Source organism: Salvia splendens, chromosome 20, assembly GCF_004379255.2.
Source record: "Salvia splendens isolate huo1 chromosome 20, SspV2, whole genome shotgun sequence".
NCBI lineage: Eukaryota > Viridiplantae > Streptophyta > Magnoliopsida > Lamiales > Lamiaceae > Salvia > Salvia splendens.
This window is the reverse complement of record NC_056051.1, coordinates 4,320,041-4,391,165: the sequence shown is the minus strand read 5'-3', so window position 1 is coordinate 4,391,165 and position 71,125 is coordinate 4,320,041. Positions and strand designations below refer to the sequence as shown.

The 71,125-nt window shown below is 38.8% G+C and overlaps 5 protein-coding genes and 1 pseudogene across 8 annotated transcripts; 4 read left to right on the top strand and 2 right to left on the bottom strand.

Moving 5' to 3' along the window:
• The first annotated feature begins 4,498 nt into the window (after positions 1-4,498).
• LOC121782917 (transmembrane emp24 domain-containing protein p24delta4-like) lies at positions 4,499-7,183 on the top strand. Its single transcript, XM_042180921.1, has 4 exons — positions 4,499-4,821; positions 5,915-6,124; positions 6,264-6,340; positions 6,806-7,183. The coding sequence occupies exons 1-4, from the start codon at positions 4,600-4,602 to the stop codon at positions 6,948-6,950; spliced, it is 654 nt and encodes a 217-aa protein (XP_042036855.1). The 5' UTR covers positions 4,499-4,599; the 3' UTR covers positions 6,951-7,183.
• Positions 7,184-20,690: 13,507 nt separating this feature from the next.
• Positions 20,691-28,970, top strand: LOC121782504. Its single transcript, XM_042180370.1, has 9 exons — positions 20,691-20,823; positions 20,918-22,920; positions 23,328-23,463; positions 23,610-23,692; positions 25,947-26,185; positions 27,006-27,092; positions 27,515-27,614; positions 27,954-28,164; positions 28,268-28,970. The coding sequence occupies exons 2-9, from the start codon at positions 20,932-20,934 to the stop codon at positions 28,726-28,728; spliced, it is 3,306 nt and encodes a 1,101-aa protein (XP_042036304.1). The 5' UTR covers positions 20,691-20,823; positions 20,918-20,931; the 3' UTR covers positions 28,729-28,970.
• Positions 28,971-30,205: 1,235 nt separating this feature from the next.
• On the top strand, positions 30,206-40,681 carry LOC121781273. Of its 4 annotated transcripts, none has more exons than XM_042179014.1 (21): positions 30,206-30,470; positions 31,966-32,029; positions 32,192-32,314; positions 32,505-32,707; positions 32,813-32,879; positions 33,040-33,138; positions 33,285-33,487; positions 33,624-33,791; positions 33,908-34,189; positions 34,334-34,425; positions 34,713-34,797; positions 35,065-35,262; positions 36,111-36,170; positions 36,742-36,821; positions 37,436-37,746; positions 37,817-37,908; positions 37,988-38,117; positions 38,277-39,457; positions 39,538-39,827; positions 40,013-40,186; positions 40,268-40,681. In XM_042179014.1, exons 1-21 carry the CDS (start codon positions 30,252-30,254, stop codon positions 40,392-40,394), a joined length of 4,248 nt encoding a protein of 1,415 aa, XP_042034948.1. In that variant the 5' UTR covers positions 30,206-30,251; the 3' UTR covers positions 40,395-40,681. The 4 variants fall into 4 exon arrangements, with proteins under 4 accessions (XP_042034948.1, XP_042034947.1, XP_042034946.1 ...); XM_042179013.1 differs by having other exon boundaries at positions 33,040-33,162; positions 40,016-40,186; XM_042179012.1 differs by having other exon boundaries at positions 33,040-33,162.
• A 536-nt stretch (positions 40,682-41,217) lies between these two features.
• LOC121781274 lies at positions 41,218-48,527 on the bottom strand (annotated as a pseudogene).
• A 778-nt stretch (positions 48,528-49,305) lies between these two features.
• Positions 49,306-52,374, bottom strand: LOC121780566 (UDP-galactose transporter 1-like). Its single transcript, XM_042178161.1, has 5 exons — positions 51,948-52,374; positions 51,010-51,259; positions 50,584-50,791; positions 49,832-50,063; positions 49,306-49,744 (listed from the first exon to the last, which is right to left on the bottom strand). The coding sequence occupies exons 1-5, from the start codon at positions 52,056-52,058 to the stop codon at positions 49,523-49,525; spliced, it is 1,023 nt and encodes a 340-aa protein (XP_042034095.1). The 5' UTR covers positions 52,059-52,374; the 3' UTR covers positions 49,306-49,522.
• Positions 52,375-59,542: 7,168 nt separating this feature from the next.
• On the top strand, positions 59,543-63,144 carry LOC121782863 (mediator of RNA polymerase II transcription subunit 19a-like). Its single transcript, XM_042180837.1, has 7 exons — positions 59,543-59,681; positions 60,507-60,567; positions 61,387-61,673; positions 61,862-62,026; positions 62,382-62,441; positions 62,525-62,615; positions 62,773-63,144. The coding sequence occupies exons 2-6, from the start codon at positions 60,543-60,545 to the stop codon at positions 62,573-62,575; spliced, it is 588 nt and encodes a 195-aa protein (XP_042036771.1). The 5' UTR covers positions 59,543-59,681; positions 60,507-60,542; the 3' UTR covers positions 62,576-62,615; positions 62,773-63,144.
• Positions 63,145-71,125: the final 7,981 nt, after the last annotated feature.

Sequence of the window (71,125 nt, the reverse complement as noted above, 5' to 3'; positions counted from 1 at the left end):
AAACTTGTCTTTTTTTTGGACGGGTAGAGTATTTTTTAATAGCATTAATATATTATACTATTCTTTTAACCCTTTGCAAGAAAAAAAACAGCTGGTGCTTTTCTGTCTTGAAACTACTCAAAAACGCGTTCTATCTCTTTAAATGAAGATTGAATTATTTTATAAATATAATGTTTTGCAGAGAATATAAGTAATTATTTATGGGAGCAACAAGCTTACGGCTGCATGAATTGACTTGTAGCATTCAAATACTTTTACATGGGATTAACATGCTTTAATCTTTTAGTAGTACTATTTTATGTGTTTAACATTTTGGAATAAGTAATTAAGTGAGATACACGAGAGAAGAGATTTAGGGTTGAGAATATTTTCTCAATGTGGGGTCGCTCAGGTTTCACAATTTTAGTTTCATTGTATGCAAATTATTGTATGGCTCAAATCAATTTACTTAAATTTTGGGCGAAATGGAAGTATGAAAACATTTTAGACACCTTTCATCATTTTTTTTTCAGTCGATTTTCTGCGCACGCACACGGTCCTTATCCTAGACCTCGAATTATTATGAACATCCACGAAGAGCATGCTTGAGGATGTTAAGCCCCACGAAGCACATTTCAGACAAAAACTTGTGCGAGTTGTCCGCTACTATGAGCTCCAAGATAAAGTTATTAAAAAAAATGTTGTTCTTATAATTGAAAATTACTCACTTTGTTCAAAGTTACTGCTGTTACGAATAAGTTATTGTTATTATGAATGAAAGTCACAATGTGTTGTCCTAAATAAATTAAAAAGTGACACTTCTTGAGTTCTTTCGCTTAAATTTGATTGTTGTTCGAGTTTGACACGCGCTTCCAAATTTGTTCATTCTCATTGTGCGCACATGTGCTTCATTCTCGGCCGTCAGATTATCGGTATCGTATGCCAACCGTCAAAGGCGGGACGAAGTGTACGTATGGTTGGGACGGCAGTATGAACTCGTGGGTATGGAAAGGACAGTTCCGTACGTACCTTAACTAGCATTTATTAATGAAAATGATAGTTTAATTTGCACATATTTATGTAGGCCATTGTTTTTTATAAGAGCATCTCCAATGCTGACGGACGTCAAATAGCCGTCAAATAGCCTTCACACTGCCACATCATCAGCACTACAATTCTCCTGCCACATCAGCTTGCCACATCAACTGGACATCAAATAGCCATCAAATAGCCTTCACACTACCTATCCACATCACTAATAACAATTATATAATTTAATTTACACTTGTATCAACATACGGAATTTAAATTACGAGACAAATACGGAAAATTCGAATAATAATATTAAAATTTTTTTATTACATTAATATAAAAAAAAGTACAATAATTAAAAATATTACATTTAAAAAATTACATAAATTTGCATAAAAACTACCGCCTTGCAGTCCTCAGCGCCCACAACTCTTCAACTAAATCATTTTGCAGTCGAATATGAGCCTCCGTCTGACGCATGTCGGCATGTGCTTGGAGGAGGGCTTCTTCATCGTGCGGGAACCCGTGCTGATCCCCGTGCATCCGCAGCAAATTCCGGCAATCTTCGGGGGTAGGCTTTCGGAGATACTGATCACCGAATACTTCGATCACGCCCTGGCAGAAATACTTCATACATTCGATGGCAGTCGTCTCACCGATGTGGAGGTATTCGTCCCACATGTCTGCCGCGGTGCCGTAGGCCAACTGCCTGATTGCCGCAGTGCACTTTTGAATAGGGGTGTGGCCGGGTCTGCCAACCGCATCGTGCCTGAAGCGGAAATACAGATATCGCTGCTCCAATTCGTTAACAATACGCATAAATAAGTCCCGCCTCATCCTAAAACGACGCCTGAAATGGTTGGCGTCAAAACGCGGCTCCTCTGCGAAGTAATCTGTGAACAGGCGCTGATGTGCAGCGTCATGATCACGATGCACCACTTGTCGACGGTGGACAACTGGTCGTGGGCGAGGTGCCGCCGGCTGCATATAACTCTGCATCCATCGATCAACCTCACGGCTCGTATAGGCATCAAGCTCTTCGTTCATCATACGCTCGTACTCATCCGCATCCCCACCACTACCACCGGCATTACTCATTTCTTAAATTGATCTTGTACAGAAAGTAAGGTAGAGAGAGAGTACTCGTTAAAACAAGTGGTGCGAATGAAAATGAGGTTCAACGCGCGTATATATAGTGTTTTGCGAAAAAAAAAAAAAAAATATTTAAATCCGACGCCGGTTTGGCGCCGATCCGGGAGCCACAATGGCGCCCGTGAGGATCGGCGTGGGAACCGGCGTCAGCGCGGGAATCGGCATGGCGACGCCGATTTTGACGCCGATTTCGCCCACGCCGGTTCCAATGGTTCGGCGTCAAACCGGCGTGGGCGAAAAATCGGCGCTCCGGTGGTGACGCCGACCATTGGAGATGCTCTAACGCCAGCTATTTGTGTTGGACCAAAAATCTGCATTTGCCCCATAAATATTAAATCTCTGCATTTCCCTTTCCTTGATTTTGTGGCTTTGAATCTTGGAGTTGGTAGAATGTACCATCCATCCATGTTCCCTAGAAATCTCTAGGAAGTATCCTACTTACTAGATTATTTATAATTTGTTTGTCATATTTATTGTATTATGCCATCCACGGTAGTTTCGATATTCAAATTTGGACGGTCTATAAAAATTAGTCACCTTCTATTTTGATAAATTATTGTATCTAATAAAGTGAGTTTCATTATTTACCAACAATATTCTGAACACTTTTTTCTCATTATATCTTCCACTTTATCAATTTTACATATCTTACATTCACATTGTTTGTGTGTGATATGAGATACGTACAAAATAGTGCATCCTACATGTCATACTTACGGGTAGATATGAAAATAAAGTACTATACTTAGTATTAACTAATATTGAAGTAATATACGATTGAACACAATTTTTTGAATAATGAGAATAGCATGCATATTAAAATAATTTACTTTTAAATTAAGTAGAACTTAATCAAATATTTTAACGTAAAAATATAAAAATAATATTAAAAGTTGCATATAATTTTATTTTATGTGCAGTATACGTTTTAAGGTCTATATGCGAGCATCTATTTTAGGATACACGTAAAATTTTCAAATATGTTTATTTCAATTAATATACACTATATTCCGTTAGCATCAATGGGTGGGCATTTTTTAGGATGCATACACAGTTTTTTGCTTATTTTAATTTATATATACTAATTAAGAGGTTCATGATCTCCTACAAGTTTAATAAATTCATAGATTTATTTGATGAAGCTTTTTCTCAATATAATTTAACCATAAGAAGATAATATTACTATTGTTCGATACATATATATCTTAAAATTTTGTTTCTAATTTTTATAATGAAATACTATGACTGATGAGAAAATGAGAAATTATTGGCTTCTGTTTTTGAAAAAAGAGAACATAATTAAATTTCAAATTCAATATGCACGTAATAAAAATGTTGCACTTATTTTGCATAGCCAAATTAATTATGATTCGTTATACTCCTATATTTTAGAAAAAAGGTGTCATTTTATTTGCAAGAACATTTGAAATATTCCCAACATAATAAGTAATAACAACGTCAAATTCAGTAGTTTTCTAGGCCTAACTAACACCTAAGTAACGGCCCATTTGGAAAATAAAAAAGTACTCCTAAAAATAAGCCTGTTATTTTATTCCATTCACCAAGCCCAGTATCAAAAGAAAACATACTACTACTGTATTATTTAGTGTATTAAGTAAATGAAAAAAAAATAATTAAGTTTTTTAGTTGAAAAAGAAAAGGTAATTAATGATGATTTAATTTTTTTCAAAAATGAAATTATGACATATTTTATGTGATACAAAAAAAGAAAAAATGTGGTTAATTGTATTAATAAAGAGAGATTAGATGTGGTTAAATGTATTAATGTTGATTTACTTTTTTGTCAAAAATTAAATTTTGACATATTTTATGAGGCAGAAAAAAAAAAAGAAAAACTGTGACATTAGTTATTAATTATCAATTATAATGAGAATGATTCTACCTATATGGAGTAATAAATAGCACAACTAAATACCAATAGAAATAATAGTACTTACATTCATATCATACAGATGAATACTTTCTTGAAGCTCACAAAATTTTAAGTTATTGTACTAATGTTTAATATATTGAGATATTAATAAAAAAAAAAAGTTAATCAACTGTCTTAATAAGGAAAAAAAGATAAATATTAAGTATTTCTATATAAACGGAGAAATATGATTATTTAAAAAAAAATTAAAACTATTCACGAAGTCAATTATAGCAACGCGCCTGAGTAGAATACTCAGACATCTACCGCCCTATTAATACAACGTGGCAAAACTTGATTGGCACACATAGTTGAAACGGCGTGGAGCTAATACCCAAAGTTTAAAGTCCCACTCGCATTGCCTCTGCGCGTCGAATCCACTCACCTATTTATATCTAATTCCCAGCCGAAAAAAATTCAACCATCATTGCTACGATTCGAATCACTTCTATCAGAAATCGTCCGACCTTGTCCTTTCAATTCCCAGCAGTTGAGGATCGATTATGAAGTTGGGGGAAGCGCGTTGGTTGTGGACGCTGCTCATGGTGGCGGCGGCGGCTGCTCCGGCGGCGCGTGGCGTGTGGTTGGACTTGCCGCCCACTGGATCGAAGTGCATCTCCGAGGAGCTGCACAACAACGCCGTCGTTTTGGCCGATTACTACGCCTTCATCGGAGAGGACTACGATGTCAACGGTACTACTGTGGCTCCGTCTATCACTGTTAAGGTAAATTTACTTTGCTTGCATTTTAAATAATTGATTTCGATCATCGGACTCGATTTTTGTTGTAATCTGCTGACGTTTAGAATCAAAAGAGGTAAAGGAACAAAAATTGAATCGGAAGAAGATAGGAAAATGTTGTGAAGTTTTCAATTAAGTTAGGTTCTACCATTGAATTCGTTTATTGTTTGTTTCAGTGAGCGATGAATTCAATTGTTTGTTTATTTTGAAGTTTGCGATCAACACTTTGATTTGCAACTAGTGTCTTTAGCTCCTTTACTCTTTTCATTCAGGTTAAAAAATATGGTTTGGTTATTCTTTACTTGAGGTTGCTGCTTTCTGGTTAGCTTCCAGTGTGATTAATGACTTATACGTTGAAATGAGTTATAGTATAGTGTCCAATTGAATGAATTTTTTTAGTCTGAATAATTTGGTGATGGATGTGGATAGTGGATTTGAAATTGTTTAAAGAAATTTTTACCTTGAATCGAGACTAAAAATTTGTTTTCAATTTTTTTGTATTTCAATCCGTCCATCCAAACACACACTGATATTATCTGCTGCATATGCTTGAGGCTACTGAATCCTCGAACTATTGTCACGTCTAGCTAGTGATGAATCATAGGTAAAGGGGGCTCTCAGCCGTTGTAATTCAATGAAATCACTAAACTCTGTCAATAACTGCAATAAGAATTTTAAGAGACTTCTTGGCTATAATTGACTTATTTATCTAATTACATCTTGCTGAATTTGAGGGGCATCTAGGTTTCCTGTATTGCTTATCTTTTTCATTTTTTTAGGGGCTCTCAGCCGTTGTAATTCAATGAAATCACTAAACTCTGTCAATAACTGCAATAAGAATTTTAAGAGACTTCTTGGCTATAATTGACTTATTTATCTAATTACATCTTGCTGAATTTGAGGGGCATCTAGGTTTCCTGTATTGCTTACGTTAGAACTGAATATGGTGCAGAAGAAGCTCAGTTTTGAGAAAATTAGCATTCCATTGGCTTTAATGTGGGTGGTAGAGACATTTTGATGATAAAAAAATGAAAAAGATTGCTTATGTGTGATCATCATTCAACACGGCTTTTTTTAGGTTACATCACCGTATGGGAATGAGATCCATCATAAAGAAAAAGTCGCTCATGGTCAGTTTGCCTTCACGGCAACTGAGGCTGGGAGCTACATAGCATGCTTTTCACTTGATGGTGATCAAGGAGGTAAAAAGGTGACTGTTGGTATTGACTGGAAAACTGGAATTGCTGCCAAAGATTGGGACACTGTTGCGAGGAAGGAAAAGATTGAGGTAACAAGTGGCGATTCAACCCTGTGTTTTTCATGCTATATCTCATAATTCTCATTGATGCCTCTCCTCTCTCTCAATGCATATGTTCTTACCTTATCATAAACTCTAATTCAGGGTTGCAAATTATAAATAATTGCAGGGGCTTGAACTTGAGTTGAAAAAATTAGAAGCAGCAGTGGAAACTGTTCATGAAAATTTGATTCATCTGGTAACCAGGTAAATCCCAATCTGATTTTATGCACTGTTCTCCTGTAATGCCTCAACTTGCTATATCTATCCTGTCTTTTCCATGCATTCCAATTGAAAGATCATCGTAGCCGCATATGTTCAGAAATTCTTAGTGTCGATTACCAGAGATAACGACCCTCTCAAATAATTAAAAATGGAGAGGTCATGATAAGTGTTTGTGGTGCTTTATGATGTAACCCAAACCACTTGTTGTTTTCTACTTTTTGCTCATGGTGCCGTGGGATTTATGTACTTGGTTTGCTAGTTCTTATCCATTTCTTTGTGAAACAAACTTGTGGTCTACTTAAAAAGCAAAATACGCATATCTCAGTCGAATCACACTTTATCTTGAGCTATGTATGACTGCACTATACGACTATACTGAAGTTGCTGTGTGTGATGGAATTGGAATCTTTGTATCTCCGATCTAAATAACATTTGTGGTGGATGCAGGGAGGCACAGATGAGGGGGGTTAGCGAGACTACAAATGCTAGGGTTGCGTGGTATAGTTTGATGGCCCTCGCCATCTGCATCGTGGCTTCGATTCTCCAGGTGCTGTATCTAAGGCGATATTTCAGGAAGAAGAAGCTCATTTAGGCCCTTTACAGCACTAGGTTTTTTCTTCTTACAGAAATCAAATTCCATTTACAAAGTTTTTGAGAATTCAGGCAAATTTTGAAGAAATCATGCAATTATATCATTGATGTATACAGCAGAGTGATGTAGTATCCTAATTCGAGCCCGTTTCGAATGACATATTTGTAATTTTACTGGTGTTTGGATTCGGATCATGAATTATCCGATGAGTTTAATCCGTCGATTAAATTAAATATGGGATGTAACAGACTATAAAGATTGTATACAAAAACCAATACTGAAGCCAAATCTATCCTTCGTTCTAGTTTATTGATGTGTACATAAATCGGCTGAAACTGAAATCATATATTTCATGATTGATTTAGTTTAATATTAAGACTTAGAAATATAATTATTGAAACTTAAGTACTAGCTAGTACTAACTAACTCAAAAATTGACAATTGAAAATTGAAAATTTAGGATTGATACACAATCATACTAGTCAACCCTGAGTTCCTGACTAACTCGAAAATTGAAAATTTAGGATTGAGTAACAAAATTTACAAAAGCCCAAAATAAATTTTTTGTCTGAAATCGCCAGATGTCTGAATATGCTGGCCCCATTGACTATATGAATATATTTGACGATTTCCAACTAAAAAAGAGTATTTTCATCTACACGCAGCGTGTTTATTTCATTAGAGGATCGATGACTATACCAAATGTGAAAAATTAGTAGTAAATTTAATCACTTACACCATTCACGTATTTTCTTGCATTATCTACACACTACAACCGTATATTATTTCGTATTACTTGCTTTTTCTTTTTTTAATTTCTTCCATTAAAACAACTAAAACTACAAATTGAAAATTTCCAGTTTAAATTAGAAATCTACTCCTATATAATTGGAAAAATAAAAATAATAGACATCATCCAGATGGCTCGATAGAAGTAAGATTATTCATTTTTTAAATTAAAATGAATTGAAAAAGAAATACTACTACCTTCCTCCTCCATTCACAAAAAAACAGTCTTAGTTACGAGAGACAGGAGTTTTTACACAAAATAGGTAAAGAAAGATAATGATAGAAATAATTAAGAAAGAGTTTTGTTAGTGAAAATGAGTTTCACCTCATCGAATAGAAAAACTTACTATAAATAAATAATGACTAATTTTTGTGGACGACCAGACTAAAAACAGTGGAAGAATGTAGAGCTAAAATTGCTTGTTAATTTGTCGGTCCCACTGGGCAGATAGAAAATAACACGGCCACAAGGCTTAGAGCATCCGCAATGGCGCCCGTCCCGGCGGACGTCCGACTGCCGTGCCGGACGTTCGCGCGGGACGTCCGCCGTTGTGCAAAGATGGCGCGGATACGAACGTCTGCTGCGGACACCGGAGTTCCGCGGCATTCCCGGGACGTTCGCCACTGCATTGACCCCACGGACGTTCGCGCGAACGTCCCGATTATTTTATTATTATTTTTTGAAAATTCTATAAATACGGCTCGTTGAAATTTCTCCATATTTGTGTCGAAATTTTAATTCCGTATTTGCGTTTGACCGCCATTGCAATTTCTCCGTATTTGTGTCGAAATTTTAATTCCGTAAATTGTTTAATTTGGTGAATTTTTATTATTGTGAGAAGTCCGTCGGAATGTCCGCCACTATGCAGTGGGATGTCCTTATGACGTGGCAATGCAGTGGGAAGTTTCTATGACGTGGCAGGAGGTGCTTTTGGGATGCCCGCGGGGATGTCTGCGGGGACATCCGCACCACTGTGGATGCCCTTAGGTGGGCAAAATATCTGAAATTCGAATATCCTATCTCTGAACCAACCTGGAGTATAATTAAAACTATGATGTTTGTTTGATTGTAATTAGGCAGTGCAAGTAATTATAATCTACAAAACAAGGAAAGTGGTGCAATTTTCCATTACTATGATTTCACAACTTTTCGTAGATATTTTTTTAGTTTTAGGATTCAAATACTAATAATAATATTAATATTGATATTATGTTATAAATTAACTTACTAATTAAAAAATCTTGAATAATTTTAAAATTTATATAAGCATATGTAAATTGAGTGTCTTCGTATTTTTATTGATTGTGTGACAGCAATCTATATCTGAATTAAGAATTTTTATTGAAGGGATGATAATCACGCACATTGCACTATATGTGAAAAATCTGTAAATTTTGGAATTGAGTGTTTCCATATTTCTTTTTGGTTGTTTGGCAATAATCTAGTACTACTATATTAATGATGGGATACGAACTAAACAACTAAACAATAATTGCGAGCCCAATAGCAGTGACGGCCCATCAGCCCAAAACCCAAGAAAGAGTATCAGTTCGGCACAACCAAAGAGTTCGGTCACAACCTATAGCTCGGTAAAAGCCGACCAATCGAGCTCAACTCTCATATCGGCAAAAGCTGATCGGCAAAGTTCAGCAGTTCGGCAACCAAAGAGTTCGGTCACAGCCTATAGCTCGGTAAAAGCCGACCAATCGAGCTCAACTCTCAGATCGGCAAAAGCTGATCGGCAAAGTTCAGCAGTTCGGTCTCAGTATTCGACCGAACAAGGAGATAGTGGACCCATGCAGGATCTCCACGACCTCCATTACACCCACGATCTATTTAGTGGTATTAAGCAGTTATCAACCCCCCAGTACCAGGGCTGCAAACCACGATCTTAGTTCGAATGTATAAATAGAACTTAGATCAGATAGACCAGGGTTAAGTTCTCTAGATCCTGAATCTCATATAGCAAGTCAGTATTGTAATCTGTAAGCTAGATCAAGCAATACAAATTTGCCCTCTATTCTTCCCGTGGACGTAGATTTACCTCAGTAAATCGAACCACGTAATTTTCAGTGTTGTGATCTTCATTTATTACTTGCATTTATTCCCATCAAAAATTCGCTAAATCATCACTGGCGCCGTCTGTGGGAAACGACAGAAAACCAAAACTGTGATAAAAGCGAGTTTTTGATCCTCTTCCACCAAAAAATGCGTACCAGATCACATAATACCCATACTTCCGTCCGTGATGAACGTGAGGAAGCTAGTCCAGCCCGTAGGTCTGGAAAACAGCCTCGGGAGAAATCTGCCTCCAGTTCTCACGGTGAAAGAACAAACCACTCAAAAAGTCATCGCACCGAGCCTCCCCAGCAGTTCGATTTGAATGAGGCGGTCAAGTTGTTCTTGGCTGAGAAGCAGGATGAGTTCTTAACATTCCTGCAAAAGAGCCAGAAGCCGGAGAAGAAAACGGCGGATTCTCCCTCCCCCTCCAGACATGAAAGTTACTACCGCAGTAGTGTCGTATCTTCCAGGAGAAAGAATCCTCACCACCGATATGTTCCTTCTCCTCCTTGTTACCGAAATCACAGGAGAACTCCATCTCCACCATACCGTAGAGATGTCGGATTCGCTATGTATGGAGCGCTGAAGACTCCATTTTCGGATGATATCACCAGAACTCCGTTGCCACAGGATTACCGAACTCCGTCAGTGACTTATGACGGGTTAGTGGATCCTCATGATTTCCTGGGACGCTATCAGTATAATATGGCGAACCAAGGTCTCAATGAGGTTCATATGTGTAAGCTGTTTCCCGAGCTGCTCATCGGGAACGCAAGAAGGTGGTTTGATAGCCTCCCTCAAGGCAGCATTAGATCTTACAGAGATCTAATGGATGCTTTTCATAGGAGGTTCTTCCAGAAAGCTGAAACCCGAATCACTTCGGCTCAGCTGCTTTCTATACGTCAAGGTCGCGATGAAAAGATTAGCGACTTCATGACAAGATTCCACAAGGAATGCCTACAAGTAGATGATCTCAATGATCTACTTGTCATTTCGGCATTCCAAAATGGAATTCTGCCAGGAGCTCTCTACAGAAAGCTCGTTGAATGCAGTCCGCAAACAGCTCAAGAGATGTGGGACATTGCGGACCAGTTTTCTCGTGCTGATGAGGCAGACCGTCGAAAACGGTCTTTAGACAGCTCTTCCAGAGGAGACAAGAGGAAGCCCGATCATAGCGATCAGGGACATCCTCGCCGAACTCCTTTTGAAAGAATTCAAAGGGCACCGGTACAAGACAGATTGGGACCACGTCTCAATCCTGAGAAACCACCCGCTCAGTTCGTACCATTGAACAAGTCGAGAGCGGAAATTTTCGAACTGCATTCTGATATGTTCGAAAAACCAAAGCCGATGACGAAATCGGCCACGCGCCGAAGTCAGGATAAATATTGCTCCTACCATCAAGACCACGGTCACGATACCGAGGAGTGCCGAAATTTGGCAGCAGATATTGATGTTCTTGTGAAACCAGGGACGTTAAAAAAATACCAAAGCAAGCCGCCGAAAAAGAATAAGAAACAGAGAAGTGCGAACTGCGCTCCTCAGGATCCTAAAAGGCAACAGGATCCCGAAGACGATGACGAGCCGCAATATGATGGAGTGATCCAGACTATTGACGCTCTCCCAGCCGGGAAGACTAAATCGTCTCTAAAATCAGAGCGCAGAGGCTTCAATCGAGAGGAGCCAACACATAAAAGGCTGAAGAAGGAGGAAGTAATTACATTTTCAGATGCAGATCCCGTCCCGGCCATTTCTCCTCATCAAGACGCTATTGTCATTCAAGCTGGAGTGGCAAACAAACTGATCCACAGAGTGTTTGTGGATACTGGAGCGTCGGTTAGCATTCTTTTTAAAGAATGTTTTGATAAACTGGAAGTGGATCCAGCTCGGCTCAGTCCGGCCCCACTTCCTCTGAAAAGTTTCGCCCAGGAGGACACCCGCCCTGAAGGTATTATCAGCCTTCCGATTACGGTAGGAAGAGCGCCTACTAGCTCCAGTACGATGATCGAGTTTTTTGTGGTAAAAGCTCGATCCCCGTATAACATTATACTGGGAAGAGACTGGCTCAACACAGTTCGGGCCATTTGCTCTACTTATCACCTCACAATCAAGATCCCCACTAAAGGAGGGATAGCAGTCATCCGAGGTGATCAAAAGAGAGCAAAAGAATGTTTGCAGATTGCGCTTAAAAGTGCCGAACAATCAGATCGGCACCATCAAGCATAGCAATCACAGCAGCCGGAGTCAGAGGCAGGCGAAATGAACGAAGTCACACCGGAGCCGAACTCGATGAAAGTTCAGTTATACGAAGATGATCCATCCAGAACGGTCAAGATCGGTTTCGCGGGAACACCTCTACTCCGGGAAAAGACCATCCAGCTCCTCAAAGAGTACAAAGATGTCTTTGCGTGGTCTCCGTTGGACATGACTGGAGTGTCTCCCGAGGTAATTACACATCGGTTAAATATTGATCCTTCAGTCCGGCCTATAAAACAGAAGCAAAGACTCTTTGCGGCAGAAAGAAATCAAGTCATCCATGACGAAGTCCGCCAATTACTGAAAGCGGATGTATTATTTGAAGTAAAATATCCTTCTTGGGTGGCCAATCCTGTGATGATCAAGAAAAAAGAAGGAGGATGGCGGATGTGCATAGATTTTACGGATCTAAATAAGCACTGTCCTAAAGATTGCTACCCCCTTCCCAACATAGATAAAAAAGTAGAAGCTCTGATAGGCTTCGAAATTTTCTGTTTTCTTGATTTGTATAAAGGATACCACCAAGTTTTAATGGATGAGAATGATGCTTCAAAAACGGCTTTCATTACTGACTTCGGTATTTTTGCTTATAAAAAGATGCCATTTGGTTTAAAGAATGCCGGAGCCACATATCAAAGGATGGTAGATAAGCTATTTCGGCACCTGATCGGAAAAGAGGTTGAAGTATATGTTGACGACATAGTTGTTAAAAGCAGAAGCACTTCGGAGTACGAAAACAATCTCAAATCCACTCTCGACGTGCTCAAAAAAGCCAACCTCAAACTCAATCCCCAAAAATGTACCTTTTTGGTAGATTCGGGAAAATTTCTGGGTTGTTGGGTTTCAAAGGAAGGACTCAAGGCAAATCCCCTAAAGGTTCAAGTTGTTCAGAACATGGCAATGCCGAAGTCCATACATGATGTGCAAAGGCTAACTGGATGTCTAGCCGCACTGAATAGATTCCTTTCCCAAGCAGCCGAAAAGCAAATGCCGTTCTTCAATGTTTTGAAGAAGGCACCAAAGTTTGAGTGGGGAGCCGAACAGAAAAAGGCTTTTGACGAACTCAAAAGTTATTTAACCGAACTTCCTATTCTCTCTGCTCCAACAGATGCCGAAGTGATATTCTTATATTTAGCAGCATCAGATCAAACCATTAGCGCGGTGCTTGTACGAGAAGAAGGCCTAAAACAGCGTCCTATCTACTTTACAAGCCGAGCATTAAGAGGTCCCGAAACAAGGTATCAACCTCTGGAAAAAATTGCTCTGGCATTAGTAAATGCAGCAAGGAGACTGCGGCCATATTTCTATGCTCACAAAGTATGCGTCTTAACCGATCTTCCACTTCGGCAAGTTTTGACTAAGCCAGAAGCATCAGGCAGAATTGCCAAGTGGGCCATAGAGTTGGGAGAACATTCAATAGAATATCTACCTCGGAAAGCCATCAAGGGACAAGCCTTGGCAGATTTTCTTGTAGAGGCAAAGTTCGATCAGGCAATCCCTATTATTGCCGAACAGAAAAATCCTACCAATGATGAACTAACACAGCCCCAGAAACCCGAAGTAGAGCCGCCGGACTGTTGGATTGGATTCGTAGATGGAGCTTCGAATAAGACAGGAAGTGGAGCTGGTATTCTACTTATCGCTCCCGACGGACACGAAGTAACTTATTCACTTCGGTTCTTATTCCCAGCCACTAATAACGAAGCCGAATACGAAGCCCTTCTTGCCGGACTTCAGTTAGCGCAACGTCTACTTGTCAAATCTCTCAAAATTCATTGTGATTCACAAGTCATAGTGAATCACATGCTGGGTACAAGTGAAGCCCGTGGTGAAAGGATGAAAAAATACTTGGACAAAGCGCAAAGTATTAGCCCAAATTTTACTTATTTTCGGATAATCCGCATTCCCAGAGCGGGAAATAGCCGAGCAGATACTTTAAGTAAGTTGGCCTCATATCCGAGCTCAAAGGTGGAGGAATTACCGCACAGAAGCATTGATGAAGCTGAAGTACACTCAGTAACCAGTTCACCAAACTGGATGACGCCAATATTAAAGTATCTAGATCAAGGACAACTGCCCGAGGATAAGAGAGAAGCAAGGAAAATCACATGCCGAGCACGTCGGTATGAACTTCATGAAGGAGTCCTATATAGAAAGTCCTACCTTCAACCGTTATTGCGATGTGTAGGACCAGAAGAGACGGATTACATCCTTAGAGAAGTTCATGAAGGATCTTGCGGTAGCCACATCGGAGCTAGAGCATTAGCTAAAAAAGTTCTGAGATGGGGATATTATTGGCCAACTTTGGTGCAAGAAGCAGTACAACTAGTTAAGAAATGTACGAAATGCCAAATCCATGCAAATATCCCAAGGACGCCGCAGACTGATCTATGTGCTATGCAAAGCCCTTGGCCTTTTATGCAATGGGGCATAGACATAGTAGGACCACTACCACAAGCTCCCCGGCAAATGAAATTCTTGATCGTTGCCGTGGATTACTTCACAAAGTGGGTGGAGGCTGAACCATTAGCTACGATAACAAGCTCAAAGGCATTAGATTTTGTCTGGAAGAACATAGTTTGCCGATTTGGCATACCCCATATCCTCATTTCAGATAATGGGACTCAGTTTACTGACAAAACATTCAAGAATTGGTGCCAAGAGTTGAATATTCAACAGCGGTTCACTTCAGTCTCTCACCCACAAGCAAACGGACAAACGGAAGTAACAAACCGTACTTTGGTGAAAGGATTAAAAACTCGGTTAGAACAAGCCAAAGGACAATGGGTAGAAAATCTTCCTCAAGTCCTATGGTCTTACCGAACTACACCAAAAACCTCCAACGGTGAAACTCCGTACAGTCTAGTGTACGGCACTGAAGCCGTAATTCCGGTTGAGATCGGCATACCCAGCCCCCGAACCCTTAATTTCTCAACAGAAATGAATGACAACGGACTGAGAGCCGAACTAGATCTTGCCGAAGAAAGAAGAGAATTGGCCTTCATAAAAGAAGCCAAGTACAAGGAGCAAGTAACCCGGTATTATAACCAAAGGGTGAAAAAGCTGCAGTTTCAAGTGGGAGATCTCGTATTGAGAAACAATGAAGTAAGCCGAGCAGAAAAGCTGGGCAAACTTGAACCCACATGGGAAGGTCCGTATCGGGTGTCAGAAGTCCTGGGAAAAGGGTCTTATAAATTAACTCACATGTCAGGAGAACAAGTACCCCGAACATGGCATATTTCCAACCTCAAGAAGTTCTATTTGTAAGAGACAAGGTCCGGTCAGTCTTGTGTCTAGTTCGGTCCTAGGGTTATGTGCTTTCATATTTTTATTGTTCTTGTGTCTAGTTCGGTCCTAGGGTTATGTGCGTTTTGTCTCTTATAAATGTTACTGAGGTATATTGTTCCTTGAAGGCTAATCCCCTTCTTTTAGATCATGTATTAAAGACAATTGTGAGTCCAAGCTTCTAAGGAAGATACAAGATTCCACAATTCAGCTTAAGAAACAAGCAATTCGTCTGAAACGAACTGCAATAAGCCGAAAACCACTTCGGTTAACTAGGGAAAGTCCAATCCAAGCGATAAAACTCGCCAAATAAGGACACTAACTAAGTCCGGTCAAAGAAGAGTTTACTTCATAAGACCGAGGACGAGTACAATAAATGAAATAAAAAATCGCTGAACTGTAAATACGCAGTGATAGAAGCGAAATGAAAAAATTTCATTTACTAAGTCTTGTTCGGCATACAATTCCGCTGCCCTACGAGAATGCGTTACACCATTACAAAGGACTATTCTACTGTCTACGATTGCTGAAGTTGAGCCACCTATCCGAAAAATCCTCATGATGCTGAGTTCGGGCGTTCCGAGCAGTTGAAGAATAAGTAGGTGGACGAGATGCTCTGATCGACCTGCCGCCTCTTCCCCGAGTCCGGGAAGTTCTAGCACCTCGGCGGCGAAGAGTCTCTTCACGAAGCATTCGCTGATCTTGCTCACTCATGTTCACAACTCCTCTACGAACTTCAGGGCGTTCTTGTCTTGACGTTTCCGGTTGCTCCTGAGTCCGTTGCTGATTTGGAGTAGAATTTTGAGTAAGTGGATTAGAGGTTTGAGTTGGAGTGTGAGCATCTGTTAGCGGGAAACGGCTAAGGAATCTCTCGATTGAGGGACGCCGGGAAAGAATGATGTCGTACAGAGAAGCCAAGCGCCGCAATGATTTCACAACTTGTTGGCAAGCCGAGCTCTCCAGCACATTGTTCTTCCGGAGTACATGAAGCTCCTCCCACAGTTCATCAACTTGATTCTGAACTTCAGATATAGTCATTCCCCCGCGCCCGCAGATGAAATCTTCATATGCAGTCCTCTCAGCGATGACAGTATTCAGCTCGGCCTCCAGATCTTTCTTCATGCACTCTAAGTCCTTATTGTTGGACTCCAGCTCCACTAAACGAGCCAAGAGTTCATCATACTTCATCTGGTCATCTATAGCATTTTTCTCAGCTTCATTTAAAGCCAAAGAGTATAGCCGCTTCCAGTGAAGTACCTCCAGCTCCTTAGAGTTAAGAATACGAAGCAGCTATGTCAGTTCGGCATTTCAGTTTACCGAGCAGGCAGTAAACCACAATAGGAGTAAAAGAGATTAAGAAAAGCTATAAGGAAGACACGAGTGTAGAAAGAAGATTTTTTTTCATTCACAAGAAAAATTTTACACAAGGAGGGCTTCAAGGCCATTTTACAAATAGAAAGAAAGAAACTAAACTAAGAGAAGGGAGACGAAATCATACTCCGCCAGTTTCGTCTCCGGCTTCCCTGTGGGTTTCAGCTTCTTTCTCCTTGTCGACCTCGGTCTCAGCCTCGGCCTCCCTCCTCCCTCCCTCCTGCTCGGCGCCCCCATCGCCGATCTGCTGCACCTCTTGCTCGGCGTGCCCGTCGCCGGTCTGCTGATCCTTCTGCTCGGTCTCCTTGCCGGCCTCATTTTCCTGCTCACCCTCTTCTTTGAAAATTGAAGCGGGTGAAACAGGCCCCAAGGAGGCAAAGATGGCCTCCATGTTCTCGTCACGGTCAGCACAGCAATTACGGACTCGTTCAGCAGAAAGCAGGACCGATGAAGACGCAAGCTCCTCAAGGAGCGGCAGACTCTGGAGACGCGCTGCAATCTCTCGGCCATACAGCGGCAAGACGACTTCGGGTTCCTGCTCAACATTATCGGTCATCAATTTCAGCAGATCACCGATAAGGGCCGAAAATTGATTGCTCAAAAAGAGTTTCTCCGTGTAAACACGGAGAGCCTCCCCCTGAGCAACCACGGCAGCCGCCTCCCTCTGTTTCGACCGCTCTCTCTGGATGATGAGCTGGTCTTTGGCGCGCTGGGCTTCATCCTGAGCCGAGATCATAGCGGCCCTTGCCCTCTCAAAGTCTGCCCGAGCCTGTTCGGCCTGGTGACGAGCAGCATTCAAATTCCTCTGCATCTCATCATAATCGCTGGACGCTTTAGAGAGTTCAACTGTGACGAGTTTGCAGAGCATATTGTTCCTCTGAAAATGGAAAAAGGAAAAAGTCAACAGAGGGGCCACAAAAAAAAATATAGGAAAGAAGCAAAGCCAGAAAATCAAGAAGAAAATTCACCTCTACAAAGTCCTTTGGCCATAAAAAGGGCTCAGAGATATGTTCCGAAGTGGCCGTAACCACTCCTGATCCAACACCCCCCTGGACAATGTCTCTCTCTGGCGCTTTTGGGGGTTTCTGAGTCTTCGCCTTCCCCCTTGCCGAGGTCGATCCCGGCTTTTTTGGATCCGAAGACTGACTCGAAGAGGTCTTCTGCCTCTTCGGATTCTTCTCGGCATCAGACGCCGAGCTGGTGGTTTTCTGTTTCTCCGGCTCCTTTGATTCAGAGGATTTGCGACCAAGCCTGCTTAGCATGTTCACTGCCAAAAAGCAAGAAAACAAAGTTAGTTTTCGCCGCTAAAGCAGTAAAGCTTAAAAAAGAAATCCTCACCCTCAGTCTCTTCGTCCGAAGACGAGGAGTCGAACACGAAGTCACCCTTGACGAGCTCAGATTCCAAATACTGTTTCCTAATCATGGGAATCTTATTGAGCCCGCCCTCGAGCTCGTCCAACGGTTCTACCCGAGGATGAGGAATTACGGACTTCGGCCCTCTCCAGGAAAAGTCCGGAGCCGCTGTCCTATCGTAAAAAAAGAAGCGATTTTTCCACATCGGCCATTTGGTTTTACAGAAGGCTCTAAAGGGCTGTAAAGGGATCAAGTAAAACCAGGATCCCTTTCTCTTAAACTGAAAGAAATTAAGGATTGCCCTCAGAGACAGATCCTTTTCTAGTCTACGCAGCTCGGCAACAAAGGCCGATAAGTGCCTCCAAGAATTTGGAGTCACCTGACCTAAAGGAAGTTGGAAAAAATCAAGAAGCTCTACAAAGGCGGGGGGAAGAGGGAAACGAAGCCCGCATTCTAAGCAGGCTTCGTAAACGGTGGCATAACCCTCCGGCGGCGAGTTAGCCCTATGAGTGTCGTCGGGAATCACCACTAACCCCCCAGGAAGAAAATATTTTCTGTGTAAGGATATCACAGTATCCTTACTCAAAATGCTGTGAAAATATTCTACCGTCTTCTCCCCGGACTTTTTCCGGCCAGAAGATCCCTTACCCCCCTTCCTACCACTACCTGATTCAGAAACAGTTTCAGAAGAAGAAGACATGATTCTTACTCTTTGATGGTCGAAAGTCTCTGAAGAAATTCTTGAAGAAGCGGAAGAAAATTTTACGAAAAAGAGAGAGAATGCAGAAGAAATAATCGCAAAAGTTTTCCAATGATGAAGAAAGGAAATATTTATCAGATTCGCAGAGGCGTTTCAAATTCGTCGCACCGTTTCAAATCCCACTTTTTCTGGATTCTCTGGCCGGATTTGCTGTCACATTTAATGCAGACACGTGCAGAGCACGTCCCCTGACGTCAGCCTCCCCCTTACACTTATCCAAAATGCCGAAGTGATTCACTTCGCTTTTCGGGGGGGGTGGTGATGGGATACGAACTAAACAACTAAACAATAATTGCGAGCCCAATAGCAGTGACGGCCCATCAGCCCAAAACCCAAGAAAGAGTATCAGTTCGGCACAACCAAAGAGTTCGGTCACAACCTATAGCTCGGTAAAAGCCGACCAATCGAGCTCAACTCTCAGATCGGCAAAAGCTGATCGGCAAAGTTCAGCAGTTCGGCAACCAAAGAGTTCGGTCACAGCCTATAGCTCGGTAAAAGCCGACCAATCGAGCTCAACTCTCAGATCGGCAAAAGCTGATCGGCAAAGTTCAGCAGTTCGGTCTCAGTATTCGACCGAACAAGGAGATAGTGGACCCATGCAGGATCTCCACGACCTCCATTACACCCACGATCTATTTAGTGGTATTAAGCAGTTATCAACCCCCCAGTACCAGGGCTGCAAACCACGATCTTAGTTCGAATGTATAAATAGAACTTAGATCAGATAGACCAGGGTTAAGTTCTCTAGATCCTGAATCTCATATAGCAAGTCAGTATTGTAATCTGTAAGCTAGATCAAGCAATACAAATTTGCCCTCTATTCTTCCCGTGGACGTAGATTTACCTCAGTAAATCGAACCACGTAATTTTCAGTGTTGCGATCTTCATTTATTACTTGCATTTATTCCCATCAAAAATTCGCTAAATCATCAATTAACAAATTCAGAATTTGTTGGGTGATTACGAAAGTAATGTATAAATAAATATGTACAAGTAGCTTATCAATTTGTATATTGACATCATCTATTCTAATATTTCATATTTGAGTGTTCATGCTTCCCAACATTTATGAGCTTTGTATTAATTAGCCTTATAATTATGGTAGATTTTATCCATGCTGGATGTTTATTGTCAATAATTATCGTGCAACTGATGAACTGAATATTAGCCACTAATCAACTAGGTAGTACATATAATTGTTTACTATAGTTGGTCTATTTGGTTATTTGCATTCTCGACTATACCATGTAAATCTATAATTGATTTAGTTATTGATATACTATCCTTCAATTTAATTAATCTATGAGCAAATATTGACACTACTCCTCATTTGATGAATATTTTATTGAAGATCTCCTCCAGATTATTTGATACATTAGATATTCGAATTTTAGTATTGGATTTACAAATTTTTGATATTATATTTTTGGATTTTTTAAATCGGATAGTTTAAATTTCGGGTTTGAATTTTGGGCAAATTTTCATAAATTTTGGAATCTCCAGATTAGATTGGGTTGGACAAAAATTCAACCAGAAATCCTTATACTACTCACCCCTACAATGTCAATGCTTTTATTCATGGTCTATTTTCCATTGATTCTATTCACTATATTATAACTCTTGGAATAAAAATTAAATACTACTCCAACGTGATTTTTTTGGAATTAAAATGAATTTTCTGATTCCAAACAAGTCAACTGATGCTTCTGAAATTCAAAAATATTTTTAATGTGTAAAATAACAATAACGGAGGGAAAAATTCCCAGATGTCGCAGGTGGCGAAATTACAATTGCACCCCCCACAAACCTATAAATTTAAATGGAAAGCTGCAATAAATGTAATTTGCTGTCTTTATAAATCCCCCAATACTCTTTAAAAAGAATACTAAACCCTCTCTCTCTCTCTCTTTACAGAAGCTACACAGCATATAGATACAATCAATCTGTACGTATCGACTCGGCTGCATTTCTCTGCGCTCACTTCCGCTGCTCTACCGGTAAGATTTGTGATTTTCGGTGTTTTGCTCGTACCTTTTTGGTCCAAATGAGGGATGATTGGAGTGTTTTTTATTTTTTATTTTTTTGATGCAGGAAACAGTGGAAGGATGTCGATTGAGGTGGGGGAAGGGAGCGGAGAAGTTGAGGTTGAGTTGATTGATCTGAACAAAGAGCCGCCGGTGGAGAGGAAAAGGAAAAGGGGGGAGAAGACTAATTTAAATCATAAGGGGAATGGAGGGGCTGATGGTATACCTAAAAGCAGTAGGGTTTTGAGGTCGCGAACAGTTGCTATGAGTGATGGTGAGAAACAAGTGATTAGTATGGGAATAGTGAAGCTGGATGACAAGGACGAGGAGGAAGACCAGGGTATTGAGTTTTTGGGTATGAGTAAGGAGATTGTTGAGAAGAAGAAGGGTAGGCGGGGGAGACCTCCTAAGACGGAAGGTAAGGGTGAGGTTTCGTCGCCGAGTCAGCAGGAGAGGCTGGGGAGGCCTCTGAAAGAGAGAGGTCCAATAGCTGTTTTTCCTTCAGGTAGTCCTGAGGAGAGTGCTAGGAAGCGTGGGAGGCCTCGGAAAGTAGAAAGGGAAGTTGTGGCGGCTCCCTCATCGGAAATGGTAACATCTCAACCGGAGAAGGTTGGCGGGAGAAGTAATGGGGGTGGTAGAGGTCGAGGAAGGCCGAGGAAAGTAGAAACTGAACCTGTGGCAGCTTCCTCATTGGATATGACAACATTCCAAACGAAGAAGGTTGATGATGGAAGTAATGGGGGTGCTAGAGGTCGAGGAAGGCCGAGGAAAGTAGAAAGTGAAAGTCTTGCTTCGTCATTGGATAAGAAACATTTGCAGCCGAAGATGGTTGATGGCGAGATTAATGGGAGTAGTAGAGGTCGGGGAAGGCCTCGGAAAGTACAAAGTGAAAGTCAGGCTTCGCCATTGGATAAGAAATATTTGCTTCGGAACAAGGTTGATGATAGTGGTAATGGGGGTGGCAGAGGTCGAGGAAGGCCAAGTATTAAGATAAAGGGGGAAATGTTACCAAAGGTAGAGAATGGGGATGTAGGGTTGAAAATCAAGAAAAAAGTTGTCAAGAGAGGTATAGACCGTAAAGAATCAGGAGATAAGGTTCTGTCGAAGAGGTTAAAGGTTGGTAAGAGTGGTTTGAGGAATGGTGTTTTGCAGCAGAAAAAGAAAAAAGAGATAAAAGAAGGTGCTGAAGATAAGGAAAAGGGGTTAAGGTATCAGAAGCAATTAATTAGGGATGAAATAGTTGCTATGCTTAAGAAGGCAGGATGGTCTGTTGAATACAGGCAGAGACTTTCCAAAGACTACCAGGATGCAGTCTATGTTGATCGGGATGGGAGAGGTCACTGGTCGGTGACATTGGCTTACAAAAAGCTTAAGGAGAAGATTGATAATGGAACTGCAGATAATATTGATGTTTTGGCATTTACTCCTATCCCAGAGGAGACCTTTAGGATGCTATTCAGAATGACTGAGCCAGGCAAGAAGAAAGGTAAACATAAGAAGAATGCCACCGTAAGGACTATCAGAAGAGCAACTAAGAAGGAGTCATCATCTAAAAGTAAATCAGCTGGTGGGAAGATTAAATCAAGAAGGACTTTGTTGGCCCGTAAGCCTAGGAATGGGTCTGATTCTGATGATTATGAGTTATATGATGGAAAACGCACTTTGCTTGCGTGGATGATTGATTTGGGAACCGTACCCCTTGGCGCGAAGGTGGAGTATAAGAGAGGGAGGAGTAAAAGAATGCTAATTGAGGGAAAGATTACGAAGGAAGGAATCTGTTGTGATTGCTGTAATGTAACTCATACAATACGGGGCTTTGAGTCTCATGCAGAAAAGACACCTGGAAAACCATTTCGGAATATATATCTGGATTCAGGGAATTCTCTCCTTCAGTGCTTACTAGATTCCTGGGGAAAACATGTGGAAACTGATAAGATTGAATTTGTTTGTGTGGATGTGGAAGGGGATGATCCGAATGATGACACATGTGTTGTGTGTGGTGATGGTGGTGACTTGATATGCTGCGATGGTTGTCCATCGACTTTCCATAACAGCTGTTTGCGTATTGAAGTAAGAATGCATGGAACCCTCTTCTCACATTTTGCTTTCCCTGTCTGTCTTTGTTCTTGGCCCTTAACTATTAAATGCGATTCACAATATCTGCATTGACAAGTGACAGCCGAAATTTGATTTTTTACATGCTTTAACAATTGCCGTTCTCAAAATTCTGAAGTTTGTTACTATCCTTATGATCATAAACACCACAAATTTAAGCAATGTAAAGTTCCTTTAACGTTGTTAGGTATTGTATCATTCATCTGTGTTGAACTGATGAAATTGGCTGTGATATTTATTGTAATTTTATTTACTCTGACATTAAATGAGTTTACTCTTTAATCTGGCCCATTCCTGGATTTGGATATTATGATTTTTCCTGAATTGAAGTGGTCTAGCACTCATAAGTTCAATTTCTGCAGATTCCTTCTGGAGATTGGTACTGTGTCTACTGTTCATGCAAGTATTGTGGCTCTGCATATGAAAGTACCTCAACCAGTGATGATGAACACAATTTATCTTCTGAATTGTTGGCATGTTGTTTGTGCGAGGAAAAATGTAAGCTTAATATGTGCCTCCATGTTACCAAATGGTTTCTGAACTTGTCTATATCCTTGTTCACAGCTTATGTAATGGTTTTCCTAAAAGAAAAGCTTATGTAATTACTTCTGAACTGATTATTCACGATTTCTAACTTTTTGCAGTTCACTTGCATTGCACCAAAGAGACGATGGCTGATGACTTGCATGATGAAAATAATTCCTTTTGTGGGAAACAATGCTTAATGGTATTTAATGCTTGCTTTCACAATTTAATTACTTTTGGCTTTCAGAAAATATTTACATTACTTGTGATATTGGTTCCGGGAATATTTATTTTACTTATGATATTGCAGACATACCTATATGTAATGCATTTGTCGGTGATAATTTTCTTAATTAGTATCTGTAACACGCCAAATGATACTAAGTTTTTCGGTTATTTTTTTACTTTCTGTTTTGTGTCCAAATAGTGACATGAGTGACATGACATGACATGACATGACATGACATGATACGATAGAGTATACACCATCCCTAAACCAAGACCCGCTGATTTAAATAACCTTTAGCTTTAAGGCATAAATATTTGTCCAGTAACATCTCTAGGCTGTGGAGCCATGGAGGGTGGGGGTTGAAGACTATTAACAGTACGAAATTTTATTGGGCTATGCTAGAACGTTCTTGGAATTGGTATACGGTTCTACCAAAATGGCAACCAAAATTTATTAGAGAAGTGTATTAAATTATCTTTTTAAACTTATATTTTTTTTCCAAAGAAAAGATACACTACAGTTTTCTCCATTGGAGACATGATGTCCTCATTGCGTTCTGTCCTGTGCAAGACTGTCCGGTGAATATCTCTCCCAAGATAGCGCTATTCTATCATTATAACATGCTGTTAACATTCCATTAAATCACTAATTGACTTCTAAAGTTGCTTTTAGCAGTTGTGCTGCCAAAATGATAACACTTCCAAACATTTTTGGCTTAAACAATCAAAGCCCATGGACATGTACTATCAACTCACTATTTAATGCTTGCAACATGTGCAGTGTCCCTGCGAGCTGTCATTCGTGCCTTTCTTCTTAGAATAGCTAGCCTTTTCGAATTCTTCAGGAGAGGAATATAATGCTACGCATTAGGAATTCTTAATCATTTGTTTTCCATCCATTCGGTTAAGAAACAAATGGTAACAAATTACCAGAAAGACGTGGCTAGAATAAAATGAGGCACAATATGAGATTTTATGTTAGGATGGAGAATCGATGCCAAAACCTCTAAAAATAGACAAATTAGAGATAAAATACTCCTTGGCCAAACCATTTAGGGCCCGTTTGGTTCCTGGAAAGGATATGTCAAGATAGGTAAAGCAAGATAAGAAACTTGGGCTTTGTGTCAGGATACACGCATAAGGTTCATTGTTTTTTGGTAAAGAAAATAATATCTAAGATTGTGTATTATATAACACATGAAGTGGCGTAATTACCCTTATTGGAATATATTTATATATTTCCTTTTATGTACATATTAGTGATGAAACTATTAATTAAATAACTTATGTAATAATTTATTGCTTATGAATCATGTAATCACGATTGTAATCGCCCCCTATCAAAGAAATTCTAGGAATTGATGGCAGTAGGCCATTTGGTATCCCTTCGTTCTTTTATATAAATAAAGTAATTTAGGATTTGAATAAATCAGGAACTGATATTTAATTATGGAGTGAAAGGCGGAGGATGAATGATATAGGGAAAGTGTTTGCTAAATGCACAAACCAGAAATATTGCATATGAGGTGTATTCTGCATTAACTGAAAGGGCTGACTTTGATAAATAGCCTAGACGTGCATGCCATTTTTGTTAAAAAAATAAGCCAAAAAGTGAAAAAGTACGTCAAATGTGACTATACCGTATAGAATAGATGCTTTAAATGTCAAGATTTTTGTAGAGAGCGCATATGTGAAACCTCCAAATAATAAATTCCTTTTACGTAGTTCAATCTAAATAATGCTAACAACTAAGATAACTAAAGAAAATCTGCAGGGAATGATCTCTATCATGAAAACATTTATTGTTTAAACATACATTGTTTATTCCTTTCTGGCATTATGCATTCCTTTCTGGCATGTGCACCTAGTGACTTATATTGGACTTTTTGAAAAATAAGATTTCTTTTCATCGTGACTTAGCCGGCCCTTTTATTGATCCTATCTCTAGGTTGATACCATTTATGCACTATCAAGCATTTTATATGCTTTACAGTGCATAAGCCTTTTGGTTTTCTAAGTAATTTCTAAACTTTAAGTGGGTTTCACATGTAGAACTCACTCATGACACTTACACCTCACATCAGGTATTCATTTTGCTGCTTGAATTGCTACAGCTCCAAATTTCCCAATTAAAATTGGCCCTCTGAAAGTCTGAAATTGTGAAATATTTTTATTTTATGACTGATTTATTAGTTTTTCACTGATATATCTCTCATTTTCATCTACAGATATTGGACCGGTTACAGGATCTTCTTGGTGTTAGACATGAAATGGGAGACGAATTTTCCTATACCATTCTTCAGCATCGTGTTATTAATGATGATGCATCACTTTTTGGTAATTCCTTGAAGATAGAAAGCAATTCCAAGTTGGCTGTTGCTTTCTCTGTTATGGATGAATGTTTTGAACCCATCATTGATGATCGAAGTGGAAGCAATATGATTCATAACGTTGTCTACAACTGTGGGTAAGCTTTTCCTACCTCACTTTTTCTCACTTAGGTCTTTACTTGTCGATATATGTTTCGGTATATGGTAATTTGATGTACTTTTGATGGTAGTCCACTTCATGAACTTGTTTTAGTTTCACAAATACATTACTCTCTCTATTCCTTATTAGTGTGCTCATTTTGACATTCTAGTTGGTCCCTATTAATGTGTAAAAACGTGCACTTTCCATTTTTGTAAACTACCGTACCATAACCCCTTATATTTTACCCTTACTATATCAACTTTTTTACACAAAAGCCAAGCATGATCCACACATTTACCTAACATTTACAATTAAATACAATATCCCTACAACAAGCGTGCGGTCCTCATTCCTCTCATCTGTACACTTATCTATCATTTACTAAACCCATGTCGAAAAAAGTATGAGCACACTTATAAGGGTGGAAGAGTATAATCTTTATCTTAAACCATTTAAAACTAAGGAGCTTACTATTGAATAAGTAGAAGAAAAAGGAAAAAAGGCATACAAAGAGAGGGCTAATCAAATTTTCTGTGCTTTGTCATATAGTATTGTTTAAATGAAGAGTCAGAGTTGTAACTAAGTTATGCACGAAAGTGTTACCTACAAGAGTACAGATTGAAGCCCATAGTCTTGGAGAACAATTGTTGCCTCTTTCCTACTTTAATATGTTTAACTTTCTTTGGTATATTATATGCTAATATGCAGTCTTTTGCTTGTGCCAGTTAACATTGAAAGCAGGCACTGTTCTATTTTAGTTTGATTTCAGATAAACTGCATACTTCATTTTTCAATCTATGTTCTGTTTTTTGTAGGTCCAATATTAGACGGTTGAATTATGATGGATTTTGTACCATAGTTCTAGAGAAGGGTGATGAAATTGTCTCGGCAGCGTCGATAAGGTCAGCGATTTTGATTTTCTACTATGGTCTGTATGGACCTACATGTTTTATTTACCTTATCTGTCTGTCTGATAGACAGTGCTTTAGATGTACCTCGTGAATTAGTAAGTCTAGTATTGGCTGACTAATTCATGAAGGAACTTGTGAAAATATATGTTAATCCCACAAAGCCCATGAGAATCTTAGTTGAAGAAGTTGCATTTTTCAGTGACCATCCAATTTCTTTCATCTGCTGTTCTTGCAAAGATTTTTTGTATTGTTTAATGTCTTTCGCCAGTCATCACCCTTCATGGATTCCTGCAATACGTCAATCTGATGTTATGTACACAGTCCACTTAGTATTCCTTTTGGTGCCTATTTTAGATCCCTAACTAGTACTTCTGTCTACTGACAAATTCCTTTACGTGATTTCTGAAAAACAGGATCCATGGGAAACAGTTAGCGGAGATGCCTTTTGTTGGAACTCGGTTCAATTACCGGCGTCAAGGGATGTGCAGCAGGCTTTTAACTGCAGTTGATAAAGTATGCTTTCTTTCTTTAGAAGATCTGAGTATTTTTTTTTCGTGTAATGCATTATATGCTGTAGTTAAAATATCCAAAGTCCCCCATTATCTCCTTTTAGTGGGTAAATATCCATAAATTTCAACAGCATTAGTTTATTGTACAAATTCTGGGATCTGATGTATTGTTGGTCTTTCTCTTCAAATTCTACTGCTATCAATGTATCCATCAGCGTTCCCAAAAAATAAAGGCAATTTGCCACCATCTTTGCGCGAATTTGAAGTCTGCTTTTCTTGTTAGTATGATATGATCAATTTTCCTGATTATGCTTTTTGGTATCGTTGTGTACAATCTCATCAGATTCTGTCCACTCTCGGTGTCGAGAAGCTGGTAATACCAGCCATATCTGAACTGAACGAGACATGGACAAAAGTATTTGGTTTTGTCCCCCTTGAAGAATCAGAGAGGCAACAAATGCAGCATATGAGCATGATCGTGTTCCCAGGGGTGGACATGCTGCAGAAACCTGTATCAGGCCAACAGTCCGTTAAACCGGAAAACAAGCCAGCAGGTATTGATCCTTTTCTGCTTATATGTGTGCGTGCATGTGTGTGCAAATCTGGTGCATGTTTTAGCATAATTTCATGCTGAAGCCACAGCTACCTCTACTGCAGCTGAAGAGAAGCAGTGTAAGGACTCTGCTGCTTCAGATGAAGATAAAGCTCGGATTGTCGGGGAAGCCACAGCCACCTCTACTGCAGCTGAAGAGCAGCAGTGCAAGGACACTGGAGGCGAAGCTGCTGCTTCAGAGGAAGACAAAGCTCGGGCTGTCGGGGAAGCCACAGGTACCTCTCCTGCAGCTGAAGAGAAGCAGTGCATCGACACTGGAAGCGAAGCTGCTGCTTCAGATGAAGACAAGGCTCGGACTGCCGGGGAAGCTGCTGCCTTGCCCGATCCATCGTTGAGCAAGGAAGGTGACGCCTTTTATGAGGCTATTAACTGCGAACGTTCTCATAATGGGGTTTGTCGCTGCAACCCTGATGAGCCCCAGGAGGAGACTCTTCCCTCCGAGGCCAATACCGGTATTGACTGCAATGTCGAAGCACCGGAGCCGGCTGACGAGTCCAATGCCTGAGGAGGTGATGGGTTTTTGTCAAATAGGGAGGACTGTTGTAAATTGTAGTGACTCTGGTGTTTTGAGGCAGGGGTAGAGAAGCCGGAGCTTACTTTTTTAGGAAATCCCTTTATTAATATAAACCCAAGTAAATAGGGGTTTAATTTTCCCTACATTTTAGTCGAGATGTCTAGAATTAAATTTTGTATAGAACATTAATCACCTGATTTTTTAATGTACATCTTTTTGAGGAAGTAGCTTAATCTCGTGCTAACAAAAGTGTAGTGTGAAGGCCGCACCGACACGACGCGGGCAAGATTGTGCATGCACCATTGTTGCACAACAATTGCACAACGCGACCGTGATGTTGTGCGATAATTGCACAGCATAATGAGAATGTTGCGCGATAATGACACAACACGAGACAAATAAGGAAAAAATACTTGTGTGCGAACCCTCCTTATTCGTCTTCTTCGCAGGAAGTAGTTCTCCCGCTTCCCTTTCTCATTTCACTTCTTCTTTTTCTTTGCAATCAGTTCCCCTCCTCTCAAAATAAATGAAATAGTGGGCACTTAGTTGTTAAGCTAAGATTTTCTAATCAGTTTTATTGGAATATTAATGAAATTTGGTTAAATTATGATCTGTCATACAATGTTAAAACGAAATTTGGTTAAATTATGATCTGTCATACAATGTTAAAAGTCATTTAGAATTTGGTGTATACATGTAATATATTGTTGATATTAACAACAATGTCTTTCTTTAGAAACGAATGACATCATCTAACTCATTGACGATGACGTCCATATATGATTTTCCGACTGTCATATCAAAATAATCACACAAAAATTTGATATTGTATAGTTGCGGATAAAATTAAACTTTATTGTCTTTCTTACCGTTCTTCAAATTAATTTTTATTTTAATTAAATTTTATGATTTTTTCGGTAATTTATCAATTTAAAACGGAATAATTGTTATTTAAATCATAAATTTTCACGGTTAGTCCCATAAATTTTAAAAATTTTAAATAAAATTATAAGTTTTCAATTTTTTCCAATCATGGTCAAAATTAAAATTGTCGTGACACCAAAATCACGTTGTGCAAGACAAATCATTGTCATTTTAATTAACTTTAAATATAAAATAACGTCTTTTTGTCCAAAATAATATCGTTTAGTGTTACATAATACATCATATATGATTTTGTCATATTAATTTCAATTTTAATAATATAAGTCAAAAGTTAATAGTATAAAATTAGTTAGTAGTTGTACCATAATGTTGAATTCGAGTTATATACTATTGGGCTAAAGCCCGTCCGGCCCATTGCACGATAAGGCGCGGGAAATATAAAACCGGAGGGAAAAGAAAAGGCAAATTCCGCGCGGGAACATTTATATCAGGAATTAATATTTGCTTTTACTTTTCCGCCTCGATAAAAACCGATATTTACCTTTTATACCCAGTTCCACAATACAAAATCATTACAGCAGAACTCTTGGTCAATTCCAATTCTCCAAATTTCGAGCCCTAATTCAGCTATGGAGGGGAATGGCGCGAAGCGACGATTGGTTCAAGCGACGCTGTTTCCTCACAACGAGACTGCAATTAATGCCAGTGAAAACGGCCTCTCCGACAGAGAAGATGCGGTGGTGGAAGAGGTGGATGAGGAGTGGTGTGGAAGTAGCAAAAAGCGGAAGGGAACTAAAAGGAAGGGCAATTCTAAGCTGAAAAAGACGCCCCGAGCTAATGCGAAGAAGGTACCTTTGTAGATTGTATCGATCACATCATGCATTGTCCTATTTATGATATTTGCTGGTGATGAAAAAGGGGGATTTTGTTTGAGTTTAGTATTTTATAACAATACATGCGTGTGAATGTTTTGATAGGAGGTAGCATATGAAATTGGGTGCTCAAATTACGATATATGTGTGGGAAGAAGAATATTTTGCGAATTTGATTGGGGGAATTCCTTGGAGTTTTAGTTGATAGGAAAATTCCTTGGACAAAGTCAGTTGATAGGGTTTAATACTTTATAAACATTCAGCTCAGCCATTATTTTTGTCTGAAGTAAGGTGCTATGAAAGAAAGTAGTTGTGGATGACTTTGCTAATCAGTCTAGACGTATTAATGTTTTGGTTGAATGTTTTCTCTTAATCTAGATAGATCATTTATCGAATGAATCTGCTTATGATAGAGATGGTTTCTGGTGCGCCTTTTTCCAACGTTTGTAATCCAACATTTTGGGAAGTTCATCTACTTGGAGGATCTGCATCTGTGTATGACAAATACGGAACTTCCAAAGGGACCAATTTAAAATGCAGTATGCTGAGTTTGGACAAGGATATAAGTTGGAGCATAATTGCATGATTGTGGTTATGAATTATACTAGGAAAATGCTAAACAGTAACTCTATGGTGACATTGTAGTTTTAACCTAAAAGTCACAAGTATGCATTCTAAGGATTCAGACATTTGATATTATCTCAAAATCTATAATATATAGTACTACCTCTGTCCCATGCTACTCACATTTTGCTTTTTCGGCCTGTCCCTAACTACTTACACTATTTCTATTTTAAATAAGAATTAGGGTATTTAATTCAGATATTAGAGTTAATTAAGTGTTCCCTTATTACACTTAAAGTGCGAGTAGCATGGGACAGAGGGAGTAGTATGTTACAAAAATTGGTCTCTTCATTAGTTAGGATTCTTATATGCTGCAGTGGCAGCACCAGTTGATATGGTAAGTTAGGTTGGGTGATCTAGCTGCTGGTTTTAGTTTCGAGGGGGAGTAGGGGTGTTGGTCCTCTTAGCAGTTGATGGGCAGATCTGCATTTTGTGATATTACTCCATTCTGATGATAAATAACTCAGGCTCGAGTAAATTATATGTTTATCTATTTATTAGTTCCAAAGTTAGCACATAATGTTAACTGGAACGGAAAATTCAAGAGAAAATCAATTTTAATTGCCAAAAAGTGCAGCAGCAAATTTGTCATTTTTTGAATTCAATCCAAAGTATTTCATAAATTGATTTTCAAATTCAGCTGTTCATGTGGACTAATTTCGTTAGTTAGCTATCACATTCTTCATTCAACATTGATTTGAATAAATGTAAATAGTAAGTGGATGAAGTTGATAAAACTAAACATTTTGAGTTAAATTGCAATAAATTCAAAGAAACCTTAATTTATAATTTTATATTGATTATCTATCTTATGAATGCACTATTTTGTTTATTCTTGACTTTTCAGGAGATAAATGGTAAAGAAACTCCCACAAAACATGTTAATGCCAGTGACTCCCCAGTTATTCCTAGTAAGTCCATACCCAGCCGCAATTCTCATGATAATATGTCGTAAATAGGATGAGGAGTAGAGAATGCTACTCCTTGCTTAGCCAGTGAGCTATTTCATAGAAAGTTACAGTTGAGGATCAATGGAGTACTTATTCCATAGGCATGCTTACATTTTCTTGCAGAGTCGAGTTTTTTTGTGAAGGTCTCTGAGCAGCGTCAGCTGAAAAGGCAGCAAAACCAGCTGGTATCCGCAGAATCCCCTGAAGAAAATGGTGATATCTGTTCAGTCCCCAGCTTTGTTGCAAGTATGTTATTACCATGCGATTTCTGAAAGTTGAACGGGCTCTGATTCATACATAGCTGTTATGTTGTGTCACACTTGTTCTCTTCCATTTTCCATCTCAATGAGATGCTGCTGGTGGCTTATCTCCTTGATATTTGACATCATGTCTATACTATTTACTAACTTACTATCATTGATAAAATTATCCTTAGATGGTAGGACTACTCCTCAAAAGAAGAAGCAGCAATGTAAATCAACCCCGAGGAAGGAAAAGAGGAGTTCAATTTCCAGCAAGAAGATGAAAAGGGGCAAAAGAGAATTACAATTTGATCACATCCAATTTGATCTTCCATCAGATGAACAGCCTCTGCAAAAACTCCCCGATGAAATATTGGAGGCAAAATTGACAGCAGATGTATAATAACCTGATAGCCCTCTCCCACATGTCTGTGCTTTTTCTGTTTAATTTGGTATAGAAGAATGTTTATGTTTCACCAGATGTGTGTATTTGACTATTCAGGAGATAGAAAATGGCAAAGATGCTCCAACAAAGCAAGTTAATGTTGGAGATCCCCCAGTTGTTCTCAGTAAGTCCACACCTAGCTGCAGTTCTCATGATACGTTGTCTTACATAGGATTAGAAGTAGAGAATGCTACTCCTTGCTTAGCTAGTGAGTCTTGTCATAGAAAGGTACAGTTAAGGATCAATTATTTACTCATTCCATAGTCTTCTTTCGTTTTTTGCAGAGTCGAGTTTCTTTCTGAAGGTCTCTGAGCAGCGTCAGCTGAAAAGGCAGCAAAACCAGCTCGTATCTGCAGACTCCCCTGAAGAAAAGGGTGATATCAGTTTAGTTCCGAGCTCTGTTGCAAGTATGCTGTTTCCATGCCAAGTTCAGAAAGTTGAACGGGTTTTATCTATGAGATATTTTACATAGTAAGAAGAAGACTATACTCTTATACTAACTTGCTATCATCAATAAAATTATCCTTAGATGGTACGACTACTCCTCAAAAGCAGAAGCAGCGGGCTAAATCAACCCCAAGGAAGGAAAGGAGGAGTTCAACGCCCAGCAAGAAGATGAAAAGTGGCAAAAGAGAATTACAATTTGATCACATCCAATTTGATCTTCCACCAGATAAACAGCCTTTGCAAACACTTCCTGATCTAAGATTGGAGGCAAAATTGACAGCAGAGGTATATTAATGTGTGTTTTTGTGTTTAATTTGGTATAATTTGGTATAGAATGTTTATATTTAACCAAATTTTGAAGAATTATTACATTTCATTATTATATTATTAGAGGTGGTCTCAGAAATTCTCATGTTTGTAGGAAAACACACGCATATTTTCTGGACGACAAATTCATCCCTTTTTTTTGTCAAGGAAAGGGGGGAAAACAAGTCAATCGTTGACTGATCCAGAAAGCAATTGGTCCTCTATTGAGAGAAAGGAAAAAGGTGTTGCTTTCAAACCTATCCATGTATTTGAGAATGTTCAGGTATGTTCTCCATTTGTCTTTTACAACCAGTACTGAGGATGTTCTTCTGCAGTTCTGCTACACATGCAAATGTTTTAAGAGGTGATTTCTTGTTTAAAATTTAAATCTGCACGCAGGACTATCATTCAACTTTCAATTGGGGACATTGGATATTTTCTGAAAGAAATGCAACCAGTGAGCTGCAATGCGGAAGCACACCACTTTATGAAGGATCCACGGCTTCCTTAAATTTTGATAACTCTATGAATGTCCCACTGTTCGCCCCAACATCATTACACCAAAACCCTCATCGGTGTCCTGTACCACAAGAACAGGTTTCTAATGTAGATCAGGATTCAAACATAATGCCAAAATGTACAGAGGATGTGCCTGCTGGATGTATTGAATCTGTATTGCAGGTAATATTTAGTAGCTATATTTGACTTGTGGTTTAGCAGTGTGATCTACATTACATGATGCACACTTGATGTACTAGGAACCCCTTTCTCTTTTGCCAAATATTTTCGTATGCCGTGTCAAGAGAATGATTACAATATTTTCAGGATCATAAATGGGAAAGTAATGGTTTTTCCAACAAGATTCACTTAGGTGGGAACTTGGATAGTCAGCTTGAGGAGAAACTTCTCCAGGAAAGGTAATATGTTTTGATTTGTTGTTATATCTTATGGAATGTATTAAAGAAAGTATCTGAGGAGGAAAATTTGTTAGAAAACCTTATTTTTAATTTCATTTTGAAAAATAGTTTCTAAACTTCACATTGTTAATCTCTATATTTTACATTTCATTGTCCTGAATTTGTAACTTGTAGCAAATGTTTGCATTGTGCCCCATGCATTGGACACCTGAACACCCGTAGGAGTTAAGAGTGCTTTAACATGGCAGAAATGAATGTGAATTATCTCTTGTTTTGTTACAAACCAGGATCATGTCTCATTATCATACGAGTCACAACCAGCCTGAGAATTGCCTGTGGACGGACAAGTACCAGCCTCTGAATGCCAAGCAGGTTAGATCTGACACATGATCTCACAAAATTCCAGTCTGATTCCTAATCTGTTGTATGTTTTTTTTTACAGTTAATTACATAGGTAAGATAAATTCATCATAAATAATGTGACTTTCTGAAACTTACAAATATCTCACATCAATGTTCTATGCAATTTGAAGCAAAAGCATACTGCTTAAGTTGTCTATCTCTTTATCTATATGTCATAATCCATCTTTTGGACTTATCTTTTCTAGTAAAAAGTCGTAAACATGGTTTTCTTGCCAGATTTGTGGTAACCCCGAATCAGTGAACTTTTTAAGCGAATGGCTTCATCTTTGGCACACAAGGGGTTCTCTGATCATTAGGGGTTGCACTGACGAAGTAAATTCTACTCCAAAAGATGATGATTTTGATTATCAGCAAAGTGATGATGATGGTGAAGAAAGCTTGAAGAATGTTCTTTTAGTTACTGGACCTGTTGGGGTATGCAGTATTTATTTTTAGCTTTTCTGTTTACAAAATTTTAGTTCATATATCTGCTTTGAGTTAGGGTTGTTATTGAACGTAGTTGATATGTTGCGTGTACAAGTTTGAGGCTTTGAGCTTGAATCTGAAAAACTAAGCTTGAGATTGAGTTGAACTTGATCAAGCTTAATGTTACGTGCTTGAGCTTGATCTGATTGAAAGCGGGATGAACTCAATCTTGATTCAATCCTTTATTATATGAGTAGTATAAAGCATTAGTAAATAATTTGGATTATACTTATTACTTTGTTGTTTCTTGTAGTTAGGAGTTAGGACATACTATATGTATAAACCTAAAATATTTTGAGGACGAAATTCTTGAGCTTTTGTGAGGTTTGGGCTCCTTGTGAGCCAGGTACTACTGAGCTCAATTCTATCCCCAGAGCTACTTGAAAAGCTTAAATTCAAACTACAACTTTGAGCTGAGCTTTGAGTTAGTCTCCAAACCAATCCTGAGTAGCTTGTACTTTGTCCTCTCATTGTCGGTTGGCACCCTCACTTTGGGAGAATTCATGCTTCATTTCTATTTTCATTTCCCCTCTTTTTAGTTGGTACAGTGCTGCCACTAGGGTTATTAAACAGATGACTAACTTAAGATAGTCTTCCTTCCCGAACTGTGATTAACTTGATGGAGATGTCATACAAAGTCAGTTTTAAATTTCATCTATCATACTGTCACATAAATGTTATCCTTTCAGTCTTAGTTTCTTCCAGTTATTGAATAACTAATGCATTAGTTCACCACAAGTCTTAAAGAAAAAAATAAAGTGCCCTTGTTGAATTACATTGCTTGCTTTGTCTTGCAGTGTGGGAAATCTGCTTCCATCTATGCTTGTGCCAGAGATCAAGGATTTCAGATTATTGAGGTACTGCTTATTGGAGAGTAAAATAGCTAAGTTTTATGTTATGTGAAATTAATACACCTTCCATCCCCCAAAAGTAAAGAATGTTTGACTTGTGCCGGTTTTCGAAAAATTGTTGGTAGAAAATGTGTAGTTTTTTGGTGAAATTAACTGAAGGGGCATGCTTATTAGTTGAACTTTATTAATTCTGTTCCGCCAGTTTTTACTTTTTAGTGTGGGCACACTCAACTCAACGAATGAAAAACACTTAACTGCAAGCTTGTAACATAGTTTCAGAGATTATGTCCGTAATTTCATTGTTCACATGCCTCTTGCCAATATTTATAAATTATGCTGTAGTGTTCATTGTTTTACTAGACAATCAAGTATTACTTGAATGTGATTAGGCACCTGCGCTTTCCCACTGACCACTAGAACAAGAGGACTATATGTCATAAAATTCTGTATATGTTTTTATGCTTGACCATATTTTATGTAGTATGTGTTAATCTTAAAAGTTTCAAATGATAATTGGATGCTTGTTAAGATCTTGGCTGGTTCATGATATATCTGTTTTGTTTACCTTTCTTCCTAGATCAATGCATCAGACTGGCGTAGTGGAGCACTAGTGAAGCAAAAGTTCGGGGAGGCTGTTGAATCTCATTGGCTCCAACGGTTTGTCTGAAAATCAATTTTAGATTTCTTATAGTGCCAACCTTTGAGAAACCACATTTTCTGCAACTGAGTGAATGCATACATTGTAAGCATAACATGATGTGACAAGAAAAAGTGAAAAACTAGAATCCAATTGAGTAGCTAATATTCTTTCAGTTTCTATGTGCTTCAAGACGAGCAGACGATCCCTTCATCACCGGGTTAAAACAATGTCAAGAAACTGATTAATCATAGATTGAGTATAATATGGTCCAAGGTTTCCTTAGTTGTACTTGTACCCACCTATGTCATTTACACAGTACAGGCTGTACTGACTTACATGAAAGGATACACAAGTTAAGAAAATCTAAACAGATTTCTTCCGTGTCTTCTTTGTCCTTAGACTTCCATCACCACCTAAGTTGCCTAATCAAGGCCTTCCAAATGCATATTTAAAAGTTGCATGCCCAAAATAGAAACTGTGGTTTGTACATCATTATTGCTTGAGCATAATCAAGGACATGAATTTATATATTTCTGATTTGACTCGTTGAAATGGATGTTATAGGCTTTCTGGAAGTTCATTTGTTTTTATGACTTTGATTAATATGAGTAGGATGCTTGTTTTGTTTCAGCACAGTAGAAAATGGAACAAGTACAGAAAATAAATCCTTATCAAAGTTCTTCAAGGCCGTTGACACTGATATGCAATGCTCCAATGATGAAGTAATTGAACTGATACACTTACCAGATGAGGAGTCGGGGGATGTATATTCATCACCTAAGAAGTCAGTCAACAAGAGACCTACTAATTGTCAGAATGAGGTTAAAACCTTGATTCTTTTTGAAGATGTGGATGCTGCGATTTCTGAAGATCATGGCTTTATATCTACTATACAGCAACTTGCAGTGACTGCCAAAAGGCCTATGATATTGACAAGCAATAGTAAGACCTTGTATTAGTAATTTTCCCTTTCTCGCCTCAAGCTGACTAACATCTGTTTATCAATTATTAGGTGGCAAACCTGCCCTCCCGAAAAGTTTGGACAAGTTGGAGTTAAATTTTTCCCTCCCATCAGCCGAGGAGCTACTTGGACTTGCCAATATGGTATGAATTGCCAGTGATTTTATTGTAAAATCCTGTTTTGGTTATCTCTCATTAACACAGCATTCTGCTGCCATTTTAGATTTGTGCTGCAGAAAAAGCTGAAATTCATCCTTATTTGCTTCAAAGATTTGTCGATCATTGTCGAGGAGACATCCGCAGAACTATACTGCTACTCCAGTTCTGGTGTCAGGGTCAAACTCTTAGGACAGGCAAGCTTCATCAACTTGTTTCTTCTTTGCCATATTAGTCTAAAAAAACAAAGGAATCAAGTAACCACATGCAGAGTGAACTTGGATTGTCAAACGGCCTCATTTAAACTTGTTTTTATCTTTTTTTTCCCATTTGAATATTTCTATTTCGTTATCCAGGGAATGAACAGCCAACGACATATTGGCCAGTTCCATTTGACCTTGATGCTGGACACCACATTTTACCAAAAATAATACTTTGGGCTTGTCCTTCACTGCTCTCGGAGCTGGTGGAAGTAGAGATAGTCAAGTCTTTGGCTTTGATAAAGGAAACCGAATGTGTCATGGGTGAAATTAAGGTTGGTGAGGTAAACTATTATAGCTCTGAAGATATACGTATGCAAGAAAATGAACAAGACCCTATTGAGGTGAAGAAGGAAAAGATGTTAAGCTTTCAGTCACTTAATGACGCAGAATGTACACCATGTGAGGTTGACCCAGAGCTTTTGGATATCTGTTGTTCTCCAGTTGCATCGACTCAGAAAAATAGCCGGAGAAGGGTTAATACAGTTCTTTCCTCAGATTCTGAAGATGATTTTGCATGTGGAAGCATTCCTCTCGCTTCAACTGGTGAATTGCATGAGATGAAAAACACTTTTCATTGTCTATCCACTGAAATACATCACACCCCAGCTGAGCCAGTATCTCAATTCAAAGTCGACAATTTGGAAGGAAGTTGTTCTCGACTTCCACAAATTGTTGATAATTCCCTTGTGGAGGCTGCAAGCAGATTACATGACATGTCAATTGTGCCAGAATCGAATTTTGTCCATGAGACGGAGATTATCCATGAAACAGAGTTATTTTCCACAACTGTAACTTATTGTAATTTTTCCAAAGAAGCAGGATCAAATTGGGCATTCCAAAACCAAGATTCAATGCCCGACCTCAAAACTGCTTCTGATTCTCAGCTGGCTAAATCTTTGCATATATTCCCGAGTGACCTTGAATTGGTAGGAAGCGATTTTGTTGCTGTTACAGCTTCTGGCTGTCAAGAAGAGGTTGGGGTTTCTCTTTCAAAATCTGAGCCGGATGTTCCTAGAGAGTTTCAACTTTTGGATGAATGTAGTCGAGTGGATATCGTGAGGACAATGAAATCCCTAGACTGTGCAGTAGCTGATCAGAAAATTGATATCATGAAAGAAACATGGAAAAGCCTGCATAATCAGTCTGGGGATTTCAAAAAGTACGTCACTGCAGAAGAGAGATCTGCTTGTCAAATTTTGAAATTTTCACATGGAATGAGTAATTTGATCTCAGAGGCTGATTTATTACTTAAAGACTGCCACAATTTATTCTGTGTAAGTACACTGTCCATTTTGATGCACCTTTTTCTTTACCATTCAGATGTGCATATTGAATATAGGTTTGTCTGCCACAGGATTCTCTGCTGCCATTGATGATTCCTGGTGAAAAAACACATTCCTATAATTATGAAGATAATCAATTGGAGATGTCATCAATTCTAGCTCAGCATGGAATGTGCTACTACGCTAAAGAAATTGCTTCGTTACGGTCAATAACGGGATGCCAAAACAATTTGGATTTGGCCTCAGAGATGTTGTCGTCCTCAGAAAACTCAGTTGCATTAGGCAAACTGGCTAGCCAGAACAGGAGAAAGGTCGATAGATCTAGTACAGAAACGACGGAATGCTCCTATATTCTAAAAAGGTATGAGATTAAACTCACTTGATGTCCAATCTCATTCACTTACACTGTTGTTTTTCCTCTTTAGAAGGCGGAATAAAAGTAATTAACCGGGCTATTTGTTAGCATAAGATACCTCGATCCCTTTTTGCTAGTGCTACCTATATCCCCCGATGCAACTAATTCCAAACTCATCTTGTTTTGAGAAGCAGTGGATCAGACTTAGCCCTCGACGATATACTTCAGACTGCAGTCCCTTCAAGGTCATACCTAGCTGCTAAGGGTAGTGCATTTCATGAATACATCTCAACATTAGGCCAGATTTCAAGATATGAAACCTCTCGTTTGTCCAACTCCGTCGAAAATAAGAGAAAGGGAAGAAGGTATGAGCTCTCTGTCAAGCTACCTCCTGCAATGCTAGAAATTTATTGCTATGCTAGTAACATTATCTTTGTTTTGCACAGAGGTCGTGTCCCTCAGAACTATTTGTCTGGTTCGTTAGCAATGTCATCGGAGGAAATACAGTTGCTGGATCGGCATACCAGCTACGCAGAAGGTCATCGTCCTGCTGGTGATGGAAGTCTCAGATAATAAAATCTCAGGCAACATTTATTTGCATAGTTCAAGCATGCTGATTTCTATGGGTTCTCTCTTGACAGAATAAATATTACTTTCTTGAAGGATGAAGCCATGTCCTGTCAAGGGAGGTTCATTGATTTTCTTAACAACAGGATATTGCTAATTGTAGTTGTTTTTTTGTTTATTTTTGAGTTAGAATTTTAGGCCCAGTTGTAGCCTTTTAAAAGGTATAGTGATCTGGCTCTTGTTGTTCAATTAAATACGACGGGAAGTAGCAATAAAAGGTCATATTTATATAACATGCTTACAAATTTTCGTGTTCATTCTTATGCTTAATAGATATGTTGGATATTAATTTTAAGTTGATCTCTCAAACTTTTTTGAAGAATCGAGTTATGACCATAAAATTTGGAATACGCCAAATTTCTAATGAAGAAATAAAAATTCATATATTTGTTGACCAAAATTATAAAATTGGATAAAATATCCATAAACGTTGAGATCCTATAATATAAAGTCACTATTTAACAACAAAAAAAGAAGGCTCTTGCAAGATCAAGATCATCCTTTATAATATTAATTTAGATCAATTTCCGCTAAAACGCAAGAATTATGTACCGACATGGATTAATAATTTAAAGCACACAAATATGTATCAAAAGCATCAACTCTTCAATTTTCTTCCTTTTTTCTGCTGAAGGAGAATCTCCCTTCAAGTCTTCAATTCTTTAAAATATTACTTTTTGTAACATAGTATTCTCTATGTCCCAACATAATTGATGCATTTCATGATGACACAAGAATTTAAAAAGTACTAGCAGTAGTATTCAGTGAGTTAAAAAGAGAGAATAAAAGTTAAATTTTGTCAATAGAGTAAATGTGTCAGTTTGGAACAAACAAATACTCATCACTATTTGGGAAGAATAAAAAGACACCTCAAAACGAAAAGAGAGAAATGAGCATATCAAAAGACATTAGCATTTGCAATAGGTAAGAAGTTAGAAGTAAGCATATCCAAAGTTAGAAATGCTTACATAGCTAAGAAGCAAAAGCATAGTTGTCTGAAGAGATCAGCACAATTCAGTCTCAAACTTAAGTGAAATCCCCATGCTGAAGAGCTCCAGCTTAGCCCCATAAGGCACATTCACTCTCACCACATCTTCCACAGCCTCACAGAATCGACAATAGGGCCCACGGACCCTCCGGCCACCAACCACCGTTCGCTGGATCACACCCACCACATTCTTGCACTTCCTGCATATGTGCATCTGGGATGAATCACTGGGGGTGAACAGCCGCTCGTGCAGGTTGGCTGCTGCACCGTGGGCTATGAGGCAGTCTCTTTCCATCTCACCAAACTTGATACCACCGAAACGCTTCCTGTCAGCCACGGGCTGACGAGTAAGAGGGTGCACCGGCCCGGTGTTCCTGAACTTCACCTTGTCCTCAGCCATATGGGTGAGACGCTGGTAGAATGTCGGGCCCATGAAAATGAGAGTTTCGACTTTTTCGCCTGTACGTCCATCGTACATTCTTTCACCTCCCCATCGGGAATACCCAAGCCTGACAGAATGTCAGTCATATAAGTTGCAGAATCTAGAGACGTTACAACACTGTAAATGGAACAAGAACAGGCCAAAACAAATATCATGGGTAAGGCAATTCAATATAGAAATCTTTTCTTCAAGTTGTTTGATATGATCCAAGGGAATAAATCTTCATACTTCCACTGATTTAGTGTGAGAGTAGGTTGGGGGTGAAAAATCAGCGATCGACTTACTATCTACTAATGTTGTTCTAGAAAATAGAAAAAACAGGAAGACTAATATAAATCAGAATTACTTATAATGAATCAATAAATAATTAACTCTTTGAACAGTTCTAACTAATAAGCATAACTTTTTCTGCCCTAAGATGATGTATTCAATTACCAAAGATGAAACATAAAAATTAGGAGTCAAATAACATTATATTCACAAATAAGGTGGAAGCCGCTAGCAGTTACACTTTCATTTCCAACGCTTCAAATAATCTATTATGAAGTCAAAAAATAAAAAATCTCTAGCATTGATAGATAAATACCTGTGAAGTTGGGACGTTATATCTTCAACAGAAGGAGTGGAAAATGGGGTTGCATATTTGAGTCCACCACCAAGTGCAATCCCTTTGCCTAGGGCAGCCTCCAAAAGTTGTCCGGGCATTTGTCGAGAAGGAAATGCATGTGGGTTTATCACAATGTCTGGAACTATTCCTTGTACGGTAAAAGGAAAGTTCTCCTGAGACTCCAGAAACCCCAGAACACCTTTCTGCCCGTGCATGCTCGAAAACTTGTCCCCCAGGCATGGAGAGCGAACCTGGAAGACCCACACGTGTAGCCAACAACAACACATGGGAAAATTAGCATAAAGTGCATTACAGATTTGGTCTTCTGTGGGTTCACCCACAAGAATGCATTTTATATATCCCAGTGTAAACAGCACTAGTAGTCCCTTAAAACAGTCACATGCTTCAGAGCATACTTTGATTTCGTCATTTCATTGATGAGGCAAAAAGTGCGAAATAGGAATACACAGTGTATCATACTACTATCTAGCATTTGAGCATACTTACTCAGCTGGAAAAGTGTATCATACTCTTAAGCATCTATTTCATGGAGTTACTGAGGCAAGGAGTTCTAAATTATGTTCCCTAAAGAAGCCTGCTCCTAAAGACGAGCAGTGTCACACAATACGATTCTCAAAGAGCTATTCACTAAGGTAGACTACTCCAAAAACTGTACGAATACATGATACTCCCTCCGTCCATGAAAAATAGGGTACTTTCATTTCCTGCACTCGTTTTAAAAAAATGATAATAAATAGTTAAAGTGGAGAGAAAGAAAAGTAAGAGAGAGAATAATATAGACAAGAGACTTCTCTACATTATTCTCTCTCATATTTTACTTTCTCTCCACTTTAACTATTGATTATCATTTTTTTAAAACGAGTGCAGAAAATGAAAGTGCTCTATTTTTCGTGGACGGAGGGAGTACATAGTATGAAGCCAGAGAATCAGCAAAGAGAAGCAAACAAAGAGTATCAAGAGAGAGAAAAAGTCGAGGGAAATCACATTAACTAACAGTAGACCACAATCACAGAGTGTATTTCAAGTTGACAAGTGTGAACAAGCAGAAATTGTATGTACATAAGAAATGCTGGATTAAGCAAGGACAGGGAAGGCAGTTACATTCCTCATATCATAACTAATGAACAGATCTAACGGCATATTTTGCTTTTCGTGCTTCTTTTTAACATTACATTTTTTTAGAGAGAATAGTGAGACTAAAGTTCTGAAATATAAATTTACCTGTCTTAAAGATACAACCGCAAAGTTCTTTCCTTCATCATTGGCTGACAGCACAACCTTTTGAACCATGCCCCGTTCTGTATGCTTGAGCTTGATGCTATGATCGACCCCTGAAGCAGCATACTTGCCGATGACTATGTCACCAGTTTGGAGATTTGCTCCAATAAAGGGAAAACTGTCATCATCAAGGCTGTCAACACGCCCAACTTGCTCTGCATCTTGCCAAAACTAACAAATTCATCAGTCTTGGTCCTTTTCCCCACTACATCTGAATTTTCGACTTCAGCTTTATAACTCCTAACATGTTCAGTTCTGACGCCACGCTCTAAAGAAGCACGGTTCATCACAAGAGAGTCTTCTTGGTTGTATCCAAGATGGACATTGACAGCCACAATAGCACTCTGTCCGTTGAAGAAATCAGGCTGTGGCATCATCCCCTTGTGGTGTTCAGAGTACCTTGACTTCCCTAGGCAATCTGATAGCATAGTTCGGAAAAGAGGCCTCTGGGGATAGTATAGCTGATGAGAGTTTGTATCAACTCTAATGTTGGGGTTTGTGGTCGAGTACCCTATGGCTTGCTGAGAATGCTTGGCGGATTGGTAAAGAACTCTCCTAGCATGATCATGATTGGCAAAAGGAACTATTCCACAGCTCAAACCTAGTAGGAATGAACTATCAAACTCGCAGTGGGTATACTTCACAGGTGGGTTATCTAACTCAGCTGTGAACATGTAGTCAATTCCCCACGCAGTCTGACAATCTTCCTCCTCCTCTGGTCCTATGAACTCAACTATGCCGTTATCCAGAAGGGACTGAAATAAAAAGTCTCCTTTCAAATCTTTAATCTTCTTTAAGTTCTGGACAACAAAGAGAGGGCGCAGTATCCTTCCAGCATCAGCAAATATACGCACTTCATGCTGATGCTTATCTCTTTTGATCTCAATCTACAACAGAAAAAAAAGAAAAAAAAAAGAAATCAGTACACAAGAAATAACATATTACAGCCACATGTCTCAATTTAGAAGGGAACTGCAGCAAAGCTCAAGCTTACAGCACTAAAAAAGATGTCCCACGCTGAACATTCACCACCCTTAAAGAGATATCATTATGTTTTCAGCTTTTACATATTGTCGGGGGTAAATGTGGATGCTAGATGCTTCAGATTACAAAGAGAGAATAGTCTCAAGGTAGAACAAGAATGCTTTCATACATATCAACGTAGACGAACGTGTATAATAAGAGACGTGCAGATTAGACAACACTACTGATCAAACAGCAAAGATGATAAACTTTAGGAATTGTGAATATTTTAGGAATTGCGTGATGTTAACACGAAAGATAAAAAATATAAACAATATTGAAAACCAGAAGCCAAAGAAAAGCAGCAGCAAGTCTAGATTTATTCTGGATTTCCAGCATGATTAACCTACTGCAGTAATGGGACATCATATTGAGTTGAAGACAACCTGCTGAGGTACTTCCATTTTGCGACGCTTGTGTCTCAGCTTAGCAACAAATGATGACGAATCTTTGCACACTCCAACCCAATCTCCATCCAGAAAAACTTTGTGTCGTCCACTGAGCAAACAACAATCATCATCAACCAAATTTTCCATTCCACACTCAAGAAATTTTTTTAGAATTCTTTCTCGTCCCAGCATATTATTACTGACAAGACCCAGGCTGGCCAGATTCTTGACCAGACCACAATTTTCTCCATCTGGTGTAGAGAGAAAGCAAACCTTGCCCCAGTGAGATGGGTGCCTGCGCCAACCAGTTTGACAATCATTAGATACTTATTTTCTTACCAAAAATATACAATGCTGATACCAAGCTCCTTATAATGAAATAAAACAAATTATGAAAACTTACGGGTATCTAGCATCACCAACCCTGCCTGTGTATGAGACCTGCTGCCGAATTCTTCTCATATCACACACTGCCTGCAAAGAATTTGTTCGCCTGAGATTAGCAACTACACCAGACAGCCTTTCCATTCTCTTATAAGGGTGCACCCACGCTCCAGTTGAAAAGGCTCTGGAAAGACCATTAGTGATGATCGAGGCATCCAGGTAGTGGTCGATGGACTGCACCTCTCTATCTTTGTAGAGGTCTCTCTGTATGGCTTTAACCATTCGCCTCTCCGCATGTTTGATATGCACGGCAAGTTCTCGTTCAAGAAGTTCACCTGCCAACTCCACCCTCTTGTTCCTAAAATCATCTCTATTGTCTACTTTGCGGCGTCCTCTGTATGCATCCAGCAGGCACTTGACCATATAAGCAAGAAAAGAAGCTTTCTGCAGCCGACTCCTAAGGTTGGGAAAGAGATAGGTATGGATTAAAGCCTCCAGTGATTCTGTGGGTGGAAACTTACTGCCCTGCATCAGTTTCATGATATGCCCTACTGCATTTCCAGCCTTACGGAAACCTTCAAATTTCTTATCAGCGTTATGTATTGATGGCATGAGTATATTTGCAATGGTAGAGTTCTCCTCAGTGTCCAGACCAATCAGCTTGACCACCTCTCTATCATTTGGAACACCCAAAGCAAAGAACAAGAGCCAAATAGGAATCTCAGTGACATAAAAGTATACAGTAAGGATCTTGTCTCCGGCTTTCAAATGTTCCACTTTTGGAACTAACTTAATATACACCCTTGTCCTTTTCGAGACTGGACGGTATGCAATGGTCCAGATAGGATCTTTAGAACAACCTTTTAAGGCATATTTGCTCCTGGGCAATGAATGTCTACACCAACCGTTGATGACAATTAATCAACTGTTTGAAGCAACTATAAGCCAACAGAACAAAGAATGAACTTGGTACAGCTTAAAATGTAAAAGGATTTTTCATAATGAAGTAGTGTAGCAAAATGCCAATATTGATAGATTATGCCAACAACTTAGACTACTAAGATTACTAAAATCATTCACATATTAAGTTACTAAAAATTAATTTTCCAAGTTATTATTAAAATTTGCCATCAGTTGGGACAAGAGACAGAAATAATAAGATTTAGCAACATGAAAATCAATCTCTGCCAGTATTCCAATTTCTTACTAGTTAGTAGTACTATGAATTAATGAAACAGTAAGTCTGACCTTCTCAGCCCCCTTGATAACAAAATAACCTCCATGATCAAATTCACAATCTCTTTTTTCTTTACCATCAGGTTCGGGTCTACTCATCCAGCACAAGTCGGATTTCACCATGACAGGAAGTCTCCCAAAGTTAACTTCAGTCTGATATTCAATATTGTCTTCTCAACAACAATATCTACACCAGTTTTGAATTTGTCACTTCTGGATGGACTTTCTGTATACACCTGAAATGTTTAAATTATAAGAACAGATTGGAATCTGAAAGAGCGGAAGAGAAACAAAATGAAGGTGGTGTCAGAAATCTACATATCTGCATGAGTTAGTGGTGCTCCTCCAAGTGGGAAACTAGGGTTAGCTGACAAACTAGTCTAGAATGATTGCATTGGTAAAGCAACTAAGGTTTTCAAAAGAAAGTGTATGAGCATTAAACCAAGAATCTAATTGCTCTGTAAATTAGATAATTTTAATAGCTTCTCAAATATGCAATCAGATGCTCTACCAACCATAAAACGTAAAAATAACTATGAATACATTGAAAATATACACAATCTAAAATAATTATACTACAACGAAGAAGAACAGACCACCTATTTACCTGAAGATGAGTCTCAACTTTGATCCTGGATGAATAGGTCATATTTTGAAGATGAGCATGCCTCGGCAAAAGCTCCAAAAACTCTTTAGCACCATCAGTTGATGAAAACTTCTCACCAGTCCAGAATGTCGGGTGATCAAGCGTGACTTTTCCAAACTTAAGCGTTGCGCGCTTCCACTCACCATCTCCCCTTTTCGTAGGATCGTATCCGGGTTCGATCATAATCTCCCCAACAGAGTCAAAGACTCGTTGGATCCCATGCTTAACAAAATCATTATAAGAGTTTATCTGGTGGCTGATCAAACCAAACTGCTCAAAAAAATGCTATCGACGCCTTCTTACAGAAACCTTTCAGGAAGCTTTTGTCAAGTTCTTGCAGAGCACAGTCCACCTCATCTTCAGAATCGGAATAGCCGAAGTCTACTTCATCATCAAATTCCATCCGTGTCGAACCATTTGAAAACTTCTCGTTTATGCTGCTAGGTCCTGTTTCTTCTGTAAAATCCCACCCGTCCATCTGTAACCAAAGTCCAAACTTAATGACCAAATCAAATATCACACTCAATTTTTTATGTGCCCTAATTGGTATAAACACGGAAAATTGTGTTCATGCTCCATCACTAAAGCAAGGTAGTCAAAACTCTGTGAGCCAAAACAAAACAGCTCCGGATAATGAAGAAAATGCAGTATTTTGTGATGGCAATTAACAATTCCAGAACCACAAAAAAGTTATTTCAAACAAAATCACGTTAGATCGCACAAACAACCACTCCAAAAAATGTACATAAACCAGAATTCCCCAACAATTCTCACAAACACAAGGTCACATTGACATTTTCCATCATCCGCTTGAAAATCAAGCAACGAATCCGACATGCATTTCCATTCTGTAAAACGCACATTCCTAACACAAACGCGGGAAATATTTCGAGCGGAAAAATACAAAATGAAAAATACTGCGAAAACAAGTAGAATGGGGGAAACCTACCTTGATTCCAGCCTATTTGAACCGATTATTCTCACGATTTTTGGTGGTGAGGGTTTTTCTATTCTTCCACTTTCAAATAAGCTCTGCAATTATGTACTCCTCCTTCAGCAGTGTCAGCTTAGAGTTACAGAACATTTTCTCCTCTTTTTCAATCATTTTTTAAATTGCTTTCTTATATTATTATTTTAATTAAATTGCTTTCTTTATTTAATAATTCCATGTTTTTATTTTGCAACGTTTACAATTGATTCTTTTTTCTTCTTTTTTTTGTAAATTGCACTTTAAATTCCACTAACAAATATCAGTTATATTTTTATATATAATTAATATACAAATATGACTCATGTTTTGTTTACTTTTTCTTTACATTTCTTTACTACCACAAAATTTACATTTCTTGGTTGTGAATGACAATATTTTGAATATTATTCACAATTCAAAATACTCTGGTTGACATGAGGGATTGGTTGTCAATTACAACTTTAAATACTTTTAATTGTGAATGAGAATAGTTAGATTATCATTCACAATTCAAATATTCCTTGATCGTGAGTGAGAGTTTTTAGACATCATTTACAACTAAAAATATATTGGCTGTGGAAAAAATATTTTATGTTAAACTTTAATATACAACTTGAAATTACTATGAATTATGAATGAGAGATTTTTGGATTATTATTTCTAATTCAAACTACTTATCTAACAACCAAAAAATATAATTTGTCGCCTTTGTTTTCATTTTTATTGCAACCTTGTATTTTATTTTATTCAACAAGATATTCCTTCTGCGGATTATTATAGCCTAAAATTTTCTAACATCCCACCCAAATCCCCTCATGTTACCTCAGCAAAAAAATACTAATTCAAAATGAGCATTTGCAAAAAACAAAGATGTAAATGCAAAACAAATAGGCTCTTCTCATCACCAAAAAACATGTAGGCTATTAGATTTGTGGTTCTCTTACATTAGCCTTCTCATACAAGAATGAAATTCATCGATCAGCATTTGTTAAAATGAATAAGGCTGTAATATACTTATATATATATATATATATGTATTATATGATCTGTTAAGAGGGGGCTGTAGCCTGTAAGGAAGCATGAGCAAGAGTCATACTTTGCTGTCCAGTTTGTCACTGACCAACGGGAGCAGCTCCGTTTTGCTCCGTGGAGTGTGAGGCAAGGCAGGCGCACCCGGGGTTTGGTTCGACAGCATCTGCCTCACGTACCCGTAGAAGGTGCACCCGACGAGCGTCACCCCACATCCGATTGCATTCATGACGGAGATTGGATTCCGGAAGATGAGCCAAGAGCACGTGAACGCAACTGCTACCTGATGCGACAAAGTGGAGTCAGATTTCAAGAATTAACGCGAGGATTTCAAATTTCAGTTGATCTCGAGAGTGAGATGGTTACGCACCTTGAGATTTCCAGCGACGTTGAAGGTCACAGCAGTGGTGGAGTGAATGACGTAAAAAATCGAGAAGTTAAGGCAGAAGGCCAGTACTCCAGACCCAAAAATGATGACGAGGGATGAAAAGAGAGAGGGGCACGTAAGGAGCCAGTCCGTGACCCCTGGCCCTTCCAGCACCATGGCCGGCCCAGCCAAGATCATAGTTGCGAAAGGAGCCATGTAGTAAACCGTGTTTATGCTGCAGTCGGCTCAAAAACCATCGACTTATAATCAGTAAATATCAAACGAAACGATGCTGTCAAAGCAAGACGTAAAAACAGTTGATATCAACTCATTGCAGTGATAAAAATAACTTTGCAGATCAAGCAGGACGGGCTTATTCTAAGAAGTTGTGATTATATAAACGACAATTCCTTCTTTGAACCGAATATTTTCCTAGAACAAATTCTTCAATCACAAATACTTAGCTCTCTCTTTTTATAAATACTAATATGTGCATATCCTTCACAAAGTTATCAACAGCAGTGAAACAAACCAAATAACTGATGAAATAAATCTTTTATCCGGCCGAGAACGATGAGAAAAAAAACGTCTCCTATGTTTCTTGGAAGGGAATATGATGCACTAATTAGAAAGGAATACCATTCTATAAAAACACCAGTGAGAAAAGTAAGGGAACTTATTCGAGAAACTATTACTTCAAGTCAAACCCAAACTTAGGAAAATGGGCGTCGAGGAAGAAGGAATATGATTGTTACCTGTCAAATTTGTACCCGTGCAACAAAGACTCTGCAAGAATGGTTTTTGTAGATGTAGCAATGCAACCAAATAAAGCAGCGCAAAAACCTAGCATGTTAAAACTCAGCTCTGTGACTGACGAGAGCAGAATCCCACCAACAATCGGAATCAGAGCAGCCCAAATTCGCCAGTCGAAGTGCTTTTTCCAGATTAGCCACTGTAAGATGACTTCCAAAAGCCAATAAAGTTATTCAGCAATGTCACGCCAAATTTTTCAAAAATCACCGGAATTTCATTCGATATAATCTATCAAAGTTCATTCATGTAGATAAACGGAAATTGTTCGCAAATCATTTGTATGTGACATCCCAGTTTTTCAAGATCGGCTTCTAGCTAACAGTTGTAGACATATCCAGATTATGATTTGAATTTCATTCAACACTCACCTGTTGTGGCAGGGGTAAAAGACTTGATCGTTTGCATGAAGGAAACAGGAATGTAGCGAAGGCTCACATTTCCCAAAACTATGTTTATGCAAAATATAAACGACATGGGAAAAATTCTCCTCCAGCGATCTTCTGGATCAACTTGAATAAGAGGCTTAAGTTTTAGCACTTTAATAACCAAGTATGCACCAATTGCCGAAGCAATGAAATGAATACATGATACTGTTAATGGAAACTTGAACTCCAGCTTCTGCAAAGAAAAAGGCAGTTAATTATGCAAGCAACAACCTATGAACAAACAACTCAGTCAAAGATTTAGCAAATTGACACATCAATCAATATCCAAAATACACACAATTACACTCTACGAACATACAAATATAAAGATGAATACGGCATGAAACTAGACTGACGAAAAACCATCCACATTCGTATGCTTTTCAACAGGGGATTTGGGCACAAATTACCTCTGCTGACACTCACACAATGCAATCTAGATACATGTTATTAACATTGAAACAAATAGGCAACCAATACATGTTGCACATCCAAATTATGCAACCACATATATGTATAAATGCACATTTATACTAGCAACACTGATATATAGATATATAAACACCCTTCTATCTACCAGGCCAAAAAATTCCAACTTAGAAGCTAAAAGGTTCAAACTTCACAGAGCACAAATGCTTCAAAATAAGTGAAAATAGGAAGCATTGTAATCAGTATACCCTATTCAAGGTACCAAAAACACATAATTGCTGAGTTTAATCAGCATTACAAGTCTAAAAGTGTACCAATTTATTCCACCATTTAGAGTAACTTCCATTCAAAAATACTGGAAGAGTGAACACAAAATATTAACATCACAGCAAACAGTAATGCATGTAAACCTCAAGAAATCAAACCACACATCTAAACTAAACAGCACAAACCTGAAAGATCCATTTGTTCATGATGATAACAGTGACATTGAAGCCCCACCATTGAACAATAGCCAATATAGACCGAATTACACTCCACTGGCACAGCCTGCTCTCCTCCATGATATGATCGAATAAAAATTCGACCTTTATCCCCGAAAAGGTGTTCAAAGCTCAAGACAAAGAGGCACAACAAGCCGAAAACGGAAACCCCAGAATGAAATTCAGTGACAACAAATTGAATTTGAGTAGCGGAATGCAGCCTGCCGGAATTATGCCATTATAAATTCCGAGGAAAAAGGGAGCTTTTTATGTGTTTGTTTGATACTGATTTTGCTACCAAAATTTGATTTTGAGAAGGAATTTGAGACGTCTTTGAAGGAATCCATGGAAAATGGACCCCTCTCTCTGTACCTGTAATGGCTTCACACAAATTGTGTTTATGGGAATTCCAACTGTTACGTATTTTTCACAGTATTAGTTTTTATTTATTTTGTTTGTATTTTTAAAGCAAAGTGCAGTAATTAATTACTAATATTAGTCGATTTAATTACTATTATTAGGTAGCCTGAATTTAGCTGGCAATTTTCCAAGGTCTTTTGGCTATTTTCCTTTTTAGGGGACTTCAGAATGGAAAATAGATGAAAGTATAATACTCCTATTCTATTTATAATTGATACTACAAATTTTCAGAAATACTACTATTAATAGTAAAAATTTGATAAATATGATCATATTTTTATAGTAGTTTGTTAATAAAGTTGGAAAATATTAATTGAAATACATTGACGAAATATGAATCATATTTTTAGTAGTTTAAGAGCATTAGCAATGACGCCCGTCCCGGCGGAATTCCGATCGGCGTGCCGGAATTCCGCGGCGGACGTCCGCCATTGTGCATGGTATGCACGGATACGGAATTCCGCCGAGGACATCGCAGTTCCGCGGCGTTACGCGGAATTCCGTCGCGACGGACGTGCGAACGTCCGCGCAGAATTCTCGTTTATTGCATTAAATCCTTTTTTTAATTTGGTGAAATGTAGTTTTTAATTATTGAAATATTTTTTTTAATTTGGTGAAATGTACTTTTTTTTATTTAATGAAATTTTTTTCCATATTTATGTCGAAATTTTAATTCCGTAAATTGTTTAATTCCGAAAATTGTTTAATTTGTGAATTTGTGGTTTTTTTAATTGTGGGAAGTCCTTGGGGATGTCCGCCACTATGCAGTGGGAAGTCCGTATGAGGTGGCAGAAGGTGTTTTTAGGAATTCCGCGGGGAATTCCGCGCCACTGCTGATGCTCTAATAGAAGTATATACTAATAAACGAATGTAATAATTCAATGAGGGTGAGATTCACTAGTAATTTTTAATTTAATGAAATGTACCTTAATCATAATAGATAAATAGATAGATGTATTAGCATATTATAACACTCTTATTCGTATGCAATATGTTAGGGAAATGATATAAATTACTTTGTTGATGTGTTAATGATGAGATGGGTACTATTCATTAGTAGGGATTGGAATAGCAATTAATACAGTAAATAAATTAATGATAACACAAAAGTAACGCAATAACAAAATGGATGCATTGAATATTTATTTCCAATTTTGCCATTTTGGTGGAGGCCGAATTTGGTCTGATTTTTTTTAATTAAATTTGGTCATATTTTTATGCGAATAGTATTTTATTAAAATATTCTTTTTTTGGTATGGACTATTCAAGTTTTTATGTGTGTAGATCAGTTGCTCTATTTCAGGTCTCTATCTACCACTTATAGTTGTACAAATTGTTGCTATTTCATCTCCCGGAAAATAAATGCATTAATTAATTGGATGGATATCAGATAACATTAGTGACACCGATAACTGAAAACATAATCAAATATCATAAATACTTTACTTAAATAAATAAATTTAGTACCAAAGTGGCCTAATAAATCGCCCCCACATATGAGATAGAATGGCCTATACTATCTATTATTGTTAAATCAATTGGAATGAAAGAGTAATATATTCCTAATTAATTACCGTAGATAAATATGGTTTTGATTGCAGCAAATTAGCAATACTTTTTAAGTTGAGTAGTGAATATTTCTCGAATACAAAAAGGTGCATCAAAATAAATACTACTACTATAAATAATAATTTTAGTAAAATAAAAGAGTAAATAAAAGATAAAAAATAGTTAAAACTTTGTTAGTGAAAAATGTGTCTCACCTCGTTAAACAGAAAAACCTTATTATAAATGAATAGAAACTAATCTAGTGGAATGTCCAACATAAAAAACAACAACATTAACTACATGAACGAATGTAGTACGGAGCATATGTTAATTCAACATTCATACAAAATATATGAAATGAGTTAAGAGAAAATAATATTTAAAAGAAATAAAGATTTTTTAATTAAAAATAAAATGACTCACTCACAATAAGAGCATCAACAGTGGCGCGGAATTCCCGGCGGAATTTCCCGCAGAATTCCCAAAAACACCCCCTGCCACGTCATACGGACTTCCCACTGCACTGCCACGTCATAAGGACTTCTCATTACACAGTGGCGGACATCCCGAAGGACTTCCCACAATTAAAAAAACCACAAATTCACAAATTAAACAATTTAATGCAATAAACGGGAATCCCGCGCGGATGTCCGTGGGAGTCAACGCAATGGTGGACGTCCGCACGCCCGTCGCGACGGAATTCCGCGTAACGCCGCAGAACTGCGGTGTCCTCGGCGGAATTTCGTATCCGTGCATACCATGCACAATGGCAGACATCCACCGCGGAATTTCGGAACGCCGGTCGGAATTCCGTCGGGACGAGCGTCATTGTTGATGCTCTAACATAACTAAAAAACTAGTTATACTTATAATAGGAGACAAAATAAAGAATTCCAACCTTCCAATGGCCTACAAAAAGTACAATGAATATTCATGGAAGATGCCTTGGATACTTCCAAATAAACAAATTCACGTTACTAGGGCCACAGAGAATTAAACAAAATCAAAATTCTTGTGCTCCATTCTACACACGCGAAGACAAACACTACAAGAGAGCCATGCCAAAATTCTTGAAATCTCTTATTCCATTTAATAAAATTCAAGGGAAACAAAAAAAATTGTTTAGTTGATAAATCATTTTCTATTTTAACCAATAAATTAAAAGATTCGAGTCAACACAAAAACAAGTTAAACGAAAAATAATCACGACATCTATCACAAAAAAAATAGTCATATCTTTTCCATTTTGATCTATCCAAAATTATTTCATTTATATTTTTAGAAACATTTTCACGACACATTAACATTATTTTAATTACAACTTATACCATTAAGACACATCACTAAACACTACACACTACTAATGACATTAATTCCACTTTTAACTAACATTCCTTTAATCATTTTTCTCTTTATCTCTCATATTTAACAATTGCACATTAAAACACATGTACGCTCGTCCCTCAGCCCCGCGGTATTCGCAGGGATTATCCCAGATTCGGGAGGATTTCCCGTTGAACACACTCTGGGAGTAGGCCGAGGCGGGCGAAGCCCCAGGGCAGAGTCGGAGGCGGGCGAGGAGGAGGAGGAGGAGGAAGAGGAAGATGAGGATCTAGGCCGGCATCCGTACAGCAACAACAAAACGATGGCGGTGTACAACGCCTGGATCACCGTCTCGTACGATCCCATCGTCGGGAATCAACAACCCAACAAGTGCTTCTGGGAAAAGGTCACCGAGATCTACCACCAGATTAAGCCGAAAGGGTCCCGGAAGCGCACATATAAGATGCTCCGCTCTCACTTTGGTCGAGTCGACAAACAGGTCAAAAAATTATGCGGCATCTACTCGACCGAAGCGGCGCACTACCAAAGCGGAGCTTCGGGAGCCGACATTCTGAGGGCAGCTTTGAGCGTCTACAACCAGGACACCGGTAAACAATTCAAATATGTTGATATTTGGCAGATCGTCAAGGAAGAGGAAAGGTGGGCCGGCGGTGTCCGCTCCAGCTCGGGCTCAACCTCAAAGCACACGAAGCACACGGCGAGTGGCCAATACTCGTCTGGTGACACCGGTGAGGGCAGCGGTGGACAAGAGGGTGCACCGCAGGTGTTTGCGGGTACGGCCGGCGATGACGGGGGATCCAGCCGTGGGCGCCGTCGGTCGCAAGGGACGAAGGCGGCTAGAGCGAGGAAGGGCCGAGGCGAATCAAGCCAGGCGGGCTCGGGGGAGGCTCGAACACCCTTATGGCGGTGTACATGACCGCCACAATGGCGGACACTTCCCGCTTCTTGCCTTCCCAATACGCGGCTTGGTGGAACGGAATTGTGCATATGGCAGCACAACTTGGCCTTCCGACTCCCCCTCCACCTTGACCGCCTTCGAGGGATGATTCGCCGGCGGAGCAGTTTTTTTTTTATTTTCTTTAAATTTGCATTTTAAATTATGCAAAGTTTAATTTTTTAGGATTTTAATTGTGTTTTTTATTTTTTAGAATTTTAAGTTGTAATTTTTTTTATGTTGTGTTTTTTATTAATGAAGTGTGTTTGTTTTAATTGAATTGGGTTGGAAATAAAAATAAAAAAATGAAATTGAATGAATAGTAATTTAGGAACGATTAAGAAACGGATAAGGAACGGAGGGTTGCAGGTTCCGTTCCTTAGTTAAGGAATGAAGTAAAAAAATACAGTGGGACCCGCAAATAGTAGTTTAAGGAACGGTTAACGGTGTAGCAACAGAGTGTTGTGGATGACCTTAATGACGAATGAGAGTGTACATAACAGCAAACACTCGTATCATTTCCCTCTGGAAAAGTGCCAAACATCATATTTAGTAGAATGCGTGCATAGTATGCAAAGGTAGCGAATTTAAGATGATGTAAAAGTCACATAAGTAAAAGGGGTGGATTTTGGTGAAGCAGCAAGCAAAGGTTCACACACTTAAGGAAATAAATAAATTATTTAACTAAATTATATAAAGGGCGGTGCAAATGTAGCCAAGATATTAATGAACCAAGCATGTAAGAGAATCAATTTTTAAAAACTTGCTGTGACAATTCAATAAGGCAAACAATGGAAACACTGCACATGGCCAGGATTCAAAGCTTCTTCCAAAATAAGATTTGCTATCAGTTTTTCATCAACAAAAGATTATTAGTACTCACTCTGTCCCCAAAAAATAGAAATTTTTGAAACGACAAAGATTTTTTTTAATGCAAAATTGGTAAAGTATGAGAAAGATAGAAAGAAAAGTGTGTTAATGGAATATGGGTCACACCTCTTTAGACAGAAAGAAATTTCCTAATATAGAAAGTTTCTATTGTAAGGAGACGGACTATAAAGGAAAAAAGATTATATTTTTAGGGACAGAGGGAGTATTTGAGATCAAATTTCACCTCTAAACAGCAAGTACAGTAACAGAAATGACCACTGTTTCTAGCCTTATTAGCTGCAAATAAAAATCAAATATGTACGAGTATGAAGCCAGCATGATATGCGAAATGTGTCATATAATTCCACTATGCACCTAGAAACGAAACATATCACATCAATAATAGATTATGCCCAGGAAGAAAGTAAACCAGGGAAGTGGACAAGTACCAGACCTTAGTTGCAGTCAAATTTAAAGCATTGTTAATTGTGCTTCTAAGTTGGTGAGAAAGCAACTCAGAGGTGGCCAACTTCACAACCTAGTACTATTAAATTGATCCTATAAGCCCACACCAGTCCACTACAAAAAGTTGGTAGATACGCCCATCCAAACATATACTGAGCAATCAAGCTTAATCTGTAGCAATTTCAATATTTCATACTACTACTTTTCTCTTTCCTATGCCATAATTTGAGGCCTCAGTAGATTGGTCACTCAACAAGACAGTTGATTAAAAGATCAACATGCTTCTCAAGCGTTTTATGTGAAATGACATAACCATATATAACATCCAACAACCGTGGACATACAAGAAGTTGGTAATGTATTATTGGAGTAGAATACATGGGAGGATTCTTGCAAGCTTTCTCTAGTTTCATTCTGGTACCAGTTGATGCTACTTACCACAAAATGCTGGCATCTTTCTCTCACAAGTCACACCAAAAAAAAATTTGTTTGTGGATCCAATGACTTTCTAGACAATGAGTCTTGCCTTGGATGGGTTTCCTTCTTGTGCATTGTCTCCAGCTGCATTCATACAAGACGAAGAATACTTAAAAAGCATAGTGTAAGGAACATAATTTCTATCACTCTTTAGTAATTTTAGGGCATCATGGCCTCAAAATTAAATATCAAAGAATAGAAAATTGACTATTAATCTTTCAAGAACATAACAGAAAGAAAAACACATGGATATCTCTCGTAGCGTAACTTTCTATAATTCTATAATCATACAAGAAGTAAAACCTTAATGGCCAGTTTGAAACATCTGAAAATCATCTCAAGAGACTGCCACATACTAATAATACCATACAGGATCACATTCTTTTTCTTACCTATGAATATGATTAATAGTAAACATTTTGTGGTTAAATATGTATAAAAATGATGTAATCATGCCTTCTCATGCTTGGAAATGTTCAATTCTACCAAATTAATGCCTTCTTCTACTAAACCATTAAAATTGATGTTCCTTGTTGATGGTCTATCTCCTTCCCCATCATAAACTCCACTAATAAAACTATCTCCCCCTCACTTTGAAATACTTAAACAGAATCAAGAGAGCAACATAAATTATCGATTGCTCATTGCTTATTGCTTAACACCACACTAAAAGATACTCCCTCCGTCCCGGATTAGGAGTCACTTATTGTTATGGCTCGGGTTTTAAGAAAGAGTTGAAGTGTGTAATAAATGAAGTGAGATGGTGGAGTGTGTAATAAATGAAGTGAGTTGGTTGAAGGTGGTGGGTCCCTTTTGACTTTTTGGAGTGTGTAATAAATGAAGTGAGATGGTAGAGTGTGTAATTAAATATTTGATTTTTATTTTGGTTTATTTTAATGTAGAGAATGACATTTTTATGTAATTTTGATGAAGAATGGAGTAAAATTGTATGACCAAATATGGAAAATTCTAAATGTGACTCTTAAATTGGGACGGACTTTTGTGGCAAAAAAAGACTCTTAATCTGGGACAGAGGGAGTACAATCGCTTTACATTAAAACTTTCGTTACTCGGCATGATTTTGAACCAGCTAAATCCTCACATTACAATCAAATCTAGCGAAAATTAACACAAATTTCCCATATGCTATCTCACATACATATGCAACCAGGCATCACCAATTGAGCTTAATTAAACAAAATCAATAAACCCCCAATTGCGCAACAATGCAACACTAGGCGAAAAAAGAGCGGAGAGTGACATTACCAGAATTTTGTTACTAATATTATTTTCGAGTTTTCAGTAAATTTTGTAAATTATTTTTTTTAAATGTGTATAATATCCTACCTTCATTTTAATCATATAAATTTAATTGGAATTTTTTACAAGAATTGAGAATGTCATTGCCTCAAATTTTTTATGATAAATATGATTAAAAAGTTACTAGTACAGTATTTAACAAAATAAGTTTATACAATAGTGAGTTTTATTAAAACATTCTCTATCACATCCCTTTACAGATCCAACCAAATAGTTGGGCGAGTTTCTTCTCAAACATAACTTTTGATTACCAAAACCTAAAACTGTTAAATAAGTGAGAGAATCTGATTTGACGCAATCGAATTCTCCGCGGCGAACATTCTGCAGTGAGTTTTCGTTTCGTTTCAAATTTTCCTTCTTGTCTTTATTTAAAATTTTCAGTTTTCTGGATTTTTTTCAATGTATTATGAACTTCAATTGACTGTTAATCGTGATTAAATGCATGAATTTTTTTCCATGGCTATTGTAGTTCAATTATGCTGTGAATGTGGACAGGTTTGTTGGGTAGTTTCATTGAATTTCGTGGTTGGTTAATCCATGTAGTTGTATTATCATAAATTCATAATACGGATAATCTTTCGCCTATCTGCTGTTAGAAGTGATAGCTGCTCCTTTGCTGAATGTAATTGGTGGCCTGGCTAATGTTTTTGTTACATCAATTGGCAAAGTTCACAAACAGGTTAATTACTAAGCACATGAAAGCCTAAATTTGCTGAAATTGTCTTAGGGATTCTGTCATGATGTTGCACCTATTAAAGAAAAAGAAAATGTTGAGAAGGTTATACTTGTATTTGGGCGAATGCTGTTAGAAATCCTGAAAATATAGGCCATTGTATGGATAAGTGCGAGTTTGTAAAGTTAAGATAGCTAGCCTAGTGATCTAAAACAAGTTCATATAGTCGATGCAAATACTCATTATGTTTGGGTGTTTTGTTGTAATTGCTAATCACCCTTTGCAAAAGTTGCAGTTCACAGCAACTTTAGTTCATGCTGAAAATTTATAGGATAGGAATTTATTGATTGGATATGTGGTTTGGCAGTTAGAGGGTAGGATGTACTGTGAAGTTTCTTGTATGGTTCATCTATGTTCTGTAGATAAGGGTTTAGCTTGCTGTTGATTAATCGTTTTTGTCATTGCTTTAACGTACCAGGGGTTAGTGCTCTCTTGTTGCCTCCCAGCTGATAAAATGGATGGTAATAGGTTTGGAAAAGGTATGAAAATTGCTTATAATGATGAGACTTGAGAGTTTGTTATTACTTTTTGGTATTGCACCATGGCTCATTTTGAGCTTGTTTTCCCTTCTCTAACTCATTTCACATAGACCTGAAAGAAGTTTCTATTGACAAATAGAAAGCATATGCTGAAGGCGCATAATAACCACTTCCTAGAGCTAGCCTTTTAACTCCCTTATAATAGTGTGAGCATTATTGTGGAGTTTCAGTTAGGTTCCATTTTCTTTAATGGGCCATGTCCTTTTAGACACAATGGAAAGACCTAGAGAATACGTCGACTGACCAATCAAGTTCGGGTTCCTCTTAATTTTATTATTCAAGGAACAGACGGCGATTAGTTTAATCTAAGTTTCTGATAGTCTGAGATGTAATGAGTTCCCATTTCAAGACTGGTATGCCGCATTTCAGAGCCACAAATTTGTAGAATTTAAGTCCACTGTCTTGTGAGCCAAAGGAATTCTAACTGCTTACTCCCTCCGTCCTCCATTAATTGTCCACTTTCACTTTTACCATAAATGGTAAGTAAGCTCCACATATCACTAACTCATTCCACTCACATTTTATTATAAAACTAATATATAAAAGTGAGACCCATATTCCACTAACTTTTTCAACCACTTTCCTTTACATTTCTTAAAACCCGTGCCGGAACCAAAGTGGAAAATTATTGGAGGACGGAGGAAGTGGCTGTTTCCCTTGTCAATTACTATATGTATTGCTTTTCCAATATTATCAGGTTGTAATTCAATTAATATTTTAAAGTAAATACTAACCAAGTTGGCACTCTTGTGTAAGTAGGTCCCAGAGAACTTACAGGTGCTCGAGATCTTATAAGTCACTTCAAGTTGTTACCTCATCATGACTTTTTCTGCAAGAATCCACGTCCTGTGTCAGTACTGGACACACACTACCTCTCCAATGTGGTTGGTGACACAGAGATCAGGAAAGGGGAAGGGATTCAATTGGATCAGCTTGTTCAGACTACATTTTCAAGACATAGTTCTGCATGTATAAAGCCATTTAACTTAGATTTACTTGGAGAAGCCTTCCACCTTCAGGAATCAGCACCTGTCAACCTGTCTCCTGTAAGAAATTCATCGAGTAGTTCTTTGATATTGCACCTTTTCTTGAATTTCCCATTACAATCGTTTGTTTATTCCATTACAGACTTTCTAAACTTAAGACAGCTTGAGTTTCTCTATTTCTAGAATTTTAGCTCAAGTTAGATAAATTTTTAGGTAAATTTAGTATTAACAAACATGCTGTTATTTAGGCCGAGAAGGGAATCCCCACGATTGCTGTAAAATCCAAAACTGAGTCTAAAGTGAAGGACAAGCACAGAAAGCACAAGGACAAACACAAGGAGAAAGATAAAGACCGTAAGAAGCACAAAAGAAGTAAAGAGGAGAAGGAGAAAAAGCGAGAGAAACGCGAAAAGGTTTTTAACTAATGCCACTCTTGCTGCCTTTCTTGGGTAAAAAGTGTAATCCGTTCTAACAGTTTATAGTTACAAGCTAGTTGAATGACTTTCAACCCTTGGTTGCTTTGCATCCACCATTCTGTTAAGTGAAACACGAGGTCCTTGAATTGTTCCCTTTTAGTTCGTTTACTAATTCAGAAGTGTGAAAGAAGAAACAGAGATGCCTTATAATTGGTTAAAATCAGCATTGTCCGCATTTTTATTTGTTTCACTTTTATTTGACCCTTTTATCTAGAAATAGTTTCCCTCCTCCGATATCTTTAAGTTTTTCATTTGACCGACTCTGCTATTTAAATCATGATGGTGAATCCAGAGAAAGAAGCGAGATGGAGATGATGATACCAGCGGGGTTAAGAAACACAAGAAAAGTAAGGTAACATGGAGAAGAACAGTATTGGTTATGGACCTTGATCTTTTCACCAATATTTCTGTTCTCACTTGTTTGAATATATGCAGCATAAGAGCTCAAAGATTGACGAGGTGGGGGCGAAATGGTTTCCAGCATAAAGGGATGTCAATGACCTCTCCATGCCTTTATGTTGCTGAGGTACAGCTACGAACTTTGCAAAACATTCTCCATTCTCCATTTTTCACAGAGTTCTATATCCGAGGCTTGGAGCTAACTGAAAACCTAAGATCTTACACGAATGAATTCACATGAGGTTTTGTCATTTTGGTGTTACTTGATTGCTTTCTCGATGCAGAATATCAAGAAAAAAAGGTGATTCATTGTATGAATTTCTTTCAAGAAGATGTCAAATGCTACAAATGATATATGTATACTTGGTGTTGACGACATGTGCTAGATGGTCCCTCATGATGTGTTTCAGTCGAATGCATGAATGTCTGCTCGATACAACTGCAGTTCTTTGTCACCATTGCTTTTGGAATTTATTTCCAAATTAGGAGTCATTTTGATATTATATCTTACAAATGAATGACTTGAATTGGAGTTGGTTAAATTTGATTCCTATCTTAATTTCGTTCCTTATGCTTGTGAAATGTGTGGATCATGCTTTACATAGCGTGTAAATGTAGTTCAAAGCTTTGTAGCGAGTGTCACGCCCCACTTTTTATTTGTGGCGAATTTGCTTTGAATCGTTTTTTTTTTGGTTTGAAACGCAGATATCACTATGTGAAATTTTATATTGCTTCCGTGTATGAATAATAGTCTTCATTTAACCCAGAACATACTCACTAGCCAAATTCAATGCTCTTATCACCCATGCTTCTAAACTTCCAACCTTGGAGATATATGAATTGACATTTCTCTCTTTATTAACTAATTGTCGACATTTAAATACTTTTAATATGGTATTAGAAACCAAAATGAACCGATCTAGTAGTATATGTGCACTGAAAAAAAAATACTGCCCCGTTAGTATATCTTGACATTAAATTTGGGGTAGTGGTCTAGCTAATTAAAAAAAAGTTTAATAATCATGGAAGGTTTGATGGAGGGTGATAACTAAAAACTAAAAGCTAAAAATACAACTATCTCACTAAGTTTACGAGTCTCTCCTTCTATTACCAATTAATTTTAGGATATAACCCAATATCAACCATGAATAATTAGAAGAGAGAGAAAAATGTTACTCTCTCCATCCATAAAAAATAGTCTCATTTTGTCATTTTGGGATGTCCACAAAAACAGTCCAATTTCTAAAAATGGAAAGTTGATCTCTCATGCATTTTCCAACTTTTTCTCATTTCTCCCATACTTTACCTGTTTTTTCTCATTCTCTCTTATTTTACCAAATACGTGCCGTCCACAAATGAGACTATTTCTTTTAAACGGAGGGGGTACTAAAATGGAGGATCGATTAATTTTTTTTGGATGTATCTAGGTAGTAGCATTTTTAGACTTGGCTGCTTAGCCGCACAATTTTTAGATTTGCCATTGACTAACATGCACTGAGCCCTTAAATTCATAAATTGGTTAGACGATACACTAGTTTGCAATTGGACCGGTGATTGTTTTTTATTCGTACTTTATGTGATCAATTAAAAAAAGAGTAAACTGCACCAAATGACCCTAACTTTTTGCTGTGTAACAGTAAAGACTCTTAACTTTTAAAAATCCCACCACAGGGATCTAACAAAATATGTAATCACAAATCGTGTTTTTTCGGATCATAACACCCTCAGGGCTTGGAAGGGCAAAACCGCCATTTTGTATGGCCGCCACTGCTGCATGCACTGTTGATGGGACCTGCGAAAAGTAATTGATGTGACAGCAAAGCATGGTTCTTGTCCCCTATTATTTTCCCACTCTCGGACCTGCATTGCAATTTCCAATTTTTAGCCATTTCGCCAAGACAATTAGGCGGTAGCTTCTCTTTCATTTTCCCCTCCAATCCACTTTAACTGCATCATTTTCGTCTGACATAACCGTATCTCACCAAAATTTTCTACTAATTCTCGGAAAACGCCGCTGCCTTTCACGCCATTTTCATCAATGCCTCCAAAACGGAGACGAAGTTCCGCAGGAGCGTCCTCCGCCCGTAGTTCTTCAAGGCGCAAAAAGAATCCAACGCCATCGTCTTCGTCACCATCACCTTCGGCATCACCTAGATTGTGATTTTTAACCGTCGGAGAGTTTTTGCCGTTTTACCAATTGTTAGCGCCAAATCGTCACACTCTTCAGTTTTCATGCCCAGTTGTAACTTCAAGACTTCAACCTCCACAATTTTCATGCGCAATTTCTCGTGCAGAACACCTTCAAGTACCGATTTGGCTCGAAGTTCAGATTCGAATTGGTCTCGCTCAAGTTTCACTCTCTGAAAGTAACTGTCTTGGCTTGGGGATAGACTCGCATCAACCCATCGAAAAAACATGCAATCATCTTCCTGCATAATACTTCCTCATTAATCTTTATGCCAACAAAATTAATGGAAAAAGGACCAAAATACATGGTTTTAACCTTCTATATTGGGCAGCGATAGTAACGTCTACCCGGGTTAGCAGCCGTCCTAGATGTCACAAGCTCAGCCTCAAGATCGTGATTACATTTCACAATTTCGGGACGAGGCCGATTCCAATTGAAGCTTGAGCCGAAAGATTGAGAAGAAGAAGAAGACATTGCAACACGACCTGAATTCAATTCGACAGTACAAAATTCAAATCAGCAATGCAAGAATTCAACACGGCCTGAATTCAATTTCGCCGAAAATATAGCACATAACACAAAAACTAAAATTTCTGCCCAACTGTAAACTTCAACCAAGAATAGCCAAATTTTCCACAAGCCCCGACTGTAACCCTACAACCATTAAATTCGACCAAGAATTGCAAATTAGTTTTTCAGATGCTAACCCTACAACAAAAAAATCAACCACCAATTGCAAAATAAAATTCCAGCTGAAATCGCATAAACCCTTGTGGATACCATAAATTCAGCGAAATCCAGATGAAAACCCCTAATTTCCAGATGCCGAACCAGATGCCGAACAAAATATAATCGCCTATTATGTTAGAGAGGGAAATATGAAAGACGAAAATGAAACGGATAGGGAGGGAAAGAAGAAAGAAAATAGGAGAATGGAATTATGAAGACTATTCTGTTTGACAAGACAGCCCCTGCACATGCAGACTATGTGCAGGCATAGGGAGCAGGTGTAGTACGTAAAAGGTCTAAACTGCCCTTCAGCCCATTTGGGCATTTTCGTCCGAAAAATGGCAAAATATACACGATTTGTGATTACATATTTTGTCAGATCACTGTGGTGGTATTTTTAAATGTTAGGGGCCTCTGCTGTTACACAGTGAAAAGTTAGGGCCCTTTGGTGCAATTCACTCTTAAAAAAAAATAGTCGAATGTGACAGAGATAGTGTTCTCATACTGAAAGGTCAAAATTTAAAACCACAGTTCACATTCCACAACAAGGCAAGTCAAGTCAAGTTGTAGAAGAACATTCGTTTAGTGAAACACAACACAACAAGACAAACCATATAGGTGACAGACTTCCACGAGAAGTACACAAGAAACACCAATCATAGACATGTTATAAGGCCATTCGCAATGCTGTCACTTATCCGTCCCTTAACCGTCCCTTAAATTACTATTCATGGCCCCACTGTACTTTTTTACTTCATCTCTTAACTAAGGGACGAAACCTGCAACCCTCCATCTCTTATCCGTCCCTTAAATTACTATTCATTCAATTTCATTTTTATTTTTATTTCCAACAAATTCAATTAATAAAAACACACTTCATTAAAAATAAAATAAAAATACTTAGAATTCAAAAAAAATAAAAAAAACACATAATTAAAATTCTAAAAAAATAAAAATTACATAATTTAAAATACAATTTTATAGAAAATAAAAAAAACTACTCCGCCAGCGAATCGTCCCCCGAAGGCGGTGGAGGGGCACTGAACCACCTGGAGGCGGAATTCCAAGTTGTCTTGCCATAAACTCAATTCCGGCAAGATAGGCTTGGTATTGGGGAGACGTCATGCAGGAAGTGTCTGCCATTGTGGCGGTCATGTGCATGGACATTAGGGAGTTCGAGGGTTCCCCCGAGCCCGAGCCCGCCTGGCTTGATTCGGCTCGGCCCCTCCTCCCTCTAGCCGCCTTCGCGGCATTTCTTCCTTGCGGCCGACGGCGCCTACGGGAGGACCCCCGGCATCGTCTGCCGTGCCCTCAACCTCCTGCGAGGCAAACTCTTGTGCGGCGCTGCCCGAACCGCCCTCACTAGACGAGTATTGGCCACCCGTCGTGTGCTTCGTGCGATTCGAGGTCAAGACCGAGCTAGACCGGACACCGCCGACCTTCCTTTCCTCATTTTTGACGACCACCCAAACATCGGCATATTTGAATTGTTTGGCGGTGCCGTCGTAGTAGACTCGCAAAGCCAACCTCAGAATGTCGGCTCCCGTGGCTCCGCTTTGGTAATGAGCCGCTTCACTCTTGTAGATGGCACATAATTTTTTGACATTTCTGTCAAATCGGTCAAAGTGAGCGCGGAGCATCTTTTATGTGCTGCGGCGGGACCCCTTCGGCTTAATCTGGTGGTAGGGCTAGGTGACCTTTTCCCAGAAGCACTTCCGGGGTTGTTGATTCCAGACGATGGGATCGTACGAGACGTTGATCCAGGCGTTGTACACCACCAGCGTTTCTTTGGGGTTGTACGGATGCCGGCCTAGATCCTCCTCCTCGTCCGCCTCCGTCTCCGCCCTAGAGCTTCCACCGCCTTGGCCTCCTCTACCGCCTCGGCTTCCTCCTCCGCCTCGGCCTTCTTCCGGAGTGGGTTCAACGGAATAATCTTCTCGAATCTGGGATAATCCCTGCGAATACCTCGGGGTGGAGGGACGAACGTATGCATCCACATCAAAATGGGGTGGTTGGTACCCCCCGGCGTCGACGAACCCTGGGTGCCCGGCGTCGACGAACCGGATCCACCACCCAGGACATTGTACATGCCCCCCCAGTCGCCGAACGCGTTGATGTCGAACCCGCCGGAGCCGCCACCGCCAAAGTTTCCGTCGCCGGACATTTTGTGATGAGAGCTTAGATGAAAATTGGAGAGGAAATGGAGATGATTTGGGAAGAATAAATGTGTATTTATGTGTGAAATGAGGATGAATTAGGAGTATTTCTAGAGTAAAAAATAAATAAATAAAAAAGAAAAAATGGTAATATAACGGTAATATTACCGTTTTTCGTTTTTTAATTTTTTTAATTTGGATTTTAAAAAAATGATTTATTGCGTCAGCGCGACGATGTCCACTCGTGGGTCGGCGAGTGGGCGTCACGCATGGTGCCGGAGCGCGCCACGTCGCCCGGGAGCATGGTGAGACGTCTCGCCATCCGTCACGGCGGGATGGAACGTGTGGCGGGCTGGGGACGAGACGAGGCGCTGCAACGCGTCACGCCGCCGTCTCGTCCCTTAGTGACGGATTACGGGCCACCCGCGATTACGGGCGTGTGACGCCCACTCGCCTGCCCGCGAGTGGGATCGTCACGCTGGTGCAATAAATCATTTTTTAAATTCGAATTTTAAAAAAAATAAAAAATAAAAAATTTTAAAACGGTAATATTATTTTTTTTTCGACCGTTTTTCTTTTTATTTTTATTTTTTACTCTATAAATACTCCTAATTCATCCTTATTTCACACACAAATACACATCTATTCTTCCCAAATCATCTGCACTTCCTCTCCAATTTTCATCTAACCTCTCATTACAAAATGTCCGGCGACGGAAACTCTGGCGGTGGCGGCTCCGGCGGGTTTGACATCAACGCGTTCGATGACTGGGGGCATGTACAATGTCCTGGGTGTTGGTTCCGATTCGTCGACACCCGGCACACAGGGTTCGTCGACGTCAGGGGGTACCAACCACCCCATTTTTATGTTGACGCATACGCCCTTCCTTCCGCCCCGAGGTATTCGCAGGGATTATCCCAGATTCGGGAGGATTATTAGGTTGAACCCAGTCCGGAAGGAGGCCGAGGCGGTGGAAGCTCCAGGGCGGAGGCCGAGGCGGACGAGGAGGAGGAGGATCTAGGCCGGCATCCGTACAGCCCCAAGGAAACGTTGGTTGTGTACAACGCCTGGATCAACGTCTCGTACGATCCCATCGTCAGGAATCAACAATCCTGGAAGTGCTTATAGGAAAAGGTTACCGAGGCCTACCACGAGATTAAGCCGAAGGTGTCCCGCCGCCGCACATTTAAGATGATCCGCGCTCACTTTGACCGAGTCGACAGAGAGGTCAAAAAATTATGCGCCATCTACAAGAGTGAAGCGGCTCATTACCAAAGCAGAGCCACGGGAGCCAACATTCTGAAGTCGGCTTTGCGAGTCTACTTCGACGACACCGCCAAACAATTCAAATATGTCGATGTTTGGGAGGTCGTCAAAAACGAGGAAAGGTGGGCCGGCGGTGTCCGGTCCAGCTCGGGCTAGACCTCGAAGCACACGAAGCACACGGCGGGTGGCCAATACTCGTCTAGTGAGTGCGGTTCGGGCAGCGCCACACAAGAGTTTGCCTCGCAGGAGGTTGAGGGCACGACAGACGATGCCGGGAGGTCCTCCCGTGGGTGCCGTCGGCCGCAAGAGAGAAATGCAGCGAAGACGGCTAGAGGGAGAAGGGGCCGAGCCGAATCAAGCTTGGCTGGCTCGGGCTCGGGCTCGGGGGCACCCTCGAACTCTCTAATGTCCATGTACATGACCGCCACAATGGCGGACACTTCCCGCATGACGCCTCCCCAATACCAAGCCTATCTTGCCGGAATTGAGTTTATGGCAAGACAACTTGGTATTCTGCCTCCAAGTGGCTTCAGTGCACCTCCATCGCCTTCGGGGGATGATTCGCCGGCGGAGTAGTTTTTTTATTTTCTATAAAATTGTATTTTAAATTATGTAATTTTTATTTTTTTAGGATTTTAATTATGTATTTTTTTTTATTTTTTTGAATTTTAAGTTGTATTTTTATTTTATGTTGTAATTTTATTATATTTAATAAAGTGTGTTTTTTATTAATAGAATTTGTTGGAAATAAAAATAAAAAATGAAAATGAATGAATAGTAATTTAAGAGATGGTTAAGAGACGAATAAGAGATGGACGATTGCAGGTTCTGTCCTTTAGTTAAGAGATTGAGTAAAAAGTACAGTGTGACCCAAGAATAGTAATTTAAGAGACGCTTAAGGGAGTTGAGCCTTGATGGGAACATGCTTGAGTGTTAAATCCTTGAGAGTCATCTACTTAGGTTCCAACCAACTGAATTCAACCTTCCCTCCTAACTTGTGGACTCTTAACAGACCTTGTGTCTTTGAACTTGTCTTCTAATCATTTGAGCGGTCAATTATCATCTCATCTTGGAAAATTGGATTTAATCACCTTGTTGGATTTGTCGTCTAATAATTTTTCTGGCGATATTCCCAACTCAATCGATGGTTGTCAAACACTAGATTTTCTCAACTTATCAAGTAATTTTGTCAGCGGAGTCATTCCTCAATCCTTGGGAAAGGTTAAAGGTTTGATAACATTGGATTTATCTTACAATAGTCTTTCCGGTTCAATTCCAAACTCCTTAGAAGACCTTCCCTTTCTTGAAAGTTTTGATGTTTCCAACAACAAACTGGAGGATGAAATTCCAGATGGGGGTGGGTTGTTTTGGCAACTTCACTGCTATGTCTTTTTCCCACAACTTAGCTCTCTGTGGTTCTATAAAATTTCAAGTTGCACCTTGTCCAAAAAGTCATCATAGATCATGGTTAAAGAAACTCATTGTGTCATCAGTGGTTTTAGCTGTCATTATCATCATTGTAATGCTTGTTCTCATGAGGATACATAATCAGAAAAAAGTAGGATATTCCACCATTAACTACTGAATGTAGGAGAATTTCTTATATAGAACTTGAACGAGGAACAAGTTCATTTAGTGAAATCAACCTACTCGGAAGAGGTAGTTTTGGTTCTATATTTGAAGCAACACTTTTTGACGGGTTGAAAGTTGCGGTAAAAGTGTTCAACTTGGAACTCCAAGGAGCAACAAGGAGCTTTGATGCTGAAACTACTATATTGAGCAGCATTCGACACAGAAACTTAGTTCGAGTTATTGGATGTTGTTCTAATATGGAGTTTAAAGCATTGATTCTCACATATATGCCAAATGGAAGCTTGGATAAATAGCTACATTACTGTAATATCCGAAAATTTGTGGTTTTTTATTCTTTTTTTTTAAGGATGAAATTTTTATGATTTTGTGTTTAATATTTGGTGTGGAAATATTTTTTGATTTATAATATTGTTGTGGATATGGGATTTTCTACCTAGACAAATTAAAATTTGGTTTTATTAATTCAGCTATGATTTAAAATTCTAATTAATCGATTTAAACCTCTCTCTCCCTCCCCATTTTCGAAATCCCTTCCCCATCACCCCATGATGTTCTCAACTTCCTCCACCCTCACATAACCGATCCTTTTCTTCCCCTTTCCTTTTCTTTTCTCTTTTCGGTCACTCTCTCAATCTCTCCCTCTCTCTCTCGCAAAGTTGCTCTCTCTCACTGGTAAGTCTCCCTCCTTCTCCCTCTCGGTTTTTA

Bases quoted from the DNA above. Each gene is read 5' to 3' on its own strand.
- LOC121782863 (XM_042180837.1), top strand. From the start codon at position 60,543: ATGGATGGTAATAGGTTTGGAAAAG. The intron at 60,568-61,386 runs GTATGAAAATTG...TTGTGTAAGTAG, and splicing joins TGGTAATAGGTTTGGAAAAG to GTCCCAGAGAACTTACAGGT. The intron at 62,027-62,381 runs GTTTTTAACTAA...TGGTGAATCCAG, and splicing joins AGCGAGAGAAACGCGAAAAG to AGAAAGAAGCGAGATGGAGA.
- LOC121780566 (XM_042178161.1), bottom strand. From the start codon at position 52,058: ATGGAGGAGAGCAGGCTGTGCCAGTGGAGTGTAATTCGGTCTATATTG. The intron at 50,064-50,583 runs GTAACAATCATA...AGCCGACTGCAG, and splicing joins CACGGGTACAAATTTGACAG to CATAAACACGGTTTACTACA. The intron at 49,745-49,831 runs GTGCGTAACCAT...TTGTCGCATCAG, and splicing joins ACGTCGCTGGAAATCTCAAG to GTAGCAGTTGCGTTCACGTG.
- LOC121782504 (XM_042180370.1), top strand. From the start codon at position 20,932: ATGTCGATTGAGGTGGGGGAAGGGAGCGGAGAAGTTGAGGTTGAGTTG. The intron at 22,921-23,327 runs GTAAGAATGCAT...CAATTTCTGCAG, and splicing joins ACAGCTGTTTGCGTATTGAA to ATTCCTTCTGGAGATTGGTA. The intron at 27,093-27,514 runs GTCAGCGATTTT...TCTGAAAAACAG, and splicing joins GTCTCGGCAGCGTCGATAAG to GATCCATGGGAAACAGTTAG.
- LOC121781273 (XM_042179012.1), top strand. From the start codon at position 30,252: ATGGAGGGGAATGGCGCGAAGCGACGATTGGTTCAAGCGACGCTGTTT. The intron at 33,792-33,907 runs GTATGTTCTCCA...ATCTGCACGCAG, and splicing joins ATGTATTTGAGAATGTTCAG to GACTATCATTCAACTTTCAA. The intron at 34,426-34,712 runs GTAATATGTTTT...GTTACAAACCAG, and splicing joins GAGAAACTTCTCCAGGAAAG to GATCATGTCTCATTATCATA.
- LOC121782917 (XM_042180921.1), top strand. From the start codon at position 4,600: ATGAAGTTGGGGGAAGCGCGTTGGTTGTGGACGCTGCTCATGGTGGCG. The intron at 6,125-6,263 runs GTAACAAGTGGC...AAATAATTGCAG, and splicing joins CGAGGAAGGAAAAGATTGAG to GGGCTTGAACTTGAGTTGAA. The intron at 6,341-6,805 runs GTAAATCCCAAT...TGGTGGATGCAG, and splicing joins TTGATTCATCTGGTAACCAG to GGAGGCACAGATGAGGGGGG.